The sequence below is a fragment of the Salvelinus alpinus genome, chromosome 12, assembly GCF_045679555.1.
Source record: "Salvelinus alpinus chromosome 12, SLU_Salpinus.1, whole genome shotgun sequence".
Classification (NCBI taxonomy): Eukaryota; Metazoa; Chordata; class Actinopteri; order Salmoniformes; family Salmonidae; genus Salvelinus; species Salvelinus alpinus.
Window position 1 is genome coordinate 3,770,479 of NC_092097.1, and position 72,089 is coordinate 3,842,567.

General features: G+C 42.6%; 1 protein-coding gene and 1 long non-coding RNA gene across 2 annotated transcripts; one reads left to right on the top strand and one right to left on the bottom strand.

Moving 5' to 3' along the window:
* Window positions 1-24,810: 24,810 nt before the first annotated feature.
* LOC139535367 (uncharacterized) lies at window positions 24,811-27,044 on the bottom strand. Its single transcript, XM_071334705.1, has 3 exons — window positions 25,896-27,044; window positions 24,950-25,165; window positions 24,811-24,868 (listed from the first exon to the last, which is right to left on the bottom strand). Exons 1-2 carry the CDS (start codon window positions 26,951-26,953, stop codon window positions 25,153-25,155), a joined length of 1,071 nt encoding a protein of 356 aa, XP_071190806.1. The 5' UTR covers window positions 26,954-27,044; the 3' UTR covers window positions 24,811-24,868; window positions 24,950-25,152.
* Window positions 27,045-27,132: 88 nt separating this feature from the next.
* On the top strand, window positions 27,133-32,437 carry LOC139535368 (uncharacterized). Its single transcript, XR_011667111.1, has 2 exons — window positions 27,133-28,957; window positions 30,421-32,437. It is a non-coding gene; the product is annotated as an uncharacterized lncRNA (long non-coding RNA).
* The last annotated feature ends 39,652 nt before the right edge of the window (window positions 32,438-72,089 follow it).

Here is a 72,089-nt window from a genome sequence, read left to right on the forward strand (position 1 = left end):
TTTCCTTTACACGGATCAGTCGTCCTGGTCCCTTTGCAGAAAAACAGCCCCAAAGCATGATGTTTCCACCCCCATGCTTCACAGTAGGTATGGTGTTCTTTGGATGCAACTCAGCATTCTTTGTCCTCCAAACACGACGAGTTGAGTTTTTACCAAAAAGTTATATTTTGGTTTCATCTGACATTCTCCCAATCTTCTTCTGGATCATCCAAATGCTCTCTAGCAAACTTCAGACGGGCCTGGACATGTATTGACTTAAGCAGGGGGACACGTCTGGCACTGCAGGATTTGAGTCCATGGCGGCGTAGTGTGTTACTGATGGTAGGCTTTGTTACTTTGGTCCCAGCTCTCTGCAGGTCATTCACTAGGTCCCCCCGTGTGGTTCTGGGATTTTTGCTCACCGTTCTTGTGATAATTTTGACCCCACGGGGTGAGATCTTGCGTGGAGCCCCAAATCGAGGGAGATTATCAGTGGTCTTGTATGTCTTCCATTTCCTAATAATTGCTCCCACAGTTGATTTCTTCAAACCAAGCTGCTTACCTATTGCAGATTCAGTCTTCCCAGCCTGGTGCAGGTCTACAATTTTGTTTCTGGTGTCCTTTGACAGCTCTTTGGTCTTGGCCATAATGGAGTTTGGAGTGTGACTGTTTGAGGTTGTGGACAGGTGTCTTTTATACTGATAACAAGTTCAAACAGGTGCCATTAATACAGGTAACGAGTGGAGGACAGAGGAGCCTCTTAAAGAAGAAGTTACAGGTCTGTGAGAGCCAGAAATCTTGCTTGTTTGTAGGTGACCAAATACTTATTTTCCACCATAATTTGCAAATAAATTCAATAAAAATCCTACAACGTGATTTTCTGGATTTTGTTTCTCATTTTGTCTGTCATAGTTGAAGTGTACCTATGATGAAAATTACAAGCCTCTCTCACCTTTTTAAGTGGGAGAACTTGCACAATTGGTGGCTGACTAAATACTTTTTTGCCCCACTGTATTGCATTGTCCCATCAGGGGTTATATATTGTCAACTGCGTTTATTTTCAGCAAACTTAACATGTGTAAATATTTGTATGAACATAACAAGATTCAACAACTGAGACATAAACTGAACCAGTTCCACAGAAATGTGACTAACAGAAATGGAATAATGTGTCCCTGAAAACAGGGGGGGTCAAAATCAAAAGTAACAGTCAGTATCTGGTGTGGCCACCAAACTGCATTAAATACTGCAGTGCATCTCCTCCTCATGGACTGCGCCAGATTTGCCAGTTTTTCCTGTGAGATGTTACCCCACTCTTCCACCAAGGCACCTGCAAGTACCCAGACATTTCTGGGGGAAATGGCCCTAGCTCTCGCCCTCCGATCCAACAGGTCCCAGACGTGCTCAATGGGATTGAGATCCGGGCTCTTCGCTGACCATGGCAGAACACTGATATTCCTGTCTTGCAGGAAATCATGCACAGAACGAGCAGTATGGTTGGTGGCATTGTCATGCTGGAGGGTCATGTCCGGATGAGCCTGCAGGAAGTGTACCACATGAGGGATGAGGTTGTCTTCCCTGTAATACACAGCGTTGAGACTGTCTGCAATGACAACAAGCTCAGTCCGATGATGCTGTGACACATCGCCCCAGACCATGACGGACCCTCCACCTCCAAATCGATCCCGCTCCAGAGTACAGGCCTTGGTGTAACGCTCATTTCTTCGACGATAAACGTGAATCCGACCATCACCTCTGGTGAGACAAAACCGAAGAGCACTTTTTGGCAGTCCTGTCTGGTCCAGTGACGGTGGGTTTGTGCCCATAGGAAACGCTGTTGCCGGTGATGTCTGGTGACGACCTGCCTTACAACAGGCCTACAAGTTCAGCCCCTCTCGGCCTATTGCGGACAGTCTGAGCACTGATGGAGGGATTGTGCATGTGAAACAGTGTTTAAACCCTTTACAATGAAGATCTGTGAAGTTACTTGGATTTTTACATAATTATCTTTGAAAGACAGGGTTCTAAAAAAGGGACGTTTCTTTTTTTGAGGAGTTTATATATATATAGTATTTAGAAATTCACCACATTTATGATTTTATATGGGAATCAAAAAGCTTTCATGAATGTTCACCATGTGCTGATGTGCTCAACACTGTCAACAGGCCCCATTATGACATCACAATGTAACGGAAGCCTTGTCATGATGTCATTGCTGGTTCCATCTGGCAAGCAACATTTCATTTCCCCTAATTTCATGATAGATCTCTCACAGAGATAGGTTAAGTTCTTATTTTGAGAGTCTTCATATTCATCATCAATGGCTTATCGAGGAAGAAAATCAAGTGAGTTTGACAAACTCCAGAAGGAGAATTCTCAGATGAAGAGCATCATCGAAAACTTGAGGAAGCAAAACATGGCTTTAAACCAACAGGATGACCAGGACAAGTTTTCAAGTTTTGTAAGGCTCATCAGTTTTTCAAACGTTTTTCAAAAATATCACTTTATTTTGTGGTTTCATAGACATACAGTAGGCCTACATCCATAAAATGTTTAGCTTAAAAGCTTTTTGACACACTGTAGAAACTATTTTGCCTACTTCACTTCTGCTATTCATTTCATACTGTACCACTGTGATCCTGGGCTATCAGGAGAGCTACCCAATCCCAGAGGGCCATCGTGGCTTCATCAGTGATGCCAGACTTCTGCAGATGCAGAGAGCTGAGAGAGAGGCCATGGAAGTAAAGCAAAGAAAGATAAGTGCTATCCATGAGAATTATGTCCGGACTGCTCTCATCGGGGTTGGCAGCACCTTCGCGCACCACTTCGTCCCCTCTATTCAGTGCATTCCGCGGCCGAAAGCTCCACCGCGGCCTTTGCCACGAAGGCTTGAACACATAGCTCTGGCCCCACTGAAGAACGTGGTGGGGGTGGATGGAGCCCAAGTTCGACCCGGATCTCACTCTCTGGAGTCCATCCAGGTAAATAAGTCATTCAGCAGCAGTAGCGTGTGGCCTGTTCCCGTCCCTCCCACTGGAGCTCCCTCCAAGAGGGGCAAGAAGAAGAAGGGCAGGCGGGGAGTCAAAGCCCTGAAAGTCCAGTCGGACCAGGGCTGTGCTGACAATAACGGACCCATTGACCTGACAGAGGAGGTGAGGGACATCGAGACTCACCTGAAGGAGGAGGCCTGGAAGGTAGGATGGACTTCGAATTTATTGTAAATGTGAAAATTTGCAGTTCAGAATTATACTTGGACTGATAAATTGCCAAAACAGATAGTGGTTCCATGTCTTAAAATCAAATCAAACTGTATTTGTCACATGCGCCGAGCACAACAAGTGTAGACCTTACCGTGAAACCAACAGTGCAGTTCAAGAAGAGTTAAGAAAATATTGACCAAATAAACTAAAGTAAAACATAATAATAATAAAAGTAACACAATGACATAACAATAACGAGGCTATATACAGGGGTATCGGTACCGAGTCAGTGTGCAGGGGGTACAGGTTAGAAAGGATTCTCTCTTTGACAGCATGATAGAATAGATCCTAGAATACAGGATCTCTCTGTGTATTAGTTTATGTATATACTAGTTCTATATGTATTTCTATGATGGGAGCATTCTTTTCTGGTCTACGCCAAAGGTGGTACATGAGGTGAAGGCCATGGGCAGGGGAAGTTTGGGCTCGGCCATGTCCATGGGGGAAATAGCCACCAGCTCTCTGGAAAGCCTGAGCTCAGTGGATATGAACACCCCTGCGGAGCTCCGTGACTACTTGGATGTCGGGACCCCGGTCAAGTCGCGTGACAGCCCACCCAGGCCTGCTCCCCCTCTTACCAAGCCCAGGAGCAAACTGCCTCGGCCTATAAGGTTCCTCAGCCTGCCAAAGGCTGCCACCGACTCAGGTCAGTCCCTCTCATGTACTCACACTAATGTAAATTAGACAGGGAGATGAAGCTAGGTAGATTGATAGAAAAACAGTAGGAAGGGAAGGGACACAAATGGCTTTAGCCCAGGGCTAAGACATTTTTCCACACTTGCTTTGACTGTTTCATAGTGAGAACTGGATTTTGAGCACCAAAAAATGTGTGCTAAACTTAAAATGATATGATATCATAATGAACTAAGATGTTCTAGTGTTAAAAGCTACAAACAGATATGGAAATTAGTAAATACATAAATAATTACATACAGTTCATAGAGAGTCTGCTGTCAACCCATAGACAAGAAGGCAGCCAGTGAGCCAAAGGGCCAAATAAAGAAGAGTCAGGACCAGGCCAGATTGCAGCCCCTGTCCAACCCAGAGCAGGCCCTGACTAAGACCTTCAAGCTGCTCCACTCTGCCTCTGATGACTGGTGAGCATTCACTGTAGACAAGACCAATGGAGCTAGGCTAAAGGAAGCACCGTGTAGTGTCCTTGGAAATGTAGGTTTGAGCTACAGAGCGTAGAAACTTCTGAAATTAAGAGACCAGAGTCCTAATTGATGAACATCATTATAATGTTTTTGGAAAATGTTGTAGAAATTGCTTACTTTTCTTTCACTGAATTGCAGGGAGAGGAAGATCGAGGGCTTGACCTCTCTTCGTGTGATGGCTCAGAACCACATGGACATACTGATGCCTAAACTCCATGATATCTGCCTTGCCATTATAAATGAGGTAGCTGTATTCATTCACAGCCCTATTCATTCATCTGCACAAATCTGTTACATTTGGAGAACAAGGCAAATGATTGTGTCATGTTTCTGATGTTCGTAGGTTGTACTGCTCAACATTAATAGCTGGTCCTGTGCGTGTTATTATGACTCAGGTGAAGAACCTGCGCTCTGCAGTGTCCTGTGCTGCCATGGCCACACTGGGTGACATGTACGTCCACCTCCAGAGGGCCATGGACAGTGAGGTGGAGGGGACGGCACGCGTGCTGCTGCACAAAGCCAGCGAGGCCAACACCTTCATCCGGCAGGGCGCCAACTTTGCCCTGGGTCACATGGTGCAGAGCTGCACCCCTACCCGTGTCATGAATGCCCTGCTGGTCGGTGGGCTGAGGTAAAGAGGGAGAGGGGTCAATTAACACTCACTAAGGGGTAGATCCGGACTTCCACAAATGTTCACTTTGTCTCACATTGAAAGTTTGACTCGAGTGGAAGTTAGGATTCATTCCAAACAGCCCTGATGTGACAATGCAATAGATAATTGATATGTAGTGAACTTTCTGTGTAAAATGGTCACTGCTCGCTTATGTATGACACACATTAGATTAGATTCAACTTTATTGTCATTGAACAAGCACAAGTACAGTACAACGAAATGCAGTTAGCATCTGACCAGAAGTGCAAATTAAAGAGTGCAACAAAAATGTACAAGTAAAACAATTAAGTACAATGTATGTTATTAAGTGGGATGTATAAATGTGCAATGAAGGCAAATTGAAAGTGCAAGGAGGCATGCAACTGAAATGCAGGGAGAGCAGCAATGAGGTTACCGAGGTAGACATGTACATGTACAACTAAATTATGTCCTTAATCAGATTTTGCAAAGCAATGTCAGAGTCCAGTAGTACCGTGAAGAGTGCAAAGAGAGTAGTGCAACAAGGTCCCTGAGAGGCAGTACTAAGATGTGGGCGGGTGGATATGGCTAGTGCCGTGCCACAGAGTTCAGCAGGGTTACAGTAGCTGGAAAGAAACTGTTCTTGAGCCTGCTAGTGTGGGAATGTAGAGACCTGTACTGCCTGCCTGATGGTAGGAGGGCAAACCGTTTGTGGCATGGATGTGAAGGGTCACATGCCGCTTGCGCTGGAGGTCTACGATGGCAGGGAGCTGGGCACCAGTGATGTGCTGGGTGGTTTTCACCACTCGTTGCAGGGCCTTCCGGTCGGCCACGGAGCACCCGCCAAACCACACTGTGGCGCAGTTAGTCAGATTGCTCTCGACCGTGCAGTGGTAAAAGTTCACCAGGATCTTGGGAGACAGGCAGGCCTTCTTCAGCCTCCTCAAAAAGTACAGACGCTGCTGTGCCTTTTTGACCAGGGTTGAGATGTTGAGGGTCCAGGAGAGGTCATCAGAGATGTAGACACCCAGGAATTTGAAGCTGGGCACACACTCCACTTCAGTGCCATCAATGAGAACTGGGGCGTGGCTGCGGCTTTTAGACTTCCTGTTATCCACAACGAGCTCCTTGGTTTTCTTTTCATTGAGTGCCAGGTTGTTGTCAGCGCACCATGCAGCCAGGTGCTTGACCTCCTCCCTGTAGGCTGACTCGTCATTGTCACTGATCAGACCTACCACCGTGGTGTCGTCTGAGAACTTGACGATGGTGTTGATACCGTGTACAGGAACTCAGTCGTAGGTGAAGAGGGAGTACAAGAAAGGGCTCAGCACGCAACCCTGTGGCACACCAGTGTTCAGGTTCAGGGTTGAGTTGAGTTGGTGAAGTTGTCTAACCTGACAGACTGGGGTCTGTTGGTCAGGAAGTCCAAAGTCCAGTTACAGAGAGAGGGGCTGATCCCTAGGTCATGGAGTTTGGTGACCAGCCTAGAGGGAATGACCGTATTGAATGCTGAGCTAGTCTATGAACAGCATTCTCACATAGGTGTTGGTTTTGTCAGGGAAGAGTGTACAGCTGTGGAGATTGCGTCCTCTGCAGACCTGTTCGGTCGGTAGGCAAACTGGTGGGGATCCAGTGTTGGAGGGAGACCGGACTTAAGGTAGGCCAAAACCAGTCTTTCGAAGCACTTCATGATCGTGGGGGAGAGTGCAACAGGTCGGAGGTCATTCAGGCTTGATGCGGTCGACTGGTACAATAGTTGCGGTCTTGAAGCACGTGGGAGGCCCCCACACCAAGCGGGCCCCCCACTGGGGATCCAGTGTTGGAGGGAGACCGGACTTAAGGTAGGCCAAAACCAGTCTTTCGAAGCACTTCATGATCGTGGGGGAGAGTGCAACAGGTCGGAGGTCATTCAGGCTTGATGCGGTCGACTGGTGCAATGGTTGCGGTCTTGAAGCACGTGGGAGGCCCCCCCACCAAGCGGGCCCCCAAAAATTATGGCACACCTCTTGACGGCGGAGAGAAACATGTGCATATTAAAGTTAATTTCCTGTAATTCGACACTACAGTGAATGGTGACCCCGATGTGATATATCTTACAGATACTTTGGACTAAATTTGAGTTTGGACTATATTTGAATTTGTCCTATTTAGCTAGCTTGCTGTTGCTAGCAAATTTGTCCTGGGATATAAACATTGAGTTGTTATTTTACCTGAAATACACAAGGTCCTCTACTCCGACAATTAATCCACACATAAAACGGTCAACCAAATCGTTTCTAGTCATCTCTCCTCCTTCCAGGCTTTTTCTTTTTTGAACTTTATATAATGATTGGCATCTTAACTTTCATAGTATTACCACAACGACCGACAACACAGTTCGTCTTTCAGTCACCCACGTGGGTATAACCAATGAGGAGATGGCACGTGGGTATCTGCTTCTATAAACCAATGAGGAGATGGGAGAGGCAGGACTTCACAAATTGAACTGACTTCTATTTTAACCCTTGGCAACTCAGATGATTGTGCACACGACGCAAGCTGTGTAGTCAGGGTATCAGTGTGTCGCACTCGCAAATGCTTCACAACTGATTTAATTGTAGGCTATCGACTTGAAATAATTGAAACAATATAGCCTAAATAATACATTTCGTATTAGGCTACATGTCTGACTCCTGACCTATTTAGAGTGTTTATATGCTGTTTAATATGACTTGTAGCCTATTTGAAATTATGAGTGCTTCTTACAGTCACCTTTTCCTGTTGTTTACTTAAATACTTAATTCAAATCATATGGTTTGGTTTCAATTTTTCAAAACCAAATGGTTGGTTATATACCCTCGTCACCACTCTGGGTAGCAGAGTTTCAGTTGTGTTGACATCTGCAGGTCTGATATCTGATTGGAAGTTCACTTTTATAGTAGCATATTGGTCAACAACTCACATTTTTTTTATTCTAACAACTCAGAGGCTTTTATAAGAGTCTTAGATTCATTGTCTCTATCTTTTTCTTTGTTCTTGACCTGCACTAGTGAGATACACTCTCTCCCTCCACCCCAGCGACTCTTGGGGCATGGCCTTTCAGGCTATGACTTCTCTCTCTCTCTCTCCCTCTTTGATCATGCATAAGGTATTGCATTGTAATGTTTGTTAATGCCTTGTATATGATTTCATAATGTCAAATACCTTTCCACTCTCAGTCCAATTCTTGCTAGTCAATGTCAACTCATTGCCTAATGCTTGCTTGCATATTTTAAGTATCTTTATAGCGTAAAAGATAAACATTTTAATGTATAAATAGTTATATATCAAATACTACCACACTACAAAGTCAATCAACGTAATATACACCATCACAAATATTCAAATGTTTTCATTTTGGCAGGTCTTAAGAAACATTATGATATTAAAACCTCTACGGGTTCAGTGTCCGGTTGAGCTAACGGTTGACCTAACGTAGGCCAATGTGATAAGGATGAGGTTGTAAGTAACAAAAACATTATCCAGGACATAGAAATATCTGATGGGCAGAAAGCTTAAATTCTCGTTAATCTAACTGCACTGTCCAATTTACAGTAGGTATTACAGTGAAAGAATAACAATCTATTTGTTTGAGAAGAGTGCACAATGTATTGATAAACCAATTAGGCACATTTGGGCAGTCTTGAAACAACATTTTGAACATATATGCAATGGTTCATTGGATCAGTCTAAAACGTTGCACTGACACTGCTGCCATCTAGTGGCCAAAATCGAAATTGCTCCTGGGCTGGAATAATACGTTATGGCCTTTCTGTTGCATTTCAAAGATGATGGTACAAAAAACACACACAAAAAACTGTATTTTCTATGTATTATCGTTTACCAGATCTAATGTGTTATATTCTCCTACATTAATTTAACATTTCCACAAACTTCAGTGTTTCCTTTCACATGGTATCAAGAATATGCATATCCTTGCGTCAGGTCCTGAGCTACAGGCAGTTAGATTTGGGTATGTCATTTTAGGTGAACATTGAAGGGTCCGATCCTTAAGAGGTTCTTTCAAAATAACAGAATAGCATATTTTGAGTTTAATTATGTTACTGTGCTTAGTTAGCCAAAGCTCGACTTCAAGTTCAGTCTGCCATCAAGTCGAAACGGTCCTATGGCAATATGTTATCACCGTGGTGACGGAAAAGGGATATGGCTTGAAAACGTATCTCAATCCAGGGATGGAAGGTATCGCTGTACTCCTAATTGTCCCATTATCCAAGCCTCGAAATCGAGAAGATTGAAATACTGCTAGTTTTAAAAACTGCCTTTTCCATCAGCATGCTAGGTTATTCCACAACACTTCCGGCAGCAACTCACCCAACGCTAGACGTCACATTTGAATGCAATCACATTTTTTTGCTATGTCTTATACTTCCTTGTGTTGTGTACTTCTTATTTTACCATTGCGTTATTTAGATTACTTTTAGCCATTGGTGGAGAGGTACTGTCTACTGATGTGTGCTAGCCTTTGGGGAGTAACAAGTCATTTATAAACATTTATAAAGTATATATAGTGAACACTTTAGATCAGGGGCTATTAGTGAGGCACTGAGGTATTAGTAAGGGCATGTACTCACACTTATAAATGCACTCATTAATAAATACACCATTCGTGACATTTATAAATACATTTATAAATATGTATATAAATGGTGAGTCAAACCATTAATCAACCAATAACAAATGCCTTGACAAACTCCTTTATAACTGGTTTATATTACATTAGTAGTACATTATTAATCATTTACAAATTGTGAACATACTATGATACTAACATACTACACCTTATTAATTATCTGATAAATCATGAACAAATCATTTAAAATAGCGTTTATCAATGTCTAAATAAATATTTATAGATTTCTTATTGACATTTACAAATGTAGGAATAATGATTAATAAATGCTAAGTAAACTCTTTACAAACAGTTTATAAATGGTATATTAAGGGACCTTAATATAAAGTCTTACCGAACATTTTAAACCATCGATGAGACTTCATCAATACAATCCATTATCATTCGTCTCCTAACTCATGGATCTCTATGACATGTAACTGATGTGCTCTGTTTTTCCTTCCTCAGCCACCGTAACGCTGCGGTGAGGAGCTGCACTGCTCAGCACCTGGAGAGACTGGCTGAGGTCATGGGGATGGCTCGTCTCCTGTCGGGGAAGAAAGACCTCACTGACCGTTTCTTGATTGCCGTCAGTAAACTAGCTGTGGACCCTGCACAGGAAGCCAGGTGGGAAGTTCCTCTTGTAAAGTAGCTTGCTTCAACATAACAGTTAAGGCCAGGATTCAATCCATGGCTTGCTTTAGCACTAGATCGCCGACAATGCAGCTTTTAAAGGTAATTTACTCTGAGTCAACATCTGCAGCATTTACCACGAATACAAATTGAAATTGCATTTAAAAGCCACATTGTCGGCTGTATACAGCATCTATGCTAAAGGGTGTCATGGATTGAATTGCGGATTTCAGGTATTCCAAAACAACCACAGGTAGTAACACAAATAAGTAGCTACGTGGCACAGGAAAATCCAAGTCCAGGCACTCATGTGGGTTAGAAAGTTAAAAAGCCAAAAGCTTAGCCGGGATGTTCGGCCAGAAGGGATGTTCTTCTCCCTTCGCCAACTAGCGACCTCCTGTGGTGTGCGGGGTGCAATGCACGCTGACATGGTCGCCAGGTGTATGGTGTTTCCTCCGACACATTGGTGCAGCTGGCTTCCAGGTTAAGCGGGCAATGTGTTAAGAAGCAGTGCGGCTTGGCTGGGTTGTGTTTCGGAGGACGCACGGCTCTCGACCTTCGCCTCTCCAGAGTCCTTACGGGAATTGCAGCGATGGGACAAGATTGTAACTACCAATTGGATACCACGAAATTGGGGTAAAAATGTAAAATGTAAATGAGTCCAAATAGTCAGTACCTGATTCAGTTTCCTTCCTTCTGTTTGGTGCCTAATGAAGACAACCCTACATGATCACAATGGTCGGCCTGAGCCAAGCGCTGTGCAGATTACTCAAACCGACCCTCTTGCAAATTCTACCAAATGTATGTCTTATTTTGATGGGATATTTTTTCTCAGGTTGCCATCAATTGAGTACTGTTTTTAATCACAGACAGCAGAAATGTTTTGATATGTTGCACGTTTAAGATGATATTAATATATTTTTCCACAGGCATCATGGTCGCAATATCTTGAGAAACCTGGCCACCAATGGCGACTTTGCTAAAATGTGGGACAAATTCGCTCCGAGGAAAGAGCGAGAATCCTTGAGGGAGGTCATCTCAAAGGTTAACCTCAAAGAAAGGTACATTCTCTCTGGATGATTAGAAGAAGTGTGACAAATGAGCTGATATGATTACAGAAATCCAATCCCACTGGGCACAGATATCAGTTCAATGTCTAGTTTTGATTTAAATTTGGGAACTCAACCAATATGTGAAATCAACCAAAAATGTTGGTTAAAAGTTGGGTGAAAAAAAATCTAATTGTGTTTTGCACGTTGATTCACCGTCATCACTGTAAGATTATATCTTTGTCTTTTCTCTTTTTCAACAGGAATATCTGAATAATCCCCAACTTGACTATATATTTGTATCTACATATTTGCACATTTCCCAACTTGACTATTATCCCCTCCGGTCCCCAAACTCCAATATTTTCACTCATTCTAAGAAATGTGACACTATCATCCAAACCCCCATGTAAATGCATCTTTAAACTGCATTGACTCCTTGTCCAAGTCCTGAATCCACTTTAAGGCAATATGAACCACATTCAAAGCACTATATTACCTTTCCTCGAAGCTCCTATCTGATCTACTAGCTCAATAGTGGTCTACTGAAACCATACTCACCATCTCAGGGGGTGCTCAGATCATCAACCACTGACCTCCACACCATCCTCAAAACCAGCAGTCCTCTTTTGGAGGCAGATTGGTCAGTGCTCCTGTATGGCACCAACATTGTGGATTTTCATCCAATACTTCTGGACTATGAGAACATTCTTTGGACAATAAAATCTGGTAAAATGGAAGCTGGCTACAGTCTCAGTTTTATCCTCCAAGACAGTGTTAGGATGTGTAACAACAATACCGAATGGGCACGCAGGGCACCTGCCCTGTGGGCCCGACCTCCAGGGAATATCATCATATCATCCAAAACTAAAAGTATAGTGGATGTATATTACAGTACGTGGACGTTTTACAATTCGTGAGCATTTAAGAAAAATTGAGTGGGGATGTTTTATATTCAATTTGCTTACTGGTGCTCTTCCATGCCGTCCCTAGGAGGGGTGCGTCACTTGAGTGGGTTGAGTCACTGACGTGATCTTCCTGTCTGGGTTGGCGCCCCCCCCTTGGGTTGTGCTGTGGCGGAGATCTTTGTGGGCTATACTCGGCCTTGTCTCAGGATGGTAAGTTGGTGGTTGAATATATCCCTCTAGTGGGGTGGGGGCTGTGCTTTGGCAAAGTGGGTAGGGTTATATCCTGCCTGTTTGGCCCTGTCCGGGGGTGTCGTCGGATGGGGCCACAGTGTCTCCAGTCTCAGCCTCCAGTATTTATGCTGCAGTAGTTTGTGTCGGGGGGCTAGGGTTAGTCTGTTATATCTGGAGTTTTTCTCCTGTCTTATCCGATGTCCTGTGTGAATTTAAGTATTCTTTCTCTCGGAGGGCCTGAGTCCTAGGATCATGCCTCAGGACTACCTGGCCTGATGACTCCTTGCTGTCCCCAGTCCACCTGGCTGTGCTGCTGCTCCAGTTTCAAATGGAATGAAGGCCAACCCTGCTAACCATGGTCCTTCCCTGTAAAGTCTAGACCTTTCCCATCAAAACCCCAAGCCCCCATCCTTGTCTACAGTGCCTTCAGAAAGTATTCATACACCTTGACTTATTCCACATTTCATTGTGTTACAGCCTGAATTCAAAATGGATTAAATATATGTTTTTCTCTCACCCAGCTACACAATAATGAAAAAGTGAAAACATATATTAAGAAATGTTTGCAAATGTATTGAACATTTAATACAGAAATATCTCATTTACATAAGTATTCACACCCTTGAGCCAATACTTTGTACAAGCACCTTTGGCAGCGATTACAGCTGTGAGTCTTTCTGGGTAAGTCTCTAAGAGCTTTCCACACCTGGATTGTGCAACATTTGCCCATTATTATTTTCAATATTCTTCAAGCTCTAACCCAGGCAGTGTCAGAGGAAGGCCTTAATTGTCGAAGGCTCCAGCCACCCAAGTCATAGACTGTTCTCTCTGCTACTGCACAGCAAGCGGTCCTGGAGAGCCAAAAGGCTCCTTAACAGCTTCCACCCCTAAGCCATAGCAATGCTGAACAGTTATTCAAATGGTTACCCGGACTATTTGCGTTGACCCCCTTATTTTATTCATATTTGTTATTATTTTCTGCACTGACTCTCTTGCACAGGCTCGATATACACTCACTGGACTCAAGGTGTTGGAGGGGCCGTCACAAAGCCCTGACCTCAATCCCATAGAACATTTGTGGGCAGAACTGAAAAAGCGTGTGCGAGCAACGAGGCCTAAAAACCTGACTCAGTTACGCCAGCTCTGTCAGGAGGAATTGGCCAAAATTCACCCAACTTATTGTGGGAAGCTTGTGGAAGCTACCCGAAACGTTTGACCCAAGTTAAACAATTTAAAGGCAATGCTACCAAATACTAATTGAGTGTATGTAAACTTCTGACCCACTGGGAATGTGATGAAAGAAATACAAGCTGAAATAAATCGTTCTCTCTACTATTATTCTGATATTTCACATTCTTAAAATAAAGTAGTGATCCTAACGGACCTAAGACAGGGAGTTTTTACTAGGATTAAATGTCAGGAATTGTGAAACACCTTAGCCAAATACATTTACACTCAGTTTATGTAAACTTCCAACTTCAACTGTATATTTCCCCTATAGGAAACAATGGGACGACCTCAGAGTTCCATGAGCAATTTTTTGTTGTTTACGTTACAACGTGGGCAGGCATTGTGACATAGAACAATGGGCTGGGAATAGAACATTCGGAAAGCGAGTTGGTGCCACAGTGCTCAATAGAACGAGTAGGAGCTGGCAGGGTGAAAAATGCCCTAAAATAAGGCCTGTTTTTTTGTGATTATTTAAAAACTACGGCAAGCAGCTGGGATATGGTAATATTATGAAACGGGGCTCCACGGCGGATGCAATGAACATTTTTCTATCAGAAAAAAGCCTTGTTAAAAATGTCATGAGTCCAGCCTAACTGGAGCATCTAGGCTAGTCACTTCTCAGGGAAAGGATGCTCTTCAGTCGGCCTCTTGTCCACGAAGTGATAGGAACACACATAGGGTCGGTTTGGTGGTTTCTTCAAGTTCAATGCTTTGAGCCAAAGCCAAAGAGACTCCTCATCCATAGGAGGTGGGTGCAAATCAAAAGGTGCACAGCTGCACAACTGCACTCCAATCTCAAAAAAGTTTGGTGGTCAAAACCGTCCTGCTCCATGAACAGCTTCCGTTTCTGCCAGTTATTGTGGCATCCCCTTACCGAACATTAAATGCCCGTTTTGCATGAATCCATGTTTGGGAAGTTATTTGAGTTAGTTAGCTAGCTGCGAACTACTGGCCGGAAGAGCTTAACCGGAAGTCCCCCACAAAAGAAATATAAACAGACCCCGCCCATATTTCCGTTGAAAACGGGACAGAATCAAACCAATCAGTTATTAGTATATAGTGGGTGAAGGCATTCACAGCCGACCGCTCAGTCGGGTGAGAGCATTCCAGCCAACCATTTTTTACTTGGTCCTTCTAGACAGATTTAGGTACCACCAGTTTTTTACATGGTCCGTCATTTCTCCGGATTTAGCTACCAATAGATTTTACAGATAACCAAGATACATGTAATACCCTTGTTTGAACCAGGTATTGAGTTTATTCTTGTTAAAAACAAGTATTTAGTTTATTTGTTATAATTAATTGGTATTATATTTAAAAGGTGATTGAATTGCTCCTAAATTGTAATGTTGTTAATGCATTTCTTTTTGAATACATATTTATTTAATGTATCAGTGAATAGTTGGGTTTACATTGACGTTTAAGTTTTGACCAATAAGGTCGCTTGTTAAGCTGTGGCCAATGGGAGAGTGAACCTGGTTAATGGGAGGCTTGGGAAAAAAGAGAGGGAGAAAAGGATGGACGTTTTACATTAGAACCGTTGGTGAAGAAAATTATAAAAGACGACAAAACCCATACCAGACATGAAGGGAAATGCCGATTTTTTTATAAGAGAGTTGTTATAATTTTGTTTAGACTTAGTAAAGACTGAAGCAACCGTCTCATCGTGGAGGTATTTGACAGTCTTGAGGTTAGCCTAGCATCGTGTAACACCTAGAGATAATTGCTTGAGAAAGCTTAAAACGAGTTCGTGTTCCCATGGGATATCCGTAACGGCTAAGGAGTACTGTCTGCATTGATAGCTGTGCTTGCTGTGGATCTTGTGAGGAAACCTGCAAGGAACTGCCATACTTCGCTGAAGGAATATCTACAAGTAGTGAGTAATCACAACGTGAGATGCTTCTGGACTTTGTCATCGTTGTTTTGGGGGGGAGCTCCAATGCACGCCAACGGGTTATTGTAGCGACCCGCACAGACAGCGGTGTGTTATGTGGTAGGCTATTAGTGGGTTGTGTTGTACTGACCAGTGTTCGCGGGGTCCGACATGCCAATCAACCTGCTATCTGCCAATCACGGGGATGCCTGGAATGTTCTGATGCCGGGCATCCTGGTGTTTGGCGGAGTGGCGTGGAGGGGGGTTGGGCAGGGGGATGGAGCATTGGAAGTTAAGACCAGGTTTAGCCATTGCTCTCTCTCTTACGTCTGGGCTTCACAAGAGAAGGTCAAGGTTGGCTTGTGGGGTATATTTCGTTTATTTGCCGTGGGCTACGGCCAAACAGTAGCCAGTGTAAAGTTGGGTTAATAAACCGTCAATTCGTAAACTCAACCCTCTGTCTGGACAATTGTTCCTTTATGATCTTGTCAGGTCATTACATTATTAAGCAAGCTTTAAATAATTTAGATATGGGTTGTGCACGACTCATTGGGGTTGATCATTTTTATTTATTTTTGATGTGCTATGAAAATGTAATCATACACATATTGAACCTTATGTGTGTTGCCTTGGTGGAGTCATGGGAGCTACGACTGTTTCGCCTAAATTACACTATTGGCATCGAAATACGATGACATTGCTAAAGTAGCCAAATATTTAATAGGACAAGACTGCCATTATCATCACGTCAACGAATTTACTTTTGACAGGTGGCAATATTGTCATTAGCTAGCAACGTTTGTAAGAAAAAATGTGGTGGTCTCCACTCAATCTCTTAGCTAGCTAGCTAACGTTACACTGCAACTAAAGTCAATCTGGAAACCTCAAAATGAAGACACAAGGTTTTGCTACTAATAAGTTGCGTTCTTTAGAAATTACATTGTGATTTTGAGCAACAGTAATGCACTTTAGACCAAATCTTCATGAGTGCCTATTGAGGATGTATTGAGTAAATGTTCAGCTGGCAGTCCTAAAACAAATGTTTTTAACAATATTGTGATGAAACGTGCAACCCATGTATAGCTCAGTAGTCTCAGAACCAAGTTGTGCATGCATGCTGGCCATCTAACGTAAACTCACTCACTTTTGTTCATCGTCTTGCTCCGTACAATTGACCTTATTTTAGCGCCCAAACGTAATACTTCCAGATCAACTGTAATGTCAATTAGAGGTCGACCGATTATGACTTTAACCCTGATACCGATTATTGGAGGACCAAAAAAAGCCTATACCGATTAATTGGCCGAAATATAAAACATTTATTTGTAATAAGGACAATTACAACAATACTGAATGAACACTTATTTTAACTTAACATAATACATTAAAAAAATCTATTTAGCCTCAAATAAATAATGAAACATGTTCAATTTGGTTTAAATAATGCAAAAACAAAGTGTTGGAGAAGTAAAAGTGCAATGTGCCATGTAAGAAAGCTAACATTTAAGTTCCTTGCTCACAACATGAGAACATATAAAAGCTGGTGGTTCCTTTTAACATGAGTCTTCACTATTCCCAGATAAGACGTTTTAGGTTGTAGTTATTATAGGACTATTTCTTTCTACCATTTGCATATCATATACCTTTGACTATTGGATGTTCTTATAGGCACTTTAGTATTGCCAGTGTAACAGTATAGCTTCCATCCCTCTCCTCGCCGCTACCTGGCCTCGAACCAGGAACACATTGACAACGGCCACCCTCGAAGCAGTGTTACCCATGCAGAGCAAGGGGAACAACTACTCCAAGTCTCAGAGCGAGTGACGTTTTAAACGCTATTAGCGCGCACTCCGCTAACTAGCTAGCCATTTCACATCGGTTACACCAGCCTAATCTCGGGAGTTGATGGGCTTGAAGTCATAAACAGCTCAATGTTTGAAGCACAGCGAAGAGCTGCTGGCAAACGCACAAAAGTGCTATTTGAATGAGTGCTTACGACCCTGCTGGTGCCTACCATCGCTCAGTCAGACTGCTCTATCAAATCATAGACTTAATTAGAACATAACTCACAGAAATACAAGCCTTAGTTTCCGGATTCAAACATATTAATGACCTATCTCAAACAAAACGTTCATTCTTTCAGTGAAATACGGAACCGTTCTGTATTTTATCTAATGGGTGGCATCCATAAGTCTAAATATTCCTGTTACATTGCACAACCTTCAATGTTATGTCATAATTACGTAAAATTCTGGAAAATTAGTTCGCAATGATCCAGGCGGCCCAAACTGTTGCATATACCCTGACTCTGCGTGCAATGAACGCAAGAGAAGTGACACAATTTCACCTGGCTAATATTGCCTGCTAACCTGGATTTCTTTTAGCTAAATATGCAGGTTTAAAAACATATACACTTCTGTGTATTGATTTTAAGAAAGGCATTGATGTTTATGGTTAGCTACACGTTGGAGCAACGACAGTCCTTTTTCGCGAATGTGCACCGCATCGATTATATGCAACGCAGGACACGCTAGATAAACTAGTAATATCATCAACCATGTGTAGTTAACTAGTGATTATGATTGATTGATTGTTTTTTATAAGATAAGTTTAATGCTCGCTAGCACCTTACCTTGGATTCTTACTGCTTTCGGGTAACAGGCGGTCTCCTCGTGAGGCAGGTGGTTAGAGCGTTGGAATAGTTAACCGTAATGTTGCGAGATTAAATCCCTGAGCTGACAAGGTAAAAATCTGTCGTTCTGCCCCTGAACAAGGCAGTTAACCCACTAGGCCGTCATTGAAAATAAGAATGTGTTCTTAACTGACTTGCTTAGTTAAATAAAGGTGTGTGTTAATATATATATACACTGCTCAAAAAAATAAAGGGAACACTAAAATAACACATCCTAGATCTGAATGAAATATTCTTATTAAATACTTTTTTCTTTACATAGTTGAATGTGCTGACAACAAAATCACACAAATGATCAATGGAAATCAAATTTATCAACCCATGGAGGTCTGGATTTGGAGTCACACTCAAAATTTAAAGTGGAAAACCACACTACAGGCTGATCCAACTTTGATGTAATGTCCTTAAAACAAGTCAAAATGAGGCTCAGTAGTGTGTGTGGCCTCCCTACAACGCCTGGGCATGCTCCTGATGAGGTGGCAGATGGTCTCCTGAGGGATCTCCTCCCAGACCTGGACTAAAGCATCCGCCAACTCCTGGACAGTCTGTGGTGTGGCGTTGGTGGATGGAGCGAGAAATGATGTCCCAGATGTGCTCAATTGGATTCAGGTCTGGGGAACGGGCAGGCCAGTCCATAGCATCAATGCCTTCCTCTTGCAGGAACTGCTGACACACTCCAGCCAGCCACATGAGGTCTAGCATTGTCTTGCATTAGGAGGAACCCAGGGCCAACTGCACCAGCATATGGTCTCACAGGGGGTCTGAGGTGCTCATCTCGGTACCTAATGGCAGTCAGGCTACCTCTGGCGAGCACATGGAGGGCTGTGCGGTGCAGGGCTCTGGCAGTGCTCCTCCTTGCACAAAGGCGGAGGTAACGGTCCTGCTGCTGGGTTGTTGCCCTCCTACGGCCTCCTCCACGTCTCCTGATGTACTGGCCTGTCTCCTGGTAGCGCCTCCATGCTCTGGACACTACGCTGACAGACACCGCAAACCTTCTTGCCACAGCTCGCATTGATGTGCCATCCTGGATTAGCTGCACTACCTGAGCCACTTGTGTGGGTTGTAGACTCCGTCTCATGCTACCACTAGAGTGAGAGCACCGCCAGCATTCAAAAGTGACCAAAACATCAGCCAGGAAGCATAGGAACTGAGAAGTGGTCTGTGGTCACCACCTGCAGAACCACTCCTTTATTGGGGGTGTCTTGCTAATTGCCTATAATTTCCACCTGTTGTCTATTCCATTTGCACAACAGCATGTGAAATTTGTTCTCAATCAGTGTTGCTTCATAAGTGGACAGTTTGATTTCACAGAAGTGTGACTGACTTGGAGTTACATTGTGTTTAAGTGTTCCCTTTATTTTTTTGAGCAGTGTATATATCTTTTAAATCGGCGTCCAAAAATACTGATTTCCGATTGTTATAAACTTGAAATCGGCATTAACTAATCGGCCATTCCGATTAATCGGTCGACCTCTAATCTCAATACCATTGTAAAGCACAATTTCTCCACTTTCCAACAGAATCAATTACATGAACTCCACGCTGCCCGTTTCTGCATAATTCTACAAGGCAATGAGCTCCGTCGGGTCTTTCTAAAAATGGCGGGAGGGGAAGCAAAACTAATGCGTGGTAGTAAGGCGAGTGGTGTGGCAAAACTGCTTTTTTTCACTCGATCTGTCCAACTTATCACCTTATCGCCTCTGAAGTGTAAATAAAACGCTATAAAGAGTATATAATGTGTCATTACGTACCTATTTGAAGGTTTGTGTCGAATTTGAATCAGGTATTTAGGGCAGTGCTAAAGTGATCTTCAGATGTAAACAGCGGCTTTGAGAGTCATGATGCTTGCAGTGATGACGCAAAAAATGACTAGGTCTTACCCCAGCCACTGTCCATTTCTTGTTTTTAAACGATGAGAAAAGTGCTACACCTGGTGGAGAGAGATTGTAAGACAGAAATAGTTGCTTTATGCGTGCTGAAAGTTACGGCATGACACGTCACGAGGTAACGCTGAGTCCGTTTTTTAAACTTTTCTCCAATAGTATAGAGCCATTACCATGTCGATCAACGCTTGAATAGAAACGTAGTTCACACCCCAGATTTTGAAGTCAACACAGTCGCTATAGTCCCATTAGTTTTCTTTGCAGCCTCGTTTGAATGTCGCGGTTGCGCACATTTGTACGGAATGGGGTGAGTTTACGTTACTAGAATTTGTTCTGGGGGCAGACCAACCTCAAGTCATTTTTTATCATTATAGTTTTAAAAATGTAACCTTAATTTAACTAGGCAAGTCGGTATGTATTCTGTATGTAAATCTGAGACACTCCAGTTATGGTATGTATTAATTTCTGGTTGTCCATCAGGCATTTTGTATGATGTTACAATTCGTATTATGTTCCAAATTTGCAAAACGTACAATATGTAACAAATTTGGTACACGTATTATATGTAAAGAATTTGTGAAACGTATGATATGCTACAAATTCGAGCTAGGTGGGTAGCGTTAGCTACCTGGTTGGCATTAGCTAGGCTAGGGGTTAGGGTTGGGAGTTACGTTTAAAGGGGAAGGGTTAGCTAAAAGGGTTAAGCTTATGTTTAGGTTAGCTAACATGCTAAGTATTTGCAAAGTAGCTTAACTTCTCTGCGCTACGGATCCCTTTAGCGGGATCATTTTCCTAAACAACCGCTGAATTGCAGGGTGCAAAATATTACAAAAAATATTTATAATCATGCAATCACAAGTGAAATATACCAAAACACAGCTTAGCTTGTTGTTAATCCACCTATCGTGTCAGATGTTGAAAATATGCTTTACAGAGAAAGAAATCCAAGCTTTTGTGAGTGTATCAATCAATGCTACAACAGCTAGCCCCAAATTAGCATGGTCACGAAAGTCAGAAAAGCAATAAAATTAATCGCTGACCTTTGATAATCTTCGGATGTTTGCACTCACGAGACTCCCAGTTACACAAATGTTATTTTTGTTCGATAAATATTACTTTTATAACATAAAAAACGCTTTTTGGGTTGCGCGTTATGTTCAGAAAACTACGACGAACATTCCAAAAAGTATCCGTAATGGTCGTAGAAACATGTCAAATGTTTTTTATAATCAATCCTCGGGTTGTTTTTAACAAACATAATCGATAATATTTCAACCGGACCGTAACCTATTCAATAAGAGAGAAAAGGAAAATGGAGAGCTTCCCTCTCGCGCGCAGGAACTATTCAGAGGACACCTGACTACTTTTGAAAAATCTCGTTCATTTTTCAAAATAAAAGCCTGAAACTATGTCTAAAGCCTGGTCACAGCCTGAGGAAGTCATTGGAAAATGAATCTGGTTGATACCCCTTTAAATGGAAGAAAGACTGGCCAGGAAACACAGATTTTTAAAAGAAAAATATCACGTCCGGGTTAGATTCTCAGGTTTTCGCCTGCAGAATCAGTTTTGTTATACTCACAGACAATATTTTGTTTTCTATCATAATCTGTAAATTATATGCATATTCTACGATCTGGACCTGAGAAATAGTCTGTTTACCTTGGGAACGTTATTTATTTTTTAATTATAAAAAAAATCTGACCCCTAGCGTTAAGAAGGAAATAAATTCCACAAATTAACTTTTAAGAAGGTACACCTGTTAATTGAAATGCATTCCAGGTGACTACCTCATGAAGGTGGTTGAAATTATGCCAAGAGTGTGCAAAGCGGTCATCAAGGAAAAGGATGGCTACTTCGAAAGATCTCAAATATAAAATATATTTTGATTTGTTTAACACTTTTTTTTGCTTACTACATGATTCCAATTGTGCTATTTCATAGTTTTGATGTCTTCACTATTATTCAAAATTTTTTAAATCTTAAAAATAAAGAAAAACCCTTAAATTGAGTAGGTGTGTCCAGACTTTTGACTGGCACTGTATATATTGCAGATATGATAACCCTGGACATGCTCCAACTGAAATGTTCCCTCCTGTCAGTATTGATGTTGAATGGCCTTAAAAACACTTTTTTTGTTCTCTCCCATCCCCTGTAGGTTTGTTGAACATGAGTGGAAATGAAACTCCAGCACACTGGTAGCACTATAGACGTGTGAGTATAACTTTTCCAGGTGAGTTGAACCTGCCTGTGGGTGCGGTGGGGATATCCCTGGGAGGTCTACTGATGAAGAGGTATAAGCTTGGCGTTGTGTCTGGAGCCCAGCTGTCTTTCGTCACCTCCTTCATGGCCTACCTCCTCCTCCTTCTGCAGTCTGGCACTAAGTGTGACAACGTTAAGGTGGCTGGTCTGACCGTGTCCTACAACGGTTAAATATGACATCTGATTGGTTGGTTGGTGGGTGGGTTGATAAAAACAAGTTTTGATCAGTGGAATATGAGGGAGAGTTACTCGATGTCCGCTGCCTTGGATTTGTCTCTAGGAGCCCAATTCTTCACCAAACTGGACCTCCGCAACGCTTAAAATCTGGTGAGAATCAGGTAGGGAGATGAGTGGAAAACTGCCATTAACACCCCAAGTGGTCACTGAGTATTTAGTCATGGCCTTTGGAATATCGAACTGTGTTTCAAGCATTGATCAATGACACTCTTAGAGATTTGTTGAATCGGTTCATCTTTGTTTACCTCGATGACATCCTGATCTTCTACAAAAACCACTCCGGAACACATATGGCCCTGTCCCACCTCAGTCAAGCACGTTTTTGCAGGAATCCCGAGGCTGACGGGGCATTCGTAGAGCTCAAGGGACGTTTCAACTCCGGACCCATCCTCGTTCATCCTGATCCTACTCGCCTCTTTGTGGTAGAGGTGGACGCCTTGGATACCGGAGCTGGTGCGGTACTTTCACAGCGGAACGAGGAGGACAAGAAACTGCACCCATGCGCCTTTCTCTCCAAGCGGTTCTCGCCAGCGGAAGTTAAATACGATGTAGGCAACCGGGAGCTCTTGGCAGTTAAGTGGGCCCTTGAGGGGTGGAGACACTGGTTGGAACCACTGCTTCATCTTCTGGTCTCTTCTCTGCACCTGGGTCCAACTTTACCACATCACAGTTAAAGCGTCTCTTAATCCCTTCTCTTAACATGTATGGCCCCAAAACATAATCAAGCAGCTGACCAATTATGCAAGACTTTAGTTCTAAGGTAACTGAGATTAATCAACAACTGGATACATTTCTTTATTTCTAAAGTGAAACTATCCTCCGCATTGGAGTATCTCTACAAGCACAAGTTTAACCAGTATTTCAGTTGTTATACCGTCCCATGAAGAAGTGTGGCAGGCCTGTGAGGAAGGATCCTACAGCCATGAGGAAACAGCCCATAGCAATGAGCCTGGTCCGGTGCAGTTTCGCCCCGAAATGGCTGACCACAGCCAGGAACAGCAGGTTACCTGCAAGAAACCACAACCGTACAGTAGCCAGGAATCGCAAATGAAAAACGCTGTTTACATTTTTTAAATTTTTTAAATGGCATATCAGTTTGGATACTAGGCTGCAACTGGGCCAACATTTAGTTTTTGCAGGGGGGTGTTGTAAGAGGCTTAATACAGTTGTATTCCAGCCACTAGGGGGTACTCTGGTGAAGCCCATGGGAAATAAAGAAATTTAAAATGCATCTAAATATATTTTGTTCTGTCTATGGAATACATCTAAAAAAAAAAATAATAATAATATATGTATAAAATATAATTGTCTGTACAGTAAGTAAATGTAGGAAATCCAAAATGCACAAATGTTTTTTTTATGTCTAAAATAAAATATATGTGTATAATATATACTTGTCTGTAAAGCAATACAGAAGCAATAAGCATTGTAAATTATGATAGATCACATCAAATTAATGTGAACACGAGGACACAAAGGAGAGATTTAATTAAAATATAATCTTTTAATACATTTTTAATGCATAAAAAATCTATGTATGGCAAATCCACTCTGGGCAAATGGACTGTTGGACAAAAATAAAAAATAGTTGACATCCTTGCTACTTCAGCCATTTGCTATGTTAAAGTAAAATCTCAGTTAATGATGAATGGATCCAATTTGGAAGGATTTTCCAGAGTCATACCTCAGTAAGGTAGAGTGTCAGGTGGCACAACCATTGGTGCCATAAGGTCAAAGTGTGAAGGAGGGAGCAAGCCAGAGAGCTGTCTAGGAAGCAGTCCAGGCCCATGGCTTGGAGGCTTTGAGTTGGTCCCATAATTGTAATGCATTGTAGGGTATCTGGTGCCCCATAGACCTGCTGGTAGTGGGAAAGGTGTTAGCAGGAGACCACCAGGGACATCTATGATTGGCTGACAGTCTTGGTTAAACCACATGTATTCTAAAGCAATATTCACCTGCTTTCATAGAGTAAGGATTCACTCCTTTGAGGACACTGCCAGTGTTCCCCTGATATCCATATGTCCCCATCGGTGGAGGTGGTGGTACACACTTGGTCTGTAAAACACAACACATTTTCCAAATTGTTAGTAATATTATCACAGTTGAAATACAATGGTTGTTCACTGTTTTTAAGTGTGTACCTCAGCCTTGGGCTCAGTTTTGTTAACCCATCTGTGCAGAGTTGGATCCCAGACAATCTGAGGAGGAAGATATTAGCAATTTTTTTATCCACTCAATTGTGTTTACATAGAATAAAGTGTTAATAACCAGTTCCGTACAGATCTGTCTTTGTCCTCAGGTAGATGAACCTCCTTCTTATTAACTCTTCCACTCCCAAAGACCCAGCTGAGCCAGCCTCCTGTTATTGTGAACAGCAGGGGTCTCGGACTCAGCCACCGGCCGGCTTCCAGTCTAGCACTGAGGGTTGGCCTCGGAGTGTTCCGGCTTGGTGATGGACATCATAGCAGGATGCTCAACATATCTAAGTCGGACATCTGTAATAAGTGGGAGAAGTCAGGCCACTCTGCTCATGTCACCACACAGAACAATTACTAGCTGACAGGTAGAAACGTCTCGCTCTGATACTCTGTTACAACCCAATCTTAACCTACACGCAGTCACAGGGATTACTGGGAGGTTACTCCAGGACTCTGCGATTGCATTGTTTTGGTTGCAAAATCAACACTTTCCTGCATATTATGTGAGGGCTTACAAATTTGACCAATCACCAAACTATTTCTGCATAAAATAGTCACATCATCACAATATTATCGCATAGAACTGATCCATTACCACAGTACAAAAAGAGGGCTCGCAATTTCAACCAATCACCGCACATTTACTGCATAATATGGTTCAATCAAGCCACACGTCAACACAGCATTTTTGCAACAAATTGGACAAAACAATTGCATATTGCTATGCAAAATGTCATTGTCGCTGCAAATTTATCCGCGAATATCAAAAAAATTCCATGCGAAATCCTGGAGAGATTCACTGGAGTATGAAAATGTATACACTCACTGCTGTAAGTCGCTCTGGATAAGAGCGTCTGCTAAATTACTTTGACATTTTAGTCAAATGGAGCTAAACCTGTTTTATGTAGAAAATGCATGAAAGTATTACAGCTATACACTCACATGAGCCATACATTTGATCTATCACAACGTATTCTCATGCTATCACAATGGTAATTTCTTTACTAATTAGGTAAGGTTAAGTGACCTCTTCTCTTGGAATAGAAATCCACAGGTGGAGTACACGCTCCACCATCCCATTTCCACAGTGGTGCCACCATGGGGATGATTGTTTCTATTCTTCACAGGGACACTGGCTGTGAGGAGGATCTCCTCCCTCTGCACAGTGATGCTAGCTGCTGGGAGAACCCCCTCCCTCTGTGCAGGGACACTGGCTGTTTGGAGGATCCCCTCCCTCTCAGCAGGGACACTAGCCTTCTGGACAATCCCCTCCCTGTGCGCAGAGACGCTGGCCATTGGTACGATTCCCTTCCTCTGCACAGTGACACTGGCCATCAGGAGGATCAACTCCTTTTGTGCAGAGATGAGGCCTGATGCTCTGAGGATCTTCTTCTGCGCAGTGATAGAAGATGCCGGAAGTATTCCTTCCCTCTGTGATGGGATGAGGCCTGATGCTCGGAGGATCTCCCTTTGCGCAGTGATGCTAGCTGCTCGGAGAATCCCCTCCTGTGCAGGGAAACTGGCTGTTTGGAGAATCCCCTCCCTCTGTGCAGGGATGAGGCCTGATGCTCGGAGGATCTCCTCCCTCTCAGCAGGGACACTAGCCTTTGGGACAATCCCCTCCCTGTGCGCAGGGACGCTGGACATTGGGACGATTCCCTTCCTCTGCACAGTGACACTGGCCATCAGGAGGATCAACTCCTTTTGTGCAGGGATGAGGCCTGATGCTCGGAGGATCTCCTCCCTCTGTGCATTGATGCTAGCTGCTGAGAGAATCCCCTCCCTCTGTGCATGGACACTGGCTGTTTGGAGGATCCCCTCAATCTGTGCAGGGACACTGGCTGTTTGGAGAATCACCTCCCTCTGTGCAGGGATGAAGCCTGATGATCGGAAGATCTTCTCCCTCTGCGCAGTGATGCTAGCTGCTGAGAGAATCTCCTCCCTATGTACAGGGACACTGGCTGTTTGGAGGATACCCTCCCTCTGTGACCGGATGAGGCCTGATGCTCGGACGATCTCCTCCCTCTGCATAGCAACTTCGGCTGCTGTGATGATCTGCAGGTATAATATAGAGCATATAGTCATTCCCTAAAAAAATCAACCACTTGGAATCTATAACATCATGGACACATACACTGAGTGTATTAAACATTAAGAACACCTTCTCTTTCCGTGACATAGACTAATCAGGTGAAAGCTATAATCCCTTATTGATGTTAAATCTTCTTCTCAGTGTAGATGAAGGGGAGGAGAGACGGGTTAACTTCTACCGAGTCAGAAACCCGGATCCGGGAGCACCCCCCACCCCCCACCAGTAAAAAAGCTGAATAGCATAGCTAGCATAGCGTCACAAGTAAATAGTAGCATCTAAATATCATTAAATCACAAGTCCAAGACACCAGATGAAAGATACAGATCTTGTGAATAAAGCCACCATTTCAGATTTTTAAAATGTTTTACAGGGAAGACACAATATGTAAATCTATTAGCTAACCACGTTAGCAAAAGACACCACTTTTCTAACTCCATCAGTTTCTTACTCCATCAGGTGCTATCACCAATTCGGCCAAATAAAGATATTGATAGCCACTAACCAAGAAAAAACCTCATCAGATGACAGTCTGATAACATATTTATTGTATAGGATAGGTTTTGTTAGAAAAATTTGCATATTTCAGGTAGAAATCATAGTTTACAATTGCACCCACCATCACAACTCGACTAGAATAAATACAGAGAGCAACGTGTATTACCTAATTACTAATCATAAAACATTTCTTAAAAATACACAGCTCACAGCAATGGAAAGACACAGATCTTGTGAATTCAGACAATATTTCAGATGTTCTAAGTGTTTTACAGCGAAAACACAATAAATCGTTATATTAGCATACCACATGTGCAAACGTTACCCGAGCATTGATACAAGCCAAAGAGAGCGATAACGTAATCATCGCCAAAATGTATTAATTTTTTCACTAACCTTCTCAGAATTCTTCCGATGACACTCCTGTAACATCATATTACAACATACATATAGAGTTTGTTCGAAAATGTGCATATTTAGCCACAAAAAAACGTGGTTATAACATGACAATACTAGCAAAACTAGCCTGAAAATGTCGGGCTCCATTTTGGACAGTGATCTGGCGTAATGAATAACTAATCGTAAACTTGACTAAAAAATATAGGGTGGACAGCAATCGAAAGACAAATTAGTTCTTAATGCAATCGCTGAATTACATTTCTAAAATTATCCTTACTGTGCAATACAGGGTTCGCCAAGCGAAGCTATACCAAAAAAAATGGCGGAATATGCGTATAACATTTTTCGACAGAACAACGATTTATCATCTTAAATATTTCTTACTGTGAGGTGATCTTCCATCAGAATCTTGGGCAATGTATCCTTTCTTGGGTCTAATCTTCTTTTGGTCGAAAGATGTCCTCTTGTCCGTCGAAATGCCCACTAACGTTCGACCGGGACCCCGAAACGTGCCCGGCGCTTCAAAGTGCATCACAAAGCAATGCCTCAAAATCGCACTAAACGGATATAAATTGCTATAAAACGGTTTAAATTAACTACCTTATGATGTTTTTAACACCTATAACGAGTAAAAACATGACCGGCGATATATAAGTGGCTAAACCAACGCTTGGAAAGAGAGCCAGTCCGACGTCCATCTTGCGTCAGGCGCAGCAGGAAAAGAACGGTACATCCGGTCTTTCGCGTTTTATACAGGCCCTGATTGCGCAATCGACTCCATTCAAATTGTCACCTCTTACTGACATCTAGAGGAAGGCATGGGCAGTGTTTGTATCCTCATAGGATTTACAGGGACTTTAAAACTGACCTGGGACCAGAGGCCAAAATTTCTGAAATCTCACTCCATATCAGGAAAAGTGCTGTAGAATGAGTTCTGTTTCACTCAGAGACATAATTCAAACGGCTATAGAAACTAGGGAGTGTTTTCTATCCAATAATAACAATAATATGCATATTGTACGAGCAAGAATTGAGTATGAGGCAGTTTAATTTGGAGACGATAAATGCTAACGTTGAAACAGCACCCCCTATATTGAGAAACGGTTAACCTGTTATGGCTGCAGCCCGACGTCATCCCGACGCCGGTACACCTATGACAACATCCAGCTCAAGTGCAGGGCGCGAAATTCAAAATCTATTTTGTAAAAATATTTAACTTTCACACATTAACAAGTCCAATACAGCATTTGAAAGATAAACATCTTGTCAATCCAGCCAACATGTCCGATTTTTTAAATGTTTTACAGAGAAAACACCACATATATTTATGTTAGCTCACCACCAAATAAAAAAGGAGGACAGACATTTTTCACAGCACAAGTAGGATGCAAGTAGCATGCACAAGCCAACCTAACTAACCTAGAACCAACCTAAATAACCTAGAAAAAACTACCTCAGATGACAGTCCTATAACATGTTACACAATAAATCTATGTTTTGTTCAAAAAATGTGCATATTTTAGCTATAAATCAGTTTTACATTACTGCTACCATCATAGCTACAGTCAGAAATCGCACGGGAGTAGCCAGAGAAAATACAGACACCAACGTCAACTACTAATTACACATCATAAAACATTTCAGAGAAATATATGGTGGATAGCTAATGAAAGAGAAAGATCTTGTGAATAGAGCCAATATTTCCGATTTTTCAAGTGTTTTACAGCGAAAACACAATATATCGTCATATTAGCTTACTACAATAGCTAACATCACAACAGCATTGACTCAAGGCAAACGGTAGCATAGCACAGTTCGACAGATATATGAAAAAGCATCCCAAATTGGGTCCTTATCTTTGTTGATCTTCCATCAGAATGTTCTCCAAGGGGTCCTTTGTTCAGAAATGTCTTTATTTCGATCCAGAACGAACAATTTCCCTCTTGAATTAGCAAGCACACTGGCAGTGCGACGCTAACCTCTCCATCTTGAAAAAATTCTTGCGTCGCATCATGTCTAAAGTCCAGAATACATTTCAATAATATAATTAAACTATATTGAAATAACATACTTTAGGATGATATTGTGACATGTATCAAATAAAATCGAAGCCAGAGATCATATTCACCTTTACAGAGTGTTTTCCAGGAGCCGAGTCCAGGTCCTACTTCGCGCCCAGAAAGAAAAATAAACTGCGCAACACTCACTCCAAGAGGTTGTGTTCAAACCCAGGACGAGATAATCAAGTGATTTCTTCTCTCACTTCCGCATGACACCCAGAGGAAGGCGTATGACGTGTTTCTACAGTCCTAAGTGACATGCCCTTTTATAGACAAGGGCTTGAAGAGCGACATCGATTTTGGAAATCTCACTTCCGGATAGGAAATGGGCTGTAAAAATTGTTCTGTTCCACTTAGAGAAATAATTAAAACGGTTTTAGAAACTAGAGACTGTTTTCTATCCAATAGTAATAATAATATGCATATTGTAAGAGCAAAAATTGATTAAGAGGCCGTTTGAAAATTTGCACATATTTTCCAGTTTTTCAATACTGCAGCCATAACAGGTTAAAGAATGATTTTTAGACAATTGAGACATGCATTGTGTATGTGTGTCATTCAGAGTGAATGGGCAAGACCAAAGATTTAAGTCCCTTTGAACAGAGTATGGTAGTAGGTGCCAGGCGTCCTGGTATGTGTCAAGAACTGCCATGCTGTTGGGTGTTTCGCACTCAACAGTTTTCCCTGAGTATCAAGAATGGTCCACCACTCAATAGGAAGGTGTTCTTAATGTTTTGTTCACATCAGTGTAGCTCAATCCCTAGCATATACTTTCATTTGTATGTGTACTGATACTGTAAATACACAAACTATGTGAATGTTATCTACAATATATTATAATACCGTAAGCTTCCCTGCTGCAAGGGCATTTCCTCCTTCAATTTTGAGCTGATTTTCTTCACTTTCGCAATATTTTGTGTCTTTGTCAATTTTCACATTTATTGTGTTTGGAATGGCACTGTTACTACAGGAGATGATGCTATCATAAAGTATTTGATGTAAGTATGTAGGATAATTACCCATAATGCTCATTGACTGAACATTCAAAATGCCCATGGCAATTATTGATGCATTCACATGCCATCGGAAACTTGGAACATCAGAGTTCAAATTAATGTAAGTTATTAGCGTAGAGCTTCCAAATGGTTGATTCTGATACTTCACAAGTGGGAAACTTAAAATCATCATTCCATAACGAGTTAGCGAATTTCCTAGTTCCGACTTTAAGGGCCTTCTATGATGTAGGGCAGGTCAGTAACCAAATTATTTTACTGTGCCCAGTCGCACACAGACTTTTATGGTTGCCACCGGTGGATTCAAAATGAGTAGCCTAACAATTATTTACATGGCCCCAGGTACATTTGCAACCAAATTATTTTTCTGTGAGAAATCAATAATAGTTGCACACATAGGGTAACAGTGAGACATTTACAATGAGCAAGATAAGCATAGACGGGAAGTTGACAATAGCTTATTATTAGTGTAAATAAATTGTATTTCTATGGTTGCAGTCCTCAAAGATTGAATTAATCAGATCCAATGATTTACCGCCCGTAGGGTGGGGTACTGTTAGGGTTGCGTCAATTCAATCTGGTATAAGGACAAGTATGACAATGAGTCACTAATTGTATGCTATGTACTTTTTATTAATCTAAGTAATAAATGGCAAATGCAATTTCCGTATATACGGGTTCACTGTAACATCACGCAGGATGAAAACAGAGAAGACACTTGTTCCTGACAAAGATATGATAATATACTCATGACAGATTAGTTCCCACTTCCGAGCCGGCCTGTCAGAGTAGAGACTGGGCGTGGTTTAGACTCACCCAGCCTATCGTTGGTGTTGGCGCTTTAAGCCAGTCCTGGCGCATTTGTAATAAATACCATTTAAAATAACACAAGCATATTGCTATTACGTTGTTATAACTAACTTCTTTCAAAACAGGGTTTCTCACAAACTCATAAGCAGATACTGAGACCCACACACACCCAGAGACAGATGGCTGACACAAACCCCACACAAACACTGATTAAAACAGGAAAGGCCTTGACCAACAGGGTGCTTGGGTCTGCATTTCACGAGATACTGAGACACACACACACCCAAGGACAGAGGGCTGGCACAAACCTTTCATAAACACTGATAAAACAGGAACATCTACGCACACACAAAATCTCCTCTTTAGGCTGAACATTTTACAGAGACACACAGATATGACAGGAACATCTACGCACACACCTAATCTCCTGTTTTAGCTGAACATTTCTGAAGACAAAGAACTCTACTCAGAGCCAATGGGACAGTGATACTAGCCTGAAGGGGACCTCGCCCAACTCATCAGGACCAACCAGAAGACCAGATCTACCAGACTCAACCTACTTCATTTATCATATATAATGTCTGCACAAAATGTTTAGAGGGTTTCTTTCAGATAGTTCCATTTGAGCTTGATGAACGAGTCCGTGCACGCTATTTCAGATATCTTTACCTCTGAATAAACTGCTTTTTATTAAACCTTATCCACCCTGTCCAGAGTCTCTACTTCGTCTCAGTTCTCCAGTAAACTTGTGATATCAACACATGTGATGTCCCGACGCTGTTGCTGTGTAGATTACGCTCCTTCACCCCAGAGACTGAGGTCAGACAGCTCTGCAATATTGTCTGAGCTATTCGCACCTGTATACAATGCCCACTGTTCTCGCTCAAGGCTAACCACAGCTTCCCAGCACACTTATCTGGGGCTAACTGTTACTTTCAGCACACACACACACCCAGTCTCCCAGGCCAACAGTTGCTAATATTCAATCATGTGTTATAGTATTGGGTTATAGTGCATAATTCAGAATTGGGTTATGGTGCATAATTCAGAATTGGGTTATAGTGCATACACCATAGTCAGCAGTCTCCTGATTAACCCCCCTTCCTCTACACCCCTCCTGTGCCTCTCTAAGATTAGCAAAGTTTCGGTCACACATTTCACACTGCTGTTCATATCTTATGCCCTTGTACAATGTTGCATACACACACATTCTTTGGGTTGCACCCTAACAGTCAGGCTTCTGAGAATATTGTACAATGCAGGTTCACATGAGTCATAAATTCAAACTTTAATACATAGGATATTTTCTTGTTTATAGTTAAGCAAGCATGCTAAAAACCTTAAAGAACCCCACAAGAGCACCAGTAAGCAAATTGATATAAAACATCCCCACTCAATTTTTTTTTTAAACTCACTCATTTCTACCAAAATGAGCACAAATTTATATAAAACATGGCTACAAACTATGAAACGAGCTCACGAATTGTAAAACGTCCACGTACTGTAATATACATCCACTATACTTTTAGTTTTTGATGATATGATGATATTCCCTGGAGGTCGGGCCCACAGGGCAGGTGCCCTGCGTACTCATTCGGTAATCTGGTCATCAAGTTAAACCACAGGTATTGTTGTTACACATCCTCACACTGTCTTGGAGGATAAAACTGAGACTGTAGCCAGCTTCCATTTTACCTAACTTTATTGTCCAAAGAATGTTCTCATAGTCCAGAAGTATTGGATGAAAATCCACAATGTTGGTGCCATACAGGAGCACTGACCAACCTGCCTCCAAAAGAGGACTGCTGGTTTTGAGGATGGTGTGGAGGTCAGTGGTTGATGATCTGAGCACCCCCTGAGATGGTGAGTATGGTTTCAGTAGACCACTATTGAGCTGGTAGATCAGATAGGAGCTCAGAGGAAAGGTAATTTAGTGCTTTGAATGTGGTTCATATTGCCTTAAAGTGGATTCAGGACTTGGACAAGGAGTCAATGCAGTTTAAAGATGCATTTACATGGGGGTTTGGATGATAGTGTCACATTTCTTAGAATGAGTGAAAATATTGGAGTTTGGGGACCGGAGGGGATAATAGTCAAGTTGGGAAATGTGCAAATATTTAGATACAAATATATAGTCAAGTTGGGGATTATTCAGAAATTCCTGTTGAAAAAGAGAAAAGACAAAGATATAATCTTACAGTGATGACGGTGAATCAACGTGGGAAACAATTGGATTTTTTTCACCCAACTTTTAACCAGCATTTTTGGTTGATTTCACATTTTGGTTGAGTTCCCAAATTTAAATCAAAACTAGACATTGAACTGATATCTGTGCCCAGTGGGATTGGATTTCTGTAATCATATCAGCTCATTTGTCACACTTCTAATCATCCAGAGAGAATGTACCTTTCTTTGAGGTTAACCTTTGAGATGACCTCCCTCAAGGATTCTCGCTCTTTTCTCGGAGCGAATTTGTCCCACATTTTAGCAAAGTCGCCATTGGTGGCCAGGTTTCTCAAGATATTGCGACCATGATGCCTGTGGAAAAATATATTAATATCATCTTAAACGTGCAACATATCAAATAATTTCTACTGTCAGTGATTAAAAACAGTACTCAATTGATGGCAACCTGAGAAAAAATATCCCATCAAAATAAGACATACATTAGGTAGAATTTGCAAGAGGGTCGGTTTGAGTAATGCACCGCATTACCTGATCTACAAATCATCTCAACTATCTAACAACTGGGTATTAACCGTTCGTTATTATGAAAATCTTAGCGAATCTGCACAGCGCTTTGCTCAGGCCGACCATTGTGATCAAGTAGGGTTGTCTTCATTAGGCACCAAACAGAAGGAAGGAAACTGAATCAGGTACTGACTATTTGGACTCATTTACATTTGTAATTTTTACCCCAATTTTGTGGTATCCAATTGGTAGTTACAATCTTGTCCCATCGCTGCACCTCCCGTAAGGACTTTGGAGAGGCGAAGGTCGAGAGCCGTGCGTCCTCCGAAACACAACCGAGCCAAGCCGCACTGCTTCTGACACAATGACCGCTTAACCTGGAAGCCAGCTGCACCAATGTGTCGGAGGAAACACCATACACCTGGCGACCGTGTCAGCGTGCATTGCACCCCGCCCCCCCACAGGAGGTCGCTAGTTGGCGATGGGAGAAGAACATCCCTGCCGGCCAAACGTCCCGGCTAAGCTTTTGGCTTTTTAACTTCCAAACCCACATGAGTGCCTGGACTTGGATTTTCCTGTGCCACGTAGCACTTATTTGTGTTACTACCTGTGGTTGTTTTGGAATACCTGAAATCCGCAATTCAATCCATGACACCCTTTAGCATAGATGCTGTATACAGCCGACAATGTGGCTTTTAAATGCAATTTCAATTTGTATTCGTGGTAAACGCTGCAGATGTTGACTTGAGTAAATTACCTTTAAAAGCTGCATTGTCGGCGATCTAGTGCTATAGCGAGCCAATGGATTGAATCCCGGCCTTAACTGTTATGTTGAAGCAAGCTACTTTACAGGAGGAACTTCCCACCTGGCTTCCTGTGCAGGGTCCACAGCCAGTTTACTGACGGCAATCAAGAAACGGTCAGTGAGGTCTTTCTTCCCCGACAGGAGACGAGCCATCCCCATGACCTCAGCCAGTCTCTCCAGGTGCTGAGCAGTGCAGCTCCTCACCGCAGCGTTACGGTGGCTGAGGAAGGAAAAACAGAGCACATCAGTTACATGTCATAGAGATACATGAGTTAGGAGACAAATGATAATGGTAATAATAATAATAATTTGACTATTGATGAAGTCTCATCGATGGATCAAAATGTTCGGTAAGGCTTTATATTAAGGTCCCTTAATATACCATTTATAAGCTGTTTGTAAAGAGTTTACTTACCATTTATTAATTAGTATTCCTACATTTGTAAATGTCAATAAGAAATCTATAAATAGATATTTACACATTTATAAATGCTATTGTAAATGATTTGTTCATGATTTATCAGATAATTGAGGTGTTTGATCATAGTATGTTCACAATTTGTAAATGATTAATAATGTACTACTAATGTACTATAAACCAGTTATAAAGGAGTTATTGTCAAGGCATTTGTCAATGGTTGATTAATAATTTGACTCACCATTTATATACATATTTTTAAATGCATCTATAAATGTCACGAATGGTGTATTTATTAATGAGTGCATTTATGAATGTGAGTACATGCACTTACTAATACCTCAGTGCCTCACTAATAGCCCCTGATCTAAAGTGTTCACTATATATACTTTATAAATGTTTATAAATGACTTGTTACTCCCCAAAGGGTAGCACACATCAGTAGACAGTACCTCTCCACCAATGTCTAAAAATAATCTAAATAACACAATGGTAAATTAAGAAGTACACAACACAAGGAAGTATAAGACATAGCAAAAAAATGTGATTGCATTCAAATGTGACGTCTAGCGTTGGGTGAGTTGCTGCCGGAAGTTTTGTGGAATAACCTAGCATGCTGATGAAAAAGGCAGCTAATTAAAAAACAGCAGTATTTCAATCTTCTCGATTTCGAGGCTTGGATAATGGGACAATTAGGAGTACAGCGATACCTTCCATCCCTGGATTGAGATACGTTTTCAAGCCATATCCCTTTTCCGTCACCACGGTGATAACATATTGCCATAGACCGTTTCGACTTGATGGCAGACGGAACTTGAAGTCGAGCTTTGGTTAACTAAGCACAGTAACATAATTAAACTCACAATATGCTATTCTGTTATTTTGAAAGAACCTTTTAAGGATCGGACCCTTCAATTTTCACCTAAAATGACATACCCAAATCTAACTGCCTGTAGCTCAGGACCTGAAGCAAGGATATGCATATTCTTGATAACATGTGAAAGGAAACACTGAAGTTTGTGGAAATGTTAAATTAATGTAGGAGAATATAACACATTAGATCTGGTAAACGATAATACATAGAAAATAACGTGTTTTTTTTGTACGATCATCTTTGAAATGCAAGAGAAAGGCCATAACGTATTATTACAGCCCAGGAGCCATTTCAATTTTGGCCACTAGATGGCAGCAGTGTCAGTGCAACGTTTTAGACTGATCCAATGAACCATTGCATATCTGTTCAAAATGTTGTATCAAGACTGCCCAAATGTGCCTAATTGGTTTATCAATACATTGTGCACTCTTCTCAAACAAATAGATTGATATTCTTTCACTGTAATACCTACTGTAAATTGGACAGTGCAGTTAGATTAACAAGAATTTAAACTTTCTGCCCATCAGATATTTCTATGTCCTGGGAAATGTTTTTGTTACTTACAACCTCATGCTAATCACATTACGTTAGCTCAACCGTCCCGCGTGGTGGACACTGATCCCGTAGAGGTTTTAATATCATCATGTTTCTTAAGACCTGCCTAAATGAAAACATTTGTGATGGTATATTAAATTGATTGACTTTGTAGTGTGGTAGTATTTGATATATAACTATTTATACATTAAAATGTTTATCTTTTACGCTATAAAGATACTTAAAATATGCAAGCAAGCATTAGGCAATGAGTTGACATTGACTAGCAAGAATTGGACTGAGAGTGGAAAGGTATTTAACATTATGAAATCATATACAAGGCATTAACAAACATTACAATGCAATACCTTATGCATGATCAAAGAGGGAGAGAAAGAAGTCATAGCCTGAAAGGCCATGCAGGTCAGGAACAAAGAAAAAGAGAGAGACAATGAATCTAAGACTCTTATAAAAGCCTCTGAGTTGTTAGAATAAAAACATGTGAGTTGTTGACCAATATGCTACTATAAAAGTGAACTTCCAATCAGATATCAGACCTGAACACAACTGAAACTCTGCTACCCAGAGTGATGACGAGGGGGTTGGTGAGAGAATTCAAATTATAAACCGGGTGGTTCGAGCCCTGAATGCTGATTGGCTGAAAGCCGTGGTATATAACCAACCATTTGGCTAGAAATATTGAAACAAAACCATATGATTTGAATTAAGTATTTAAGTAAACAACAGGAAAAGGTAACTGTAAGAAGCACTCATAATTTCAAATAGGCTACATATCGTATTAAACAGCATATAAACACTCTAAATAGGTCAGGAGTCAGACATGTAGCCTAATACGAAATGTATTATTTAGGCTATATTGTTTCAATTATTTCAAGTCGATAGCCTACAAATAAATCAGTTGTGAAGCATTTGCGAGTGCGACACACTGATACCCTGACTACACAGCTTGCGTCGTGTGCACAAGCATCTGCATTGCCAAGGGCTAAAATAGAAGTCAGTTCTATTTGTGAAGTCCTGCCTCGCCCATCTCCTCATTGGTTTATAGAAGCAGATACCCACGTGCCATCTCCTCATTGGTTATACCCACGTGGGTGATTGAAAGACGAACTGTGTTGTCGGTCGTTGTGGTAATACTATGAAAGTTTAGATGCCAATCACCATATAAGTTCAAAGAAGAAAAAGCCTGGAAGGAGGAGAGATGACTAGAAATGATTCGGTTGACCGTTTTATGTGTGGATGAATTGTCGGAGTAGAGGACCTTGTGCATTTCAGGTAAAATAACTCAATGTTTATATCCCAGGACAAATTAGCTAGTAACAGCAAGTTAGCTAAATAGGACAAATTCGCTAGAAAGTGCAAGCTAGCTAGCTAAATTGCCATAAATGTTTAATGCTTTTCGACCTGTCCCCAAATTAATGTAATTGTTTCAGAGTTTTGTCTTCATATTTTAACCTGCGTGTCGTGATCGCGTTTGGTCTAAGGGGACAAAATAAATTGATGCACGATGGCGTGTGCAGCTAGTTTGGGTTCCGTGTAGGCTGGCAGGAACATTAGGCACTAAGCATTTAAACAACATTTTGTTTTAATAATTCATTATAGTCTATAAATTGCACATACATGCTGTTTGACTTACTTAGAATTAAATACAAATTAAATGAAAAATGCCTCATTAGGCTCAGTCTACAGTGCCTTTGAATTCATTTTTAGAAATATGAGTTTGGCCAGAGTCTGTAGCTTCAGGATCATGTGATTGTGCCTGGAGAGCAGGCCAGCCGCAGAGAATACCCTCTCAGCCATTGCAGAGCCACTTGGGATGCTAAACACCGCTTGGGCCACTAATGCAAGGCTGGGCAGGGATGTATAGTCATTTGTATTTTTTTCTGTAGGTAGGCCTAAAGAATTTTAGGTCAAATATCCCTATCAAAACAGAACGCTCCTTGAAAGAGGTAATAGTTAGTTAACATGTCATCAATGATGGCATATTGTATAGATAATAGAAGGAAAATTAACGGAACCTTTTAGAGATCATTTTTTGTTCATAAATAATGTGCTAAAATGACACACTTTGCTAGCTACCCACCTTGTTCCTTTCTGTTAGCATGTCCACGTAGTAAGTACATGCTTTCGGGATACTTGTCTTTTCATTCTTTAGTTGTGGACACTACATAACCACACTCCCTCTCTTGCTCTTGGTCCTCCATCTTTTTAAGTCACCTTGATTTATCACCTGTGTGTTTTATCAGCTTCTTTATGAAGATATTTAGAATATTAGATGACGGTAGCTAAAGCAAGGTGCTATAGCAGCACACAAGTAGACTACAAATGCATGCTGGGCCGGGCATGCCCTGAGCTTGTAAAATGAGTGCTACTGGAGCACTCCTGGAGACAAATTGGAGGGGGCGAGAAAGCCGAAACTCCAGCCTCTGGGAAACTCACTCCACGCTCCAGTCAAATAGGGCAAGCTCCACTCCTCACTCCGCTCACATACTCTGGCATGGCCGCTCACACCACACCCTAGGTGGGACTGACTGTGCAGCTATCTGTATCTCAGTCAGACATGTCGCTTTGGAGCCTATTTGTGCTCTGTTCTAACAAATCTCGCTGCGCGTCATGTAGAAATGACCTAGTCAGATCATGCTCTTTTTCGTATGCTTGAAGTTCTGCTTGCAATTGCTCTATGTTGCGCTCTGATGTCCTCTGGGAAGTTCATCAGTAGTTTGCTGTGTTGCTATTTGTTTTTCCCGAGTAAAAACACAGCAAGCTTTAGAATTAACATTCTCTTGTATTTTTCTTATGCATGTCAATACACTGAGTATACAAAACAATAAGAACACCTTCTCTTTCCATGACAGGCTGACCAGGTGAATCCAATTATTGATGTCACTTGTTAAATCCACTTCAATCAGTATAAATGAATGGGAGGTGACAGGTTAAATAAGGATTTTTAAGTTTTGAGACAATGTGGACATGGATTGTGTATGTGTGCCATTCAGAGGGTGAATGGGCAAGACAATATTTAAGTGCCTTTGAACGGGGGGCTAGTGTCATTCTGTTATATCCGGTGTATTCTCCTGTCTTATCTGGTGTCCTGTGTGATCTTATATATGGTCCCTCTAATTCTCCCATCTCTCTCTCTCTCTCTCCCCTCTCGGAGGACCTGCGCCCTAGGACCATGCCTCAGGACTATCTGGCCTGACGACTCCTGGCTGTCCCCGTCACTAGTCCACCTGGTCGTGCTGCTGACCCTGTTTCTGCTGTTCTGCCTGCGGCCATAGAACCCTGTCGTGTTCACCAGACCCCCCCGCCCCCCTATGTTTGGTATACTCAGTGTATATTGCCAGTACTAAAGAATTTCATCCCTATTCGAATCAAATGTGAGATCATTCTTGATCAAATCATTAATACGAGTCAATTTCCATAATTCAAAAATATAGATTGCTTGCATATTCGCCTTCACATAGGCCACATGTTCATTTTATCTTTATTTAACTAGGCAAGTCAGTTAAGAACAAATTCTTATTTTCAATGATGGCCTAGGAACAGTGGGTTAACTGCCTTGTTCAGGGGCAGAACGACAGATTTTTACCTCGTCAGCTCGGGGATTCGATCTTGCAACCTTTCGGTTACAAGTCCAACGCGCTAACCACTAGGCTACCTGCTGCCCCAATTGAATAATATAATAGAATAAACTCAAATTTAGTCCAAAGTATCTGTAAGATATATCACATCGGGGTCACCATTCACTGTAGTGTCGAATTACAGGAAATTAACTTTAATATGCACATGTTTCTTTCCACCGTCAAGAGGGGTGCCATAATTTTTGGGGGCCCGCTTGGTGGAGTGGCCTCCAAACCAAATCTCCCCAAGAGGCTAGAGCCGGCCCTGCTCTGGAGCATCACTTTCATATGAAGTGTTAACAAATGTTCTTGTGTAGAGATGACACACATCCACCCTTAATTAGGTCCGGGACGATACCAGTATCCAAAACACGAAGCGGATTTAACTTCTTTAGGAAAACAGACGTAATGTTGGAAACAAATATCATTATGTTGTCATCCTGAGTAATATAAATTTATTTTCCAAGCTATATCACACAATATTTTACATACAGCAGGTTTTTAAAGGACCAAAGAGTGAGATGTGCTTTGTGTTTTCATTTTTGCCATTGAAAATATATTGCGATACTGGTATTGTCCCGGCCCTAATACTAATTTTCAATCTGTCACTGGCCCAGGCGGTTGTCCTCACGTGCTTCAAGACCGCAACCATTGTGCCAGTCGACCGCATCAAGCATGAATGACCTCCGACCTGTTGCACTCACCCCCATGATCATGAAGTGCTTCGAAAGACTGGTTTTGGCCTACTTTAAGTCCGGTCTCCCTCCAACACTGGATCCCCACCAGTTTGCCTACCAACCTAACAGGTCTGCAGAGGACGCCATCTCCACAGCTTTACACTCTTCCCTGACAAAACCAACACCTATGTGAGAATGCTGTTCATAGACTTTAGCTCAGCATTCAATACGGTCATTCCCTCTAGGCTGGTCACCAAACTCCATGACCTAGGGATCAGCCCCTCTCTCTGTAACTGGACTTTGGACTTCCTGACCAACCAGTCTGTCAGGTTAGACAACTTCACCACCTCAACCCTGAACCTGAACACTGGTGTGCCACAGGGTTGCATGCTGAGCCCTTTCCTGTACTCCCTCTTCACCTACGACTGAGTTCCTGTACACGGTATCAACACCATCGTCAAGTTCGCAGACGACACCACGGTGGTAGGTCTGATCAGTGACAATGACGAGACAGCCTACAGGGAGGAGGTCAAGCACCTGGCTGCATGGTGAACTGACAACAACCTGGCCCTCAATGCAAAGAAAACCAAGGAGCTCATTTTGGATTACAGGAAGTCTAAAAGCTGCAGCCACGCCCCAGTTCTCATTGATGGCACTGAAGTGGAGCGTGTGCCCAGCTTCAAATTCCTGTGTGTCTCCATCTCCGATGACCTCTCCTGGACCCTTAACATCTCAACCCTGGTCAAAAAGGCGCAGCAGCACAGGTACTTTTTGAGGAGGCTGAAGAAGGCCTGCCTGTCTCCCAAGATCCTGGTGAACTTTTACCACTGCACTGTCGAGAGCAATCTGACTAACTGCGCCACAGTGTGGTTTGGCGGGTGCTCCGTGGCCGACCGGAAGGCCCTGCAGCGGGTGGTGAAAACCACCCAGCACATCACTGGTGCCCAACTCCCTGCCATCGTAGACCTCCAGCGCAAGCGGCATGGGACCCTTCACATCCATGCCACAAACGGTTTGCCCTCCTACCATCAGGCAGGCAGTACAGGTCTCTACATTCCCACATTAGCAGGCTCAAGAACAGTTTCTTTCCAGCTACTGTAACCCTGCTGAACTCTGTGGCACGGCACTAGCCATATCCACCCGCCCACATCTTAGTACTGCCTCTCAGGGACCTTGTTGCACTACTCTCTTTGCACTCTTCACGGTACTACTGGACTCTGACATTGCTTTGCAAAATCTGATTAAGGACATAATTCAGTTGTACATGTTTACCTCGGTAACCTCATTGCTGCTCTCCCTGCATTTTTCAGTTGCATGCCTCATTGCACATTTAGACTTGCCATTTGTACTTGCCATTTGCCTTCATGGCACATTTATACATCCCACTTAATAACATACATTGTACTTAATTGTTTTACTTGTACATTTTTTGCAGTCTTATTTGCACTTCTGGTCAGATGCTAACTGCTTTTCGTTGTACTGTACTTGTGCTTGTTCAATGACAATAAAGTTGAATCTAATCTAATGTGTGTCATACCTAACCATTTTGCACCAGAAAGTTCACTACATATCAATTATCTATTGCATTGTCACATCAGGGCTGTTTGGCGTGAATCCTAACTTCCACTCGAGTCAAACTTTCAATGTGAGACAAAGTGAACATTTGTGGAAGTCTGGATCTACCCCTTAGTGAGTGTTAATTGACCCCTCTCCCTCTTTACCTCAGCCCACCGACCAGCAGGGCGTTCATGACACGGGTAGGGGTGCAGCTCTGCACCATGTGACCCAGGGCAAAGTTGGCGCCCTGCCGGATGAATGTGTTGGCCTCGCTGGCTTTGTGCAGCAGCACGCGTGCCGTCCCCTCCACCTCACTGTCCATGGACCTCTGGAGGTGGACGTACATGTCACCCAGTGTGGCCATGGCAGCACAGGACACTGCAGAGCGCAGGTTCTTCACCTGAATCATAATAACACGCACAGGACCAGCTATTAATGTTGAGCAGTACAACCTACGAACATCAGAAACATGACACAATCATTTGCCATGTTCTCCAAATGTAGCAGATGTGTGCAGATGAATGAATAGGGCAGTGAATGAATACAGCTACCTCATTTATAATGGCAAGGCAGATATCATGGAGTTTAGGCATCAGTATGTCCATGTGGTTCTGAGCCATCACACGAAGAGAGGTCAAGCCCTCGATCTTCTTCTCCCTGCAATTCAGTGAAAGAAACGTAAGCCATTTCTACAACATTTCCCAGAAACATTATAATGATGTTCATCAATTAGGGCTCTGGTCTCTTAATTCCAGAAGTTTCTACGCTCTGTAGGTCAAATCTACATTTCCAAGGACACTACACGGTGCTTCCTTTAGCCTAGCTCCATTGGTCTTGTCTACAGTGAATGCTCACCAGTCATCAGAGGCAGAGTGGAGCAGCTTGAAGGTCTTAGTCAGGGCCTGCTCTGGGTTGGACAGGGGCTGCAATCTGGCCTGGTCCTGACTCTTCTTTATTTGGCCCTTTGGCTCACTGGCTACCTTCTTGTCTATGGGTTGACAGCAGACATCTATCTCTCTATAAACTGTATGTAATTATTTATGTATTTACTAATTTCCATATCTGTTTGCAGCTTTTAACACTAGAACATCTTAGTTCACACTAGAACATCTTGGTGCTCACCCTGCTCAGAAGCAGGGTCCAATTAGCCTTGAGTAAAGGTTATCTCACTGTGAAACAGGCAAAGCAAGTGTGGGAAAATGTCTTAGCCCTGGGCTAAAGCCATTTGTGTCCCTTCCCTTCCTACTGTCTTTCTATCAATCTACCTAGCTTCATCTCCCTGTCTAATTTACATTAGTGTGAGTACATGAGAGGGACTGACCTGAGTCGGTGGCAGCCTTTGGCAGGCTAAGGAACCTTATAGGCCGAGGCAGTTTGCTCCTGGGCTTGGTAGGAGGGGGAGCAGGCCTGGGTGGGCTGTCACACGACTTGACCGGCGTCCCGACATCCAAGTAGTCACGGAGCTCCGCAGGGGTGTTCATATCCACTGAGCTCAGGCTTTCCAGAGAGCTTGTGGCTATTTCCCCCATGGACATGGCCGAGCCCAAACTTCTCCTGCCCATGGCCTTCACCTCATGTACCAACTTTGGCGTAGACCAGAAAAGAATGCTCCCATCATAGAAATACATATAGAACTAGTATATACATAAACTAATACACAGAGAGATCCTGTATTCTAGGATCTATTCTATCATGCTGTCAAAAAGGGTATCCTTTCTAACCTGTACCCCCTGCACACTGACTCGGTACCGATACCCCTGTATATAGCGTCGTTATTGTTATGTCATTGTGTTACTTTTATTATTATTATGTTTTACTTTAGTTTATTTGGTAAATATTTTCTTAACTCTTCTTGAACTGCACTGTTGGTTTCACGGTAAGGTCTACACTTGTTGTGCTCGGCACATGTGACAAATACAGTTTGATTTGATTTTAAGACATGGAACCACTATCTGTTTTGGCAATTTATCAGTCCAAGTATAATTCTGAACTGCACATTTTCACATTTACAATCAATTCGAGGTCCATCCTACCTTCCAGGCCTCCTCCTTCAGGTGAGCCTCGATGTCCCTCACCTCCATCTTGTCAATGGGTCTGTTGTCAGCACAGCCCTGGACTGACTGGACTTTCAGGGCTTTGACTCCCCGCCTGCCCTTCTTCTTCTTGCCCATCTTGGAGGGAGCTCCAGTGGGAGGGACGGGAACAGGCCACACGCTACTGCTGCTGAATGACTTATTTACCTGGATGGACTCCAGAGAGTGAGATCCGGGTCGAACTTGGGCTCCGTCCACCCCCACCACGTTCTTCAGTGGGGCCAGAGCTATGTGTTCAAGCCTTCGTGGCAAAGGCCTCGGTGGAGCTTTCGGCCGCGGAATGCACTGAATAGAGGGGACGAAGTGGTGCGCGAAGGTGCTGCCAACCCCGATGAGAGCAGTCCGGACATAATTCTCATGGATAGCACTTATCTTTCTTTGCTTTACTTCCATGGCCTCTCTCTCAGCTCTCTGCATCTGAAGAAGTCTGGCATCACTGATGAAGCCACGCTGGCCCTCTGGGATTGGGTAGCTCTCCTGATAGCCCTGGATCACAATGGGACAGTATGAAATGAATAGCAGAAGTGAAGTAGTCAAAATAGTTTCTACAGTGTGTCAAAAAGCTTTTAAGCTACAGATTTTATGGATGTAGGCCTACTGTATGTCTATGAAACCACAAAATATACACAAGGATATTTTTGAAAAACTGATGATCCTTACAAAACTTGAAAACTTGTCCTGGTCATCCTGTTGGTTTAAAGCCATGTTTTGCTTCCTCAAGTTTTCGATGACGCTCTTCATCTGAGAGTTCTCCTTCTGGAGTTTGTCAAACTCACTTGATTTTCTTCCTCGATAAGCCATTGATGATAAATATGAACACTCTCAAAATAAGAACTTAACCTATCTCTGTGAGAGATTTATCATGAAATGAGTGGAAATAAAATTTTGCTTGTCAGATGGAACCAGCAATGACATCATGGCAAGGCTTCCATTACATTGTGATGTCATAATGGGGTCTGTTGACAGTGGTGAGCACATTAGCACATGGTGAACATTCATGAAAGCTTTTTGATTCCCATATAAAATCATAAATGTGGTGAATTTCGAAATACTATATATATACTATATATATATATATATATATAATATATATAATATATATATATAACTCAGCAAAAAAATAAACGTCCCTTTTTTTAGGACCCTGTCTTTCAAAGATAATTCGTAAAAATCCAAGTAACTTCACAGATCTTCATTGTAAAGGGTTTAAACACTGTTTCCCATTGTCACGACTTCGACCGAGGCAGGCTCTCCTTCCCGTTCGGGTGGCGCTCGGCGGTCGTCGTCATCGGCCTACTAGCTGCCACTGACTCTTTTTCCTCCCCCTCCTTATGTGTTTATTTGTATCACCTGTGTTCAGTTAGTTGTTAATTAGTGTGGCTTTATTAGTCAGCCAGCCCGTACGCTTCTTGTGCATGATTGTTATATTGTAGCTTTTGGATTTCGGGAGTGTATATTGTTATTGTGGACTGGGTTTTTTTCTCGTGTCGTTGGACCGTTGTGTATGACACCCAGTACGTCCGTGTTGGACATTTTGTTTGCCAGTTGGGCATTAAAGACTCAACATATTGAAGCTCTGCTGTGCCTGCGTCTGACTTCGCACCCCCCGACACCCAGGTCGTTACACCCATGCTTGTTCAATGAACAATAAACAATTAATGAACATGCACCTGTGGAACGGTCATTAAGACACTAACAGCTTACAGACGGTAGGCAATTAAGGTCACAGTTATGAAAACTTAGGACACTAAACAGGAATTTCTACTGACTCTGAAAAACACCAAAAGAAAGATGCCCAGGGTCCCTGCTCATCTGCGTGAACGTGCCTTAGGCATGCTGCAAGGAGGCATGAGGACTGCAGATGTGGCCAGGGCAATAAATTGCAATGTCCGTACTGTAAGATGCCTAAGACAGCGCAACAGGGAGACGGGACGGACAGCTGATCATCCTCGCAGTGGCAGACCACGTGTAACAACACCTGCACAGGATCGGTACATCCAAACATCACACCTGCGGGACAGGTACAGGATGGCAACAACAACTGCACGAGTTACACCAGGAACGCACAATCCCTCCATCAGTGCTCAGACTGTCCGCAATAGGCTGAGAGAGGCTGGACTGAGGGCTTGTAGACCTGTTGTAAGGCAGGTCCTCACCAGACATCACCGGCAACAGCACAATGGGCACAAACCCACCGTCGCTGGACCAGACAGGACTGCCAAAAAGTGCTCTTCGCTGACGAGCCGTGGATTTGTCTCACATGGGGTGATGGTCGGATTCACGTTTATCGTCGAAGGAATGAGCGTTATACCGAGGCCTGTACTCTGAAGAGTGGGGAAACATCTCACAGCAAGAACTGGCAAATCTGGTGCAGTCCATGAGGAGGGGATGTACTGCAGTACTTAATGCAGTTGGGGGCCACACCAGAAACTGACTTTTGATTTTGATTTTGACCCCCCCTTTGTTCAGGGACACATTATTCCATTTCTGTTAGTCACATTTCTGTGGAACTGGTTCAGTTTATGTCTCAGTTGTTGAATCTTGTTATGTTCATACAAATATTTATGTTAAGTTTGCTGAAAATAAACGCAGTTGACAATGAGAGGACGTTTCTTTTTTTGCTGAGTTTATATATATATATATATATATACAGTTGAAATCGGGAGTTTACATACACCTTAGCAAAATACATTTAAACTCAGTTTTTCACAATTCCTGAAATTTAATCCTAGTAAAAATTCCCTGTCTTAGGTCAGTTAGGATCACCACTTTATTTTAAGATTGTGAAATGTCAGAATAATAGTAGAGAGATTGATTTATTTCAGCTTGTATTTCTTTCATCACATTCACAGTGGGTCAGAAGTTTACATACAGTCAATTAGTATTTGATAGCGTTGCCTTGAAATTGTTTAACTTGGGTCAAACGTTTTGGTTAGCCTTTCAAAAGCTTGCCACGATACATTGGCAGAGCTGGTGTAACTGAGTCAGGTTTGTAGGCCTTCTTGCAAGCATACGCTTTTTCAGTCCTACTGTTAGGATTTATGTTTATGCACTATAGCCTGTTAGCATATTGTTTGAAGATTAATATTGTTTTGTTACACACACACACACACAAACAATACAGATGGGTGTGTGTGTAGGTGTGTAAGGACTGACCAACACAGGCCATAAAAGCTGTGGTCAGTCTGGAGAGGGGAGGGGTGCATCACTCTAGGCCAACCAGGGAGGTTGGGAGACTGATCAGTACCATATTAGGAATTGTTTGAGTGAAGATTCAAGGGGGAGACACAAGACGGAGCTAATCTACCCAGCAACCAGATGTGGACAAAGGAAAGCGCCAAGGGGCTTGGATAAGTCCGGGTGCTCCCAAAGGCGGAGCAAGAGTCTAAACCATGCTCAGCCTCTACTGTGATAGGCCAACAGACGCGTTGGAACTACGTCATCACGGTATAAGAACAGCTGTTTACGTACTTCCTGCCAGTTCCCTGATCTACCCTGCGCGGAGATACAGTGAACCCGTATATACGAAAATTGCATTTACCATTTATCGTTTGAGTTTCATTAAAATACTTAAAATATATTCGGTGACTCTGAATCACATTTTGTCCTGATGCCAGATTTGAACTGACGCAAATCTCTTTCACTACCCACACATTTTCTATAGGCTGGAGGTCAGGGCTTTGTGATGGCCACTCCAATACCTTGCCTTTGTTGTTCTTAAGCCATTTTGCCACAACTTTGGAAGTATTCTTGGGGTCATTGTCCATTTGGAAGACCCATTTACGACCAAGCTTTAACTTCCGGACAGATGTCTTGAGATTTTGCTTCAATATATCCACATAGTTATCCTGGCTCATGATGCCATCTATTTTGTGAAGTGCACCAGTCCCTCCTGCAGCAAAGCACCCCACAACATGATGCTGCCACCCCCGTGATTCACGGTTGGGATGGTGTTCTTCGGCTTGCAAGTCTCCCCCTTTTTCCTCCAAACATAATGATGGTCATTATGGCCAAACAGTTTGTTTGGCCATAATGGCCATATATTTGGCCATATATTTGTTTCATCAGACCAGAGGACATCTCTCCAAAAAGTACGATCTTTGTCCCCATGTGCAGTTGCAAACCATAGTCTGGCTTTTTTATGGCGGTTGTGGAGCAGTGACTTCTTCCTTGCTGAGCGGCCTTTCAGGTTATGTCGATATAGGACTCGTTTTACTGTGGATATAGATACTTTTGTACCCGTTTCCTCCAGCATCTTCACAAGGTCCTTTGCTGTTGTTCTGGCATTAATTTGCACTTCTCGCACCAAAGTACGTGCATCTCTAGGAGACAGAACGCATCTCCTTCCTGAGTGGTATGACGGCTGCGTGGTCCCATGGTGTTTATACTTGCGTTCTATTGTTTGTACAGATGAACGTAGTACCTTCAGGCGTTTGGAAATTGATCCCAAGGATGAACAGTTGTAGTTCTGTGACTAAATAAAGTACATTTTCGTAAATAAACTGTGAACAACGATGAAGCCATGTTTTTGTGTGTGTGTGATCTATTATTTAATTGTGTAATATTACACACTCTCTATCTGTCTTGCAATGTATAACATTTCACTCAATGCATTCCAAAGTAACTCTGTCTGTCTCTCTGTCTCTCTCTCTTTCTCTCTCTGTCTCTCTCTCTCTGTCAATTCAATTGACTTTATTGACATGGCAAGTTCATTATTACTTACATTGTCAAAGTATACATTTCGAAAAATACAAATCAAATATATATGTATATATATACAAAATATATATATATTTATATATAAATAAATGGTGGGACCAACAGCAATAATAATAGTAGTAGTGGACATGGGATTACCATTAACAACAACTACAACAACAATATTAATCAGAACAACAATACATTACAGTTTTTCTCAGTCGCTTTGGTGCATTTTTCACATCATCCCTAACATGTGCAAAATAATAAGTGCATTTCTCAGAACAATTTGTACAAACTGCAATATACAATAGATATGTTTCTAAAGCTAGTCAGTCAACAAAATTCCTTAGTACATCTCTCAAATTGTAAATATTCATGCCAATGATCATGTCAGTGTCATCAGAATGATAAGTCATTGAGTCATTGTTCACGAACAAGGTCGTCAAAATGTTTAGGCATGTTGTCAATGTAACTGTGTACTTTGACAGTATTACGTGATGTAAACTTAGGCTACAGTTTGGATGACAGTTACTGTATTGAAAATGCACAAGGCTGCACTTCTATGGCATATATCAATTTCAACAGTACTATTTACATATTACTGTATGTGGGTTATTGATTGAAAGAGACTGGACAACCCAAGGGGCACAAAGGAAAAAACTAAATTAGAAAGAAACACAGGAAACCACCCCTAAGGCACAACTTTGCCCGCAGCACTGTTGTGCTGTCTCTACACATCCAGACGTTCCTGTCTGTCGGCCCACATATTCTCATCCACATCACACCGGATATTTTCCCTTCCAATGCAACGTGGAAAGAATCTTTTGGAATGCCTTATCCATCCTCTGATGTCCTCACATGCTGCATCCATTGCAGCCAGCAGGGTCATCTGTGTGTGTGGCTGACGATCGTACACCTTCCACCTCCATGCTGAAAAGACCTCCTCAATTGGGTTAAGGAATGGTGAATAAGGTGGGAGGAATTCTATGAGCATCCTCGGGTGTGTCACAAACCATTGCCTTATGATGTTTGATCGATGGAAACTCACATTATCACAAATGACCACATACTTTGGCAAATCCTCTCTAAACAGACCCCTCTCATCATCAGGGATGAGAGCCCTGTAGAGAGTCTCTAAAAAGTTGAGTAGATGCTGGGTGTTGTATGACCCTATAAGGGGGATATGGGTTAGGACACCATGCTCCGAAATAGCAGCACATATGCTGATATTTCCTCCCCGTTGGCCTGGCAAATCCACAGTAGCTCTGTGACCGATGATATTCCGACCCCGCCTTCTGCATTTGGTCAGGTTGAAGCCAGCCTCATCCACGTATACAAAGTTGTGAGAGGGTTCACTTGATTCCAACTCCATTATACGCTATATCCCAGAACACACAGTTGAATTTGTTTTGGTAAGGAAGAGTGACATAAAATGTACATATATTGCATGTTCCTTCCACAGCAATGGAAATGTGTGCAGTTTATGCTTACTGTACTATGTATCACTATAAAATGTTGCTGTAAAGTAGTTACATAGATATATGTTTTACCTGTACATACTGGTACCGTAGCTCCTTAACTCTGTCCTCATTCCTTTGGAATGGTACACGGTACAGCTGTTTCATACTCATCTGGTTTCTATGCACTAAATTGCTCAAAGGTGCATCTCATGAAGAATCAATTGGCAAGCATATATAGACAGAACACAACACAGAGTTGCAATTTTCCAATAATGGATGGACCAGGAAACGAACAGGGTCAACAGCCAAGAGGAGGAAGAAGAGGAGCAAGGATGCGTGGTGGAAGGCAAAACAGAGGAAGAGGCAGAAGAGGACATAGGCGCATATCTGATGACATAAGGGCCACTATTGTAGACCATGTTGTCAATCATGGCCTTACAATGGCTGAGGTGGGTCGAAGGGTGCAGCCGAATATTGGGAGATCAACCGTGTCCTCAATAGTTCAAACGTTTCGAAGAGAGAACAGGTATGTCCACCAATGTACAGTGCACTGTTACTGTATATAAGCAGTATACTGTATACTTCCTAAAATGCTTCATATTACAGTAGTCCACTTGTATTTCACAGCATACAGAAATATACTCTATACAGATACATACTGCACCTTACATGCACCCATATGTTTTACAGTAAAATGTGTGTTCGCATAGTTTTTGTCTATGTGAAAGTGTGCGATGCATCACTGCATTTTTCCCCACATAGGACTGCAAGATTACCTCAAACCGGTGGCAGAGGACGCCTTTTCACACCTCAACAGGAGGAGGCTATTTGCACCATGGTCCGAGCAAACAATGCCATGAGACTCAGGGAAATACAAAAGGACCATTATAGAAGACAACGATGTCTTTGAAAACATCCATACGGTTAGCATCTCAACCATCGACAGGGTGCTGCATAGAAGACAACTGGTTGATTGTTGGTTGAACTAACACTTTACATTCCTTCATGAGTGAGGGTCAATTTCACCTGCACGATTCATCAATTCACGTTTTTGTACAAAAGGTCTAATAGAAATGTGTAAAACTATGCTTGACAGTTTATGACAAATAGTTCAACAATTTTGCATGTAATGGCTTATGGAAGGAACTAATGCCTAGATGTTTTGAGGGGTAAGACTATTCAACAGAGAACCATCTACTATATTTTGATCAACATGACATGAGCAATTGATAATGTGGAAAAAAGCTGACACTTGTACATTGTCAATTGCAAATTGTTCAAAGGAATAAGAAATTGCTTTAATGATGTGCACAAGTGACTAGATGATTTGGAATTTGTACAAGTAGTATCAAGAATTGCACTTTTGATCTAAGAAATGCACCAAAGCGACTGAGAAAAACTAAAGCAACAGTAATAGACCAGTCTCAACATGACTGAGAAGACACATGACCTGGTATGAAAGACAAAACAAAACAAGATGGGAAAAATTATCAACATTACTTTGCACTTTTCACTGGCTGTCCCTCAGGTTGTGGCAGGAGGACACATATTTGGCTGCCAAAACTGCACATTTTGGCTTTTCACCCAATAAATATTTGTTTTTTCTTCATCTTTTAAAGTTTCAAATTCTTTGTATTGAATTATAATTTTGGGAAAGAAATATTCTCTTAGGTCTGAGTATTTGTCACAGTGTAATAGGAAATGCAGCTCTGTCTCTACCTCTCCCCTGGAGCAGAGTGAGCACAGCCTGTCCTCTCTGGGCAGCCAGGTTTGTCTGTGACGACCGGTCTCTATAGCCAGACTGTGCTCACTGAGTCTGTACCTAGTCAATGTTTTCCTCAGTTTTCTATCAGTCACAGTGGTCAGATAGTCTGCCACCATGTACTGTCTATTTAGAGCCAAATAGCATTGAAGTTTACTTTGATTTTTTTGTGGTGTCTTTCCAATAGGTGATATATTTTTCTTTTTGTTTTGTGATGATTTGGTTGGGCCAGATTTTCTGAGGGCTGTCCTGAGGCTCTATGGGGTTGGTTTTGGTTGGTGAACTGAGCCTCAGAACCAGCTGGCTGAGGGGACTCTTCTCTGGTTTTATCTCTTGACATTGTAGAGCTGTGTGATGGAATGTTTTGGGGTCACTTGTTTTTAGATGGTTGTAAAATTTGATGGCTCTTTTTTCTATTCGAACGAGGAGGGGGTATTGGCCCAATTCTGCCCTACATGCGTTATTTGGAGTTTTTCTTTGTACTTGCAATACAGTCTTGCAAAACTCTGCATGCAATATTTCAATTGGATGTTTGTCCCATTTAGTAAATTCATTATTAGAGAGTGGACCCCATACTTCACTGCCATATAGAGCAATTGGTTCTATAACTGATTGAAACATTTTGAGCCAGATTCTAATTGGAATTTCAATTTTGATGTTCCTTTTAATGGCATAGAATGCTCTTCTTGCTTTGTCTCTCATCTCATTCACAGCCATGTGAAAGCTACCTGTGTTGCTGATATTTAGTCCTAGATATGTGTAGTTTTTGGTGTGTTCTAATGTGTGTGTCCAAATAGAATTTATATTTGTCATCCTTATTTCCGGACCTTTTTTGGAATATCATTATATTTGTTTTTTTTAGGTTAACGGTCAGAGCCCAGGTCTGACAGAACCTGTGAAGACGATCTAAGTGCTGCTGTAACCCCTCTTTAGTGGGAGACAGCAGCACCAGGTAATCTGCGTACAGCAGACACTTGATTTCAGTGTTGTGTAGGGTGATACCAGGTGCAGCCGATTCTTCTAATGTTTTTGCCAATTCATTAATGTAGATGTTAAATAATGTTGGACTTATTGGGCAGCCCTGTTTCACTCCCCGCCCCTGAGAGAAGAAGTCTGTTTGCTTGTTGCCAATTTTAACCGCACATTTGTTTTTAGTGTACATTGATTTAATAAAATCATATGTTTTCCCTCCAATACCACTTTCTATTAGTTTATAAAAAAGACCTTCGTGCCAAATTGAATCAAATGCTTTCTTGAAATCTACAAAACACGAGTAGATTTTGCCTTTGTTTTGGTTAACTTGTTTATCAATTAGAGTGTGGAGGGTGTAAATGTGGTCTGTTGTACGATTATTTAAAAAAAAATCCAATCTGGCTTCTGCTCAGGACATTGTGTTCGTCAAGGAAATTATGTAGTCTGCTATTTATAATACTGCAGAGGATTTTGCCCAGGTTGCTGTTAACGCAAATTCCTCTGTAATTATTTGGGTCAAATTTGTCTCCATTTTTATAGATTGGTGAGATCAATCCCTGGTTCCAAATATCGGGGAAAATACCTGCAGTGAGGATAATGTTGAAGAGTTTGAGTATAGCCAATTTGAATTTGTGGTCTGTATATTTGATAATTTCATTTAAAATACCATCAGCACCACAGGCCTTTTTTTGGGTTGGAGAGTGCATAGTTTTTCCAATAATTCTTGTTCTGTAATTGGGGTATCCACAGGATTCTGATAGTCTTTGACTGCTAATTCAAGGATTTGTAATTTTTCTTGTATATCTTTTTGTTCTGGGCTCTTTGTTATATTGCTGTAGAGGTGTTGTAGAGGTGCAAAGTGATTTCTCCACATATCCCCATTTTGGATAGCCAATTCCTCATGATGAGGTATGTTTAATTTATTCCAATTCTCCCAGAAGTGGTTTGATTCTATGGATTCCTCAATTCCATCCAGCTGATTTCTAATGTGCTGTTCCTTTTTTGTTCTTAGGGTGCGTTTGTATTGCTTCAATGTTTCCCCATATTGAAGGCGTATATTTTTGTTGTCTGGTTCTCTGTGTTTTTGATTAGATATATTTCTCAATGACTTTCTTAGATTTTTGCAATCATTATCAAACCATTTTTCATTATCTGTTATTTTTGGTTTGCTCTTATGCTTCTTTAGATTAGCCAAGGAGGCTAATTTGTCAAATATAAAGGTAATGTTCCTAACGGCTAAATGTACAGGAGAATGTTGCTGAAGGAGAATGTTAAGGCTAAAAAGTTGTCCAGGAGAGATTGTATTTTTTGGCTACTAATTGCTTTTTGGTAGATGTCTGTACTGTTTGCACTCCATCTATAGGCCTGTTTAGTACCATGCAATTTATTGGGCCGTGATGCTTCATGGTTGGGTTCTGCTCTTCTCAGATACACTGTGATTTTACTGTGGTCTGAGAGAGGTGTTAGTGGGCTGACTGTGAAGGCTCTGGGTTTAGGTCAGTGAGGAAGTAGTCTACAGTGCTGCTGCCAAGGGATGAGCTGTAGGTGTACCTACCAAAAGAGTCTCCTCTCAGCCTGCCATTGACTATGTACAAGACCCAGTGTTCGACAGAGCTTCAGGAGCTGTACTCCGTTTTTGTTTTTCACTTTGTCATAATTGTTTCTGTGGGGGTATGTGGGGAGGGTAAGGTTGTTGCTTCCTGGTAGGTGTTAATCGTGTCTTGTTATTCTGCTGATCTAGCATTCAGGTCTCCACAGACCAGTACGTTGCCTTGGGCCTGAAAGTGACTAATCTCCCCCTCTAGAATGGAGAAACTCTCTTCGTTGAAGTAGGGTGATTCTGAGGGGGGAATGTATGTGGCACAGAGGAAGACATTTTTATCTGTCAAAATGGCCTCCTTGTTGATTTTTAACCAGATAAAGAATTATCCTGTTTTGATCAAGTCGATTGAATTAATTAGTTCAGATTTATACCATATTAGCATTCCCCCTGAATCTCTGCCCTGTTTGATTCCTTTTAATTTAGTGGATGGTATGACTATCTCCCTATAACCTAGTGGACAGCCAGTGGAAACATCACCTCTGCACCATGTTTCCTGTAGTACTACAATATCAACATCATCAATTTCTTTCAGGAAGTCTGGGTTTCTGCTCTTTAGCCCAAAAGCAGAGGACTTCAATCCTTGTATTCCAACATGCAACGTAAAAAGATTCATTAATTATTTTTTTTTTTTTTCTTTACCTTCAAAATGAGACAAACACTCACAATCCAATAAGAACTATTAAAATAGGATTTTTCAATTAAAGTAAACTCTTATTTTGCAAATGTGATTTGTTTATCATTTAAGATAGAATTCGTGTCATGCCACTTGGGTGGATGTAGTGTGAGAATGGTGGAGTTCTTGTGCTCATCTTACCATGACCCTCGGCCTATCACATGTGAGCATAGTAGACTCAGCATTTGTTTAATGTCACTCATTTGGTTGGTGGGGGCTGGGCCAGTTGCTCCTCTCACAGCCTGTGCGTAGCTCTGCCTGCTGGGCTGTGACTCCTCCAAGTGTGGGTCTGCGGTGGGGGGCAGGGGGGTGGGAGGCCTCGTCTGTGTGGCTCTGAAGCTGGGCTGGGGTGGTCTGTGCTGCGCTGCGCTGGCTGTGGTGGGCATTGAGGTTGGTGGTGCTGTGGTCGTGGCTGGGGGGTCCAGGGTGCTGGTCCGGGATGTTGTCTCGGTGATCTCGGCGGGGTGGAGATTGCTCCGCTGTTCCTGGGTGGAGAGGACGGGCTGCGGTTTAAAGCGACGTCCTTGAGAGTCTTGGCAAGGATGGGGACTGTCTCCCTGTACAGGTGAACATGGTCATAGAGACAGTCCAGATCGAGGGTGGGACGGTGGGCCAGCTGTACATTAGGTCGCAGGGCACAGTCCCGGGATAGGCTGGCGTTTATTCTTTGGATTGTGGCAGGGTGGAAGTCCCTCCTCTGTAGAAGGGTTGACACTATGATTCTTGAGTTGGGGAAGATTGGAGGCCTTCTCAATCACTCCCCGTAGTGAAGTCGCCACCCTCTCCTGCTGAGCACGCAGGTTGTTGCTTCCGGTATGTATGATTATGTGGCTTGGCAACCCGAGATGGGCCTTATCAAGCAGCTCCATGGCACTCTGCGTTGTTGGGCACCACACCTTTCTCGTTTTGTGTCTAGGGAAAAGTTTATTCTCCTGAACATACTTCCCATTTGAGTCCATTAACAGGACGATGTCAGCCAGTGTTTCGTCTGGACTAGGGGGGGCTGGTGGGTGTTGGAGCTGGGGTGTGGCTGGTCTGTGTTAGTGCCACTGTCAGTGGGAGGCTGTTCTGTGGGTTTTGGAGGAGGGGTGCAGCAGGCAGGGCTGGGGAAGTCTGGCTGGTTGAGCTGGGCTCCTCTGCTGTGTGAGGGCAGGTCATAGGGTGGTGATCTAGCTGCTCCTACAGCCTGTCCTCTGTTCTCTTTCTCTCCTGCAGCTCCTCTCTTAGTGTGGTCAGCTCCTTATTGCTGCTCTGCCTGTCTTTTTGGAGCTCTCTCACCTCCTTTGTTAGATCAGCCAGCTCTCTCTTGAGTCCGTCTCTCTCTTGCTGAACCTCTTTCAGCTGTGTTGCAAGGCTGCTGTCCTGCTCTGTCCTCACCTTGGTTAGGAGTTCCTCTAAGGTGTGGTTGTCTGGTTGCTGTTTGCTCACGCTCTCTCTGAGCAGGACCACCTCCCCCTCCAGTTTGGTGAACTCATCCCTCATGGCAGCCATGGTGGTGAGGAGGGCCTGAGCCTGCTCTGCACTGAGGGGGTCGCTCTCCTCCTGGGGCGTGTCCTCCACTATGGTGGGAAGAGAGGTGCTGGATGTGCCTTTTTGGGTGGGGAGAGTAGGGGTGAGGGTGGTGCTGGTGGAGTTTGTCTTGTGGGAGGGCATGTCACAGGTGGTGTCCTTCTCTCGCTCCGCTCTCTCCTTAAGGGTCTGAAAGTTACCTTGGAGTCTGAAAGTTACCTAAGGGTCTGAAAGTTACCAGCCTAATGTTACCTTGCACCATGACAATCCCAGTCTTGTAGAGGTTGATTGTTATCATGATGCTGTCGGGGTCGTCTGTCTCTTTGATTTTCAGCTTCCACCCATTACAGATTCCCTCTTTCTTTATGGATGGGTAGTGAGAGCACACTGCTGAGCGCCATGCATTTGGCTGGTCAGTGAGGAAGATGAGATTACTCACGTCACCGTTTTTGTAGAGGTCTGCAAAAAGGGTTTCTGGCCTCTCCTTTAGTAGTTTCTGTTTAAAAGCTTTCCTCGTTGTGTCATTTTTGGCCTCTTTAGGGTAGAGAATGGACTCAGCGCTGAGGGGGAGTGGGGACATGGTGCCTGTGGGCTCTGCTACTACTGCTGCGCTGTTCTGCTGCCCCGTTGCCATGGCAACCGCTTTGTTTGTCTGCTGCTAGTGCTAATTTAGTTCAAAAACCAGCAAAAATAGTGACAAATCCTCACACAAAAAATTGAAGATATGTTTAAAGTTAGTCCGTGCTCCTTTTTGGTTTACTCACTCAGTTTGGTCGTTTGACGTAGTTGTATTAACTGCCCTTGCTAGGTTTGTTCTAGCTCGTTTCTTCTGGCTAGCTTGTTAGTCTGCTGGCTAGGTCTTTGTTGTGTAGCTAGCTAGACTCAAAACTTCTTAACTTGAGGCGCAAAGTTACTTTTTTTTCTATTCTGAACGAATAGAGTTGTTGTTCATCACTTCTTGTCTGGAATTCTTTTTCGATTAGAGTGTTTATCTCATTCTAAAAACAAAAAAAAATGAAATATATCAGGAGCTCATGTTGAGCTTGACTCTCTCTCTCTCCATCTCTCTCTCTTTCTCTCTCTCTCAGGCTATGAAAAAAGACAACAGACATGGCATTGACTCAAATCAAATTTATTTATAAAGCCCTTCTTACATCAGCTGATTTCTCAAAGTGCTGTACAGAAACCCAGCCTAAAACCCCAAACAGCAAGCAATGCAGGCGTAGAAGCATGGTGGCTAGGAAAAACTCCCTAGAAAGGCCGGAACCTAAGAAGAAACCTAAAGAGGAACCAGAATTTAAAAAAATGAAAGGACCAGGGCTGAGCAGGGACTTCATTGGCATTTGTACTTTGGTCCTTGGGCCTTTAAGGTTAGAAAGTCTGTTTTGGAACCACTATCTGTTTTGGCAATTTATCAGTCCAAGTATAATTCTGAATTGCAAATTTTCACATTTACAATAAATTCGAAGTCCATCCTACCTTCCAGGACTCCTCCTTCAGGTGAGTCTCGATGTCCCTCACCTCCTCCATCAGGTCAATGGGTCCGTTGTTGTCAGCACAGCCCTGGTCTGACTGGACTTTCAGGGCTTTGACTCCCCGCCTGCCCTTCTTCTTCTTGCCCCTCTTGGAGGGAGCTCCAGTGGGAGGGACGGGAACAGGCCACACGCTACTGCTGCTGAATGACTCATTTACCTGGATGGACTCCAGAGAGTGAGATCCGGGTCGAACTTGGGCTCCGTCCACCCCCACCACGTTCTTCAGTGGGGCCAGAGCTATGTGTTCAAGCCTTCGTGGCAAAGGCCTCGGTGGAGCTTTCGGCCGCGGAATGCACTGAATAGAGGGGACGAAGTGGTGCGCGAAGGTGCTGCCAACCCCGATGAGAGCAGTCCGGACATAATTCTCATGGATAGCACTTATCTTTCTTTGCTTTACTTCCATGGCCTCTCTCTCAGCTCTCTGCATCTGCAGAAGTCTGGCATCACTGATGAAGCCACGCTGGCCCGCTGGGATTGGGTAGCTCTCCTGATAGCCCTGGATCACAATGGGACAGTATGAAATGAATAGCAGAAGTGAAGTAGTCAAAATAGTTTCTACAGTGTGTCAAAAAGCTTTTAAGCTAAAGATTTTATGGATGTAGGCCTACTGTATGTCTATGAAACCACAAAATTAACACAGTGATATATATATATATATATTTTTTAAACTGATGAGCCTTACAAAACTTGAAAACTTGTCCTGGTCATCCTGTTGGTTTAAAGCCATGTTTTGCTTCCTCAAGTTTTCGATGATGCTCTTCATCTGAGAGTTCTCCTTCTGGAGTTTGTCAAACTCACTTGATTTTCTTCCTCGATAAGCCATTGATGATAAATATGAACACTCTCAAAATAAGAACTTAACCTATCTCTGTGAGAGATCTATCATGAAATGAGTGGAAATAAAATTTTGCTTGTCAGATGGAACCAGCAATGACATCATGGCAAGGCTTCCGTTACATTGTGATGTCATAATGGGGTCTGTTGACAGTGCTGAGTACATTAGCACATGGTGAACATTCATGAAAGCTTTTTGATTACCATAGAAAATTGTAAATGTGGTGAATTTCTAAATAGTGTATATATATATATATATATATATATATATATATATATATATAAACTCAGCAAAAAAAGAAACGCCCCTTTTTTAGGACCCTGTCTTTCAAAGATAATTCGTAAAAATCCAAGTAACTTCACAGATCTTCATTGTAAATGGTTTAAACACTGTTTCCCATGCTTGTTCAATGAACCATAAACAATTAATGAACATGCACCTGTGGAACGGTCATTAAGACACTAACAGCCTACAGACGGTAGGCAATTAAGGTCACAGTTATGAAAACTTAGGACACTAAACAGGCCTTTCTACTGACTATGAAAAACACCAAAAGAAATTTGCCCAGGGTCCCTGCTCATCTGCGTGAACGTGCCTTAGGCATGCTGCAAAGAGGCATGAGGACTGCAGATGTGGCCAGGGCAATAAATTGCAATGTCCGTACTGTAAGACGCCTAAGACAGCGCAACAGGGAGACAGGACGGACTGCTGATCATCCTCGCAGTGGCAAACCACGTGTAACAACACCTGCACAGGATCGGTACATCCAAACATCACATCTGTGGTGTGATAGGCTTCCTATTAACACATCTTTTTCAACATTTCAAGATAGCAGTTTGTTCAATAGGAGAACAGGGCTCTGGCGGGTTAGGTTTAGGTTTAGGAGAAAATGGACCTCAAAGAGGACAAAATACACGGGCACATGTTCTCCAACTCTATCGCTCCTTTGGATACATCTTTATGAAAGCTATTCTACTGGAAGTGAGGAGACATTCCCAAAAGGAGGGGGTAAAGGTTATTGCAGAATAAAAAGGTAAAAGGAACATTTTCACATGTATGAGGAGGAGGGCCGCCGCGGTGAGAACGGAAGCCTAGGGCGCGGGCCCGGGTGGAGCCGCCGCGTGTGCAGATCTTGGTGGTAGTAGCAAATATTCAAACGAGAGCTTTGAAGGCCGAAGTGGAGAAGGGTTCCATGTGAACAGCAGTTGAACATGGGTCAGTCGGTCCTAAGAGATGGGCGAACGCCATTCGGAAGGGAGTCGGGTTCAGATCCCCGAATCCGGAGTGGCGGAGATGGGCGCCGCGAGGCATCCAGTGCGGTAACGCGACCGATCCCGGAGAAGCTGGCGGGAGCCCCAGGGAGAGTTCTCTTTTCTTTGTGAAGGGCAGGGCGTCCTGGAATGGGTTCGCCCCGAGAGAGGCGCCCAAGACCTGGAAAGCGTCGCGGTTCCGGTGGCGTCCGGTGAGCTCTCGCTGGCCCTTGAAAATCCGGGGGAGAGGGTGTAAATGTCTGGAGGTGTTTCCCAAATGGTTTAAGTTTCCCAAATGGTTTCAAATTATAGGTCTAGTCACACTGGAACAGAGCATGTGTAATACATCACTGAGATTGTCCAATTTATAGAGTTATTCACCCTTAAAAACTGTCTCGTTTTTGCTGAAAACTCAATTCATGTTTGTTTTTTCAAAATTGTCTTGGTATGTAAAAAAAATCTAAAGAAATCTCCAATGTTTCCCCAGATGGTCTCAAATTATAGGTCTGGTCACCCTGGAACAGAGCATGTGTGATATATCACTGTTTCTTTCCTATTTTGGGATATATGCAGCCTCAAAACATGATTGTTTTTGCTGTATGTTCAAATCATGGCCTATTTGTCTAAATTGTCTGGTGGTGTTTAAAAATTGATAAAAAGCTCCAATGTTTACACAAATGGTCTCAAATTATAGAACTAGTCACACTGGAACCGAGCATGTGTGATACATCATTGTCACTGTCCAATTTATGGATCTATGCACCCTCAAATCTGGCTTGTATTTGCTGAAAATTAAATTCAGGTATGTTTATCAAAATTGCCTGGGGATGCATAAAAAGCTCCAATGTTTACACAAATGGTCTCAAATTATAGCTGTAGTCACACTGGAACAGAGCATGTGTGATACATCACTGAGACTGTCCAGTTTATCGAGTTATTCACCCTCAAAACTGTCTCGTTCTTGCTGTAAATTCAATTCGGGCCTATTTTTCAAAATTGTCCGGGGTGTATAGAAATCGTAAAAAAGCTCCAATGTTTACACAAATGGTCTCAAATTATTTCAATTTGTTTTTACTCCTTGTAGGCACATAGATACAGAGGCTCAATTTTGCTTAGATTCTAATGCACCTCTATGGGCGTCCAGAATTGGGAAAATATTATTTAAAAATAGTTCCTAATATGCAATTGCGTTGAGTTCTGTCTCTAAAGCCTTGCCATTGAGAAGGGTAGACACTGTAGAGGAAAGGCTGTGCAACCACTGCACAATAGCAGAACCTGAGACGGAGCTGCATTTCCTGACAAAATGTAAAAAATATAAAACAATTAGAGAGTGTCATTTCCCCAAATTTGAAACCCTTATTCAAAGACCTCTCTGATGAGAGTAGGCTACCAGTCCTGTTGGGGGAAGACGCAGAGAGCTGTGGGTTGGCAGCGCACTACATTGCTGCCTGCCATAAGTTGAGGGACAGTGTCTGACAAACCAATCAACCTGCGCATGTACTCTACTGTATGTTTATTGTTGTTGAATGTATGGTTATTTTGACACTTGGTTATTGTTGTTACTGTTGTCCCGTTGACAATTTTGATTCTCATTTCTATTTTGTAAATATCCAAAATAAGCTTTGGCAATATGTACATTGTTACGTCATGCAAATTGAGAGAGAGAGAGCGAGAGACAGACAGACAGACTATCTATTTCATAAAGTTATCCATTAAGAGAGAGACAGAGAGAGAGTGTGTACATTCTAATCGTACTTTCTAGTCTGTGAAGTTTTGATACAATAATATGGTCAAATACAACCTAACAGGCCAGAAGCAATTGTTTACAAACAGTATGAATAAAAACAATGGCAGGGCTGATTGGTGTTGGAGAGGGTATGGGCCATTCAGTGAGCTGGAGCCTTTGATTACCATTCCTCTGGGAGCCTGTCAGATATGGTCAAAATATCTGTAAGATAATTTGTGATAAAAACATACTTCTATTTGGAGAGTTATTTTTTTTTACCATTCAGGGATCTACTATCAAACAGTCATGAATGTCACGTTCGTCGTTTGAATGAAGAGAGGAGGACCAAGGCGCAGCATGATAAGAATACATTCTTTCTTCTATTTATTTAACGAAAGGAAGAACACTTAAACAAACTATGCAAAACAACAAACGAACGTGAAGCTATATATTAAACAAGTGCAGACACAGGCAACTTACATATAGACAATAACCCACGAAATAACCCACGAACGGATGGAGACAGATACATAGTCCCCCTCCGATTTCATCGTGGGTGACAATGAGTGAACCAACAAAGATTCATTTATTTACACACATACTTTTTTTATTGTCGAATTAACAAATGTCATCATATAGTATCCAGTATTTCAAAGCTGTCACTTTCAACTGCTCCTTTTGCAAACGTGTTTGTCCATAAAAGGGCATACAGTGGCGCCACACCCCCAACACACCTCCAGTGATTCCGTCCCATGTCTCTGCTGACTGATGAGCTTCTCGAGGGCTTGCTTCGTGGCCGGGTCGCCACAGTGTGCGATGCCGTTCACCGCCACCTGCTTTGGGCCTTTATCCTCCTCATGCCCAATGACGGTGGAGGGCAGCCAGGCTGTATCGTATCCGCTCTGTTGCCACGAGCACCACATTGCTACATTCTACCTATTCATCTTGTTCACGCGGCCCAGCCGGACCTTCAGCTGCAATACCACGTGTTCTCCAGTGGGGCACCCACAGGGGTAACCCTGCGCTTTGGCTATGTCCCGACTGCAGTAGACCCCCGGGCCCAACGTGCCCCCTCGCCGAAGGCCGGAACACTCCTGTGATGATGGCTCGAGCCCTGTCACGGTGGGTGCCGTGGTACATGGTGTAGCCTTGTCTGCCCCGTGGTGCCTGACCAGGTTACAGGACAATCTGCTTCTCAACCACAGCCTCCCAACCGGTGACCTGCACCAACTTCGCTGGCATGGCTCTGCTAACGAACACACAGTTGACACCAATTTGTAAACTGATGAGATCGATCAATCAATCAAATGCATTTATAAAGACCTTTATACATCAGTAGTTATAACAAAGTGCTTTACAGTAACCCAGCCTAGACCCCAAAGTGCAAGCAAAGCAGAAGTGAGAGCACAGTGGCTTGGAGAAATTCCCATATAGGAATCTGGAGAGGAACCCAGCTCAGAGAGCCTATCCTCTTCTGGCTGTACCTCATAATCATCAGTGACAAAATCTATGACTCATAGCATACGTATCGGTGAATCGGTGTGACATATGAAATATGAGTGAGAGTGTAATCAATGTGTAATAACTACGGAAAAAAATGTATGAACATGTTAAATTATTAGGTCCTGATTGGTCAAGAAGCTTATTTGAGGCGTCAAATAGTGTTATTTGACGTGTATCTTTTTGACACGCAAAGTCCCAAACGGCGTTCCATATGTACCGGGTTAGGCTATATGTGTTGTACACACACATCAATAATGTATTGATGAAAAAACATGTTGGAGACATAGACATGTCTTCAACATGTTTTTCATTTCTAAATTCTCCCCACTCAAATTATTGTTTACTCAAAGTATGTTTCCATGATTTATTTCCCCCCAAAAGATTATTGACTAAATCTAAATTCAATCTGAAGTGCTGAAGATCCACTTTATAGGGCGATTGACAAAGGCAATGTTCCCGCAGTTGCGGAGGCTGCATTCAAGGTAAACGCTGCATATGTCGGCTCGATCAGACATGTTATTTAAACGTGAACTACAACGTAGATATTCTCAGCTACTGATTGAATTACGCTCTAAGCGTGCTAATTTGAGTACAAAGTATGATGTCGTAATGTATACAAAGTACACAAGGTGCCATTGAACAACACAAACCTCTTCCTTTTCGACTGAACTAAACTCCATCTTCTCCCTGTATAAAGAGTATTTTGTTTAGTCACCACCAGGGCTGCGGTCAATTCAGTGAATAATTTCATTCAAATCTCCCATTTATTATGAAGACTTTTCATTTTACTGAACTATCTGAATTAAAGTCGACCCTGATCACCATAACAGCTGTACAGTGGTAATTTGACAGGATTGTGAGAGAAAGCAAAACATACAAGTTAGTTAGATAGTAACAACAATAAATCCAGTACTGTATAGCTACCGCTGTAGAAAAACTACAATCTATGCCTTATAGATCCCAATAGATCCAGTTTTCTTTAGAGATCACATTCACGTTCATTTTAAAGTGCTGTACACGGAATCCCTCATTACTGTATTCATGCTATTCCATATCGTAACGCTTGGCCCATTCTCATTGCAAGACATGCCAGGCAATGTTGCCCTCTAGTGATTTTTTGGAGATACAGCATGTATTATTTTATCAATAGTCATCATGGGTTGTGGTTAATTCCATTTCAATGCCATTCAATTCAGAAACTAAACCAGATTCAAATTACACATGTTCCTCATTGAAAAACATTTAAGAGAATTGGAATTGGAATTTCAAGGTACTTCCTGAATTGACTGGAATTTAAATGGAATTGACCTGAAACCTGAGGTTCATCAACCAAAAGTATACTCAGCTGGAAAGAGAAAAACAGAGACAGAGGAAATTATTTTAGAAAAAAACACAATGGATGTAAATATTATTGTCACTTTTCCTAATAAAAACATAATTGATGTGTGAGTATGTGTGTGTATACGATATATATAATTCACTGAACAAAAATATAACGCATCATGCAACAATTTCTAAGATTTTACTGAGTTACAGTTCATATGAGCAAATCAGTCAATTGAAATAAATTCATTAGGCCCTAATCTATGGATTTCCCATGACTGGGAATACAGATATGCATCTGTTGGTCACAGATACCTTAAAAAAGATAGGGGCATGGATCAGAACACCAGCCACTATCTGGTGTGACCACCATTTGCCTCATGCAGTGCGACACATCTCCTTCGCATAGAGTTAATCAGGCGGTCGATTGTGGCCTGTGGAATGTTGTCCCACCCCCTTCAATGGTTGCGTGAAGTTGCTGGATATTGCCGGGAAGCTGTCGTACATGTCAATCCAGAGCATCCCTAAAATGCTCAATGGGTAACATGTTTGGTTAGTATGCAGGCCATGGAAGAACTGAAGAACTGACATTTTCAGCTTCCAGGAATTGTGTACAGATCTGATGACATGGGGCCGTGCATTATCATGCTGAAACATGAGGTGATGGCGGTGGATGAATGGCACAACAATGGGCCTCAGGGTCTCGTCACTGGTATCACTGCATTCAAATTGCCAAAGATAAAATGCAATTGTGTTTGTCTGTAGCTTATGCCTGCCCATACCATAACCCCACCGCCACCATGGGGCACTCGCTGTTCACAGCGATGACATCACCAAACCGCTCGCTGTCTGCCATCTGCCCGGTACAGTTGAAACCGGGATTCATCCGTGAAGAGCAAACTTCTCCAGCGTGCCAGCGGCCATCAAAGGTGAGCATTTTCCCACTGAAGTCGGTTACGACGCCAAACTGCAGTCAGGTCAAGACCATGGTGAGGACGACGAGTTTGCAGATGAGCTTCCCTGAGATGGTTTCTGACAGTTTGCGCAGAAATTCTTCAGTTGTGCAAATCCACAGTTTCATCAGCTGTTTGGGTGGCTGGTCTCAGATGATCCCGCTGGTGAAGAAACGGGATGTGGAGGTCCTGGGCTGGGGTGGTTACACGTGGTCTGTGGTTGTGAGGCTTATTGGACGTACTGCCAAATTCTCTAAAACAACGTTGGAGGCGGTTTATGGTAGAGCTTAACAGCTTTGGTAGACACTCCAGCAGCCGCATGGCAAATTGCCCGCTCCCTCAAAACTTGAAAGCTCTGTAGCATTGTGTTGTGTGACAAAACTGCACATTTTAGAGTGGCCTTTTATTGTCCCCAGCACAAGGTGCACCTGTGTAAGGATCATGGTGTTTAATCAGCTTCTTGATATGCCACAGCTGTCAGGTGGATGGATTATCTTGGCGAAGGAGAAATGCTCACTAACGAGGATGTAAAGAAATGTGTGCGCAAAATATGTATATACAGTTGAAGTCGGAAGTTTACATACACTTAGGTTGGAGTCATTAAAACTCCTTTTTCAAACACTCCAGAAATGTCTTGTTAACAACTATAGTTTTGGCAAGTCGGTTAGGACATCTACTTTGTGCATGACACAAGTCATTTTTCCAACATTGTTTACAGACAGATTATTTCACTTATAATTCACTGTATCACAATTCCAGTGGGTCAGAAGTTTACATGCACTAAGTTGACTGTGCCTTTAAACAGGTTGGAACATTCCAGAAAATGATGTCATGACTCTAGAAGCTTCTGATAGGCTAATTGACAACATTTGAGTCAATTGGAGGTGTACCTGTGGATGTATTTCAAGGCCTATCTTCAATCTCCATGCCTTTTATGCTTGACATCATGGCAAAATCCCCCCAAAATTGTAGACCTCCACAAGCCTGGTTCATCCTTGGGAGCAATTTACAAACTCCTGAAGGTACCACGTTCATCTGTACAAACAATAGAACGCAAGTATAAACACCATGGGACCACGCAGCCATCATACCGCTCAGGAAGGAGATGCGTTCTGTCTCCTAGAGATGAACGTACTCTGGTGCGAGAAGTGCAAATTAATCCCAGAACAACAGCAAAGGACCTTGTGAAGATGCTGGAGGAAACAGGTACAAAAGTATCTATATCCACAGTAAAACGAGTCCTATATTGACATAACCTGAAAGGCCGCTCAGCAAGGAAGAAGCCACTGCTCCAAAACCGCCATAAAAAAGCCAGACTACGGTTTGCAACTGCACATGGGGACAAAGATCGAACTTTTTTGAGAAATGTCCTCTGGTCTGATGAATCAAAAATAGAACTGTTTGGCCATAATGACCATCATTATGTTTGGAGGAAAAAGGTGGAGCCTTGCATGGTGATGTACACCATCCCAACCGTGAATCACGGGGGTGGCAGCATCATGTTGTGGGGGTGCTTTGCTGCAGGAGGGACTGGTGCACTTCACAAAATAGATGGTATTATGAGGCAGGAAAATTATGTGGATATATTGAAGCAAAATCTCAAGATATAAGTCAGGAATGTTAAACTTGGTCGCAAATGGGTCTTCCAAATGAACAATGACCCCAAGCATACTTCCAAAGTTGTGGCAAAATGGCTAATTAAGGACAACAAAGGCAAGGTATTGGAGTGACCATCACAAAGCCCTGATCTCAATCCTATAGAAAATGTGTGGGCAGAACTGAAAAAGCGTGTATGTGCAAGAAGGCCTACAAACCTGACTCAGTTACACCAGCTCTGTCAGGAGGAATGGGCCAAAATTCACCCAACTTATTGTGGGTAGCTTTTGGAAGGCTACCCAAAACGTTTGACCCAAGTTAAACAATTTAAAGGCAATGCTACCAAATACTAATTGAGTGTATGTACACTTCTGAACCACTGGGAATGTGATGAAAGACATACAAGCTGAAATAAATCATTATCTCTACTATTATTCTGACATTTCAAATTCTTAAAATAAAGTGGTGATCCTAACTGACCTAAGACAGGTTTTTTTACAAGGATTAAATGTCAGGAATTGTGAAACTGAGTTTAAATGTATTTGGCTAAGTTGTATTTAAACATCCGACTTCAACTGTATACGGTGTATATGTGTGTGTATGTATGTATGTATATATATATATATATATATATATGTATATATATATATGTATATATATATGTATATATATATGTATATATATATATAAACTCAGCATTGTCAACTGCGATGTCCTCTCATTGTCAACTACGTTTATTTTCAGCAAACTTAACATGTGTAAATATTTGTATGAACATAACAAGATTCAACAACTGAGACATAAACTGAACCAGTTCCACAGAAATGTGACTAACAGAAATTGAATAATGTGTCCCTGAACAAAGGGGGGGTCAAAATCAAAAGTAACAGTCAGTATCTGGTGTGGCCCCAAACTGCATTAAATACTGCAGTGCATCTCCTCATGGACTGCGCCAGATTTGCCAGTTTTTCCTGTGAGATGTTACCCCACTCTTCCACCAAGGCACCTGCAAGTACCCAGACATTTCTGGGGGGAATGGCCCTAGCTCTCACCCTCCGATCCAACAGGTCCCAGACGTGCTCAATGGGATTGAGATCCGAGCTCTTCGCTGACCATGGCAGAACACTGATATTCCTGTCTTGCAGGAAATCATGCACAGAACGAGCAGTATGGCTGGTGGCATTGTCATGCTGGAGGGTCATGTCAGGATGAGCCTGCAGGAAGTGTACCACATGAGGGATGAGGTTGTCTTCCCTGTAATACACAGCGTTGAGACTGTCTGCAATGACAACAAGCTCAGTCCGATGATGCTGTGACACATCGCCCCAGACCATGACGGACCCTCCACCTCCAAATCGATCCCGCTCCAGAGTACAGGCCTTGGTGTAACGCTCATTTCTTCGACGATAAACGTGAATCCGACCATCACCTCTGGTGAGACAAAACCGAAGAGCACTTTTTGGCAGTCCTGTCTGGTCCAGTGACGGTGGGTTTGTGCCCATAGGAAACGCTGTTGCCGGTGATGTCTGGTGACGACCTGCCTTACAACAGGCCTACAAGTTCAGCCCCTCTCGGCCTATTGCGGACAGTCTGAGCACTGATGGAGGGATTGTGCATGTGAAACAGTGTTTAAACCCTTTACAATGAAGATCTGTGAAGTTACTTGATTTTTATGAATTATCTTTGAAAGACAGGGTCCTAAAAAAGGGACGTTTATTTTTTTGCTGAGTTTATATATATATATTATTTACAAATTCACCACATTTATGATTTTATATGGGAATCAAAAAGCTTTCATGAATGTTCACCATATGCTGATGTGCTCAGCACTGTCAACAGACCCCATTATGACATCACAATGTAACGGAAGCCTTGCCATGATGTCATTGCTGGTTCCATCTGACAAGCAAAATTTAATTTCCCCTAATTTCATGATAGATCTCACAGAGATAGGTTAAGTTCTTATTTTGAGAGTGTTCATATTTATCATCAATGGCTTATCGAGGAAGAAAATCAAGTGAGTTTGACAAACTCCAGAAGGAGAACTCTCAGATGAAGAGCGTCATCGAAAACTTGAGGAAGCAAAACATGGCTTTAAACCAACAGGATGACCAGGACAAGTTTTCAAGTTTTGTAAGGATCATCAGTTTTTCAAAAATATCCTTGTGTATATTTTGTGGTTTCATAGACATACAGTAGGCCTACATCCATAAAATCTTTAGCTTAAAAGCTTTTTGACACACTGTAGAAACTATTTTGACTACTTCACTTCTGCTATTCATTTCATACTGTCCCATTGTGATCCAGGGCTATCAGGAGAGCTACCCAATCCCAGAGGGCCAGCGTGGCTTCATCAGTGATGCCAGACTTCTTCAGATGCAGAGAGCTGAGAGAGAGGCCATGGAAGTAAAGCAAAGAAAGATAAGTGCTATCCATGAGAATTATGTCCGGACTGCTCTCATCGGGGTTGGCAGCACCTTCGCTCACCACTTCGTCCCCTCTATTCAGTGCATTCCGCGGCCGAAAGCTCCACCGAGGCCTTTGCCACGAAGGCTTGAACACATAGCTCTGGCCCCACTGAAGAACGTGGTGGGGGTGGACGGAGCCCAAGTTCGACCTGGATCTCACTCTCTGGAGTCCATCCAGGTAAATAAGTCATTCAGCAGCAGTAGCGTGTGGCCTGTTCCCGTCCCTCCCACTGGAGCTCCCTCCAAGAGGGGCAAGAAGAAGAAGGGCAGGCGGGGAGTCAAAGCCCTGAAAGTCCAGTCGGACCAGGGCTGTGCTGACAATAACGGACCCATTGACCTGACAGAGGAGGTGAGGGACATCGAGACTCACCTGAAGGAGGAGGCCTGGAAGGTAGGATGGACTTCGAATGTATTGTAAATGTGAAAATTTGCAGTTCAGAATTATACTTGGACTGATACATTGCCAAAACAGATAGTGGTTCCATGTCTTAAAATCAAATCAAACTGTATTTGTCACATGCGCCGAGCACAACAAGTGTAGACCTTACCGTGAAACCAACAGTGCAGTTCAAGAAGAGTTAAGAAAATATTTACCAAATAAACTAAAGTAAAACATAATAATAATAAAAGTAACACAATGACATAACAATAACGAGGCTATATACAGGGGTATCGGTACCGAGTCAGTGTGCAGGGGGTACAGGTTAGAAAGGATACTCTCTTTGACAGCATGATAGAATAGATCCTAGAATACAGTATCTCTCTGTGTATTAGTTTATGTATATACTAGTTCTATATGTATTTCTATGATGGGAGCATTCTTTTCTGGTCTACGCCAAAGGTGGTACATGAGGTGAAGGCCATGGGCAGGAGAAGTTTGGGCTCGGCCATGTCCATGGGGGAAATAGCCACCAGCTCTCTGGAAAGCCTGAGCTCAGTGGATATGAACACCCCTGCGGAGCTCCGTGACTACTTGGATGTCGGGACCCCGGTCAAGTCGCGTGACAGCCCACCCAGGCCTGCTCCCCCTCTTACCAAGCCCAGGAGCAAACTGCCTCGGCCTATAAGGTTCCTCAGCCTGCCAAAGGCTGCCACCGACTCAGGTCAGTCCCTCTCATGTACTCACACTAATGTAAATTAGACAGGGAGATGAAGCTAGGTAGATTGATAGAAAGACAGTAGGAAGGGAAGGAACA

Excerpts from the sequence above, each read along its gene's own strand:
- LOC139535367 (XM_071334705.1), bottom strand. The coding sequence starts at position 26,953 with ATGACTATATGCTCTATATTATACCTGCAGATCATCACAGCAGCCGAA.